Source organism: Anomaloglossus baeobatrachus, chromosome 5 (genome assembly GCF_048569485.1).
Source record: "Anomaloglossus baeobatrachus isolate aAnoBae1 chromosome 5, aAnoBae1.hap1, whole genome shotgun sequence".
NCBI classification, from domain to species: domain Eukaryota; kingdom Metazoa; phylum Chordata; class Amphibia; order Anura; family Aromobatidae; genus Anomaloglossus; species Anomaloglossus baeobatrachus.
The window spans coordinates 23236577-23299368 of record NC_134357.1 but is presented as its reverse complement, the minus strand read 5'-3'; the positions used below and the strand labels follow the sequence as shown (position 1 = coordinate 23299368).

At 52.7% G+C, this 62792-nt stretch overlaps 2 protein-coding genes across 4 annotated transcripts in view; one reads left to right on the top strand and one right to left on the bottom strand.

Annotated features, from left to right (window-relative positions):
• The first annotated feature begins 2965 nt into the window (after positions 1–2965).
• PEX5 (peroxisomal biogenesis factor 5) lies at positions 2966–41109 on the top strand. 2 transcript variants are annotated; one of them, XM_075348274.1, is made up of 16 exons: positions 2967–3158; positions 3236–3382; positions 5646–5681; positions 26857–26989; positions 27553–27663; positions 28121–28220; positions 28466–28556; positions 29058–29177; positions 34305–34379; positions 34608–34727; positions 34982–35125; positions 36535–36605; positions 36688–36888; positions 38563–38728; positions 39136–39293; positions 39560–41109. In XM_075348274.1, the coding sequence occupies exons 2-16, from the start codon at positions 3245–3247 to the stop codon at positions 39762–39764; spliced, it is 1869 nt and encodes a 622-aa protein (XP_075204389.1). In that variant the 5' UTR covers positions 2967–3158; positions 3236–3244; the 3' UTR covers positions 39765–41109. The 2 variants fall into 2 exon arrangements, with proteins under 2 accessions (XP_075204390.1, XP_075204389.1); XM_075348275.1 differs by lacking the exon at positions 29058–29177 and having other exon boundaries at positions 2966–3158.
• A 12863-nt stretch (positions 41110–53972) lies between these two features.
• NECAP1 (NECAP endocytosis associated 1) overlaps positions 53973–62792 on the bottom strand; it is a 14687-nt gene continuing 5867 nt past the window's right edge. Inside the window, exons 5-8 of one of the 2 annotated variants that reach the window (XM_075348273.1) lie at positions 62745–62792; positions 56043–56214; positions 55584–55674; positions 53973–54750 (exon numbers count right to left, since the gene is read on the bottom strand). The exon at positions 62745–62792 is cut by the window's right edge and continues 61 nt beyond it. In XM_075348273.1, the coding sequence (XP_075204388.1) occupies positions 54705–54750; positions 55584–55674; positions 56043–56214; positions 62745–62792 (357 nt within the window). In that variant the 3' untranslated portion in view covers positions 53973–54704. Of the gene's footprint in view, positions 54754–55583; positions 55675–56042; positions 56215–62744 lie in introns of both variants that reach the window. The other variant, XM_075348272.1, reaches the window with a different exon arrangement.

The following is a 62792-nucleotide window of genomic DNA, read 5'->3' as shown; positions in this document are numbered from 1 at the left end:
CCTTCCTCACCCCGCAGCCTGTTTTCACCTTCCTCGCCCCGCAGCCTGTTTTCACCTTCCTCACCCCGCAGCCTGTTTTCACCTTCCTCGCCCCGCAGCCTGTTTTCACCTTCCTCACCCCGCAGCCTGTTTTCACCTTCCTCGCCCCGCAGCCTGTTTTCACCTTCCTCGCCCCGCAGCCTGTTTTCACCTTCCTCACCCCGCAGCCTGTTTTCACCTTCCTCACCCCGCAGCCTGTTTTCACCTTCCTCACCAGGCCAAATTGTACAATTCTGACCAGTGTCACTGTATGATGTAATAACTCTGGAACGTCTCAGCAGATGCCGGTATCCGGAGTGTTTTTTCATTACATTTTATACCTCATGTTCGTGGTAATTTGTGGCTGATATCTTGTTTATGAGAATATTGAAAATTTGACAATATGTGGAAATTTTGCACTTTTCGAACTTTGAATTTTTGTGCCCTTAAACCAGAGAATTCTGTCACCCAAAACCAACAATAAATACCATCCCCACATCTCTGCTTCACATCAGCGCCATTTGTGAAACATCATTTTTTTGTTCGGACGTTAGAAGGGTTAAAGGTTTATCCTCAATTTCTCATTTTTCTAATAAAATTTAGAAAATAAATTTTGTTGATAGCTGTCTCTCTCCTCCTCCATGTTGTGGATGGCTGCCTCTCTCCTCCTCCATGTTGTGGATGGCTGCCTCTCTCCTCCTCCATGCTGTTACTGGCTGCCTCTCTCCTCCTCCATGCTGTGACTGGCTGCCTCTCTCCTCCTCCATGTTGTGACTGGCTGCCTCTCTCCTCCTCCATGCTGTGACTGGCTGCCTCTCTCCTCCTCCATGCTGTGACTGGCTGCCTCTCTCCTCCTCCATGTTGTGACTGGCTGCCTCTCTCCTCCTCCATGCTGTGACTGGCTGCCTCTCTCCTCCTCCATGCTGTGACTGGCTGCCTCTCTCCTCCTCCATGCTGTGACTGGCTGCCTCTCTCCTCCTCCATGCTGTGACTGGCTGCCTCTCTCCTCCTCCATGCTGTGACTGGCTGCCTCTCTCCTCCTCCATGTTGTGACTGGCTGCCTCTCTCCTCCTCCATGCTGTGACTGGCTGCCTCTCTCCTCCTCCATGTTGTGACTGGCTGCCTCTCTCCTCCTCCATGCTGTGACTGGCTGCCTCTCTCCTCCTCCATGCTGTGACTGGCTGTCTCCCCTCCTCCATGTTGTGACTGGCTGCCTCTCTCCTCCTCCATGTTGTGACTGGCTGTCTCTCCCCTCCTCCATGCTGTGGATGGCTGCCTCTCTCCTCCTCCATGCTGTGACTGGCTGTCTCTCCTCCATGTTGTGACTGGCTGCCTCTCTCCTCCTCCATGTTGTGACTGTCTGCCTCTCTCCTCCTCCATGTTGTGACTGGCTGCCTCTCTCCTCCTCCATGCTGTGACTGGCTGCCTCTCTCCTCCTCCATGCTGTGACTGGCTGCCTCTCTCCTCCTCCATGCTGTGACTGGCTGTCTCCTCTCCTCCATGTTGTGGATGGCTGTCTCTCTCCTTCATGTTGTGGATGGCTGTCTCTCTCCTCCATGTTGTGGATGGCTGTCTCTTTCCTCCATGTTGTGGATGGCTGTCTCTCTCCTCCATGTTGTGGATGGCTGTCTCTCCCCTCCTCCATGCTGTGGATGGCTGTCTCCTCTCCTCCATGTTGTGGATGGCTGTCTCTCTCCTCCATGTTGTGGATGGCTGTCTCTCCCCTCCATGTTGTGGATGGCTGTCTCTCTCCTCCATGTTGTGACTGGCTGTCTCTCTCCTCCATGCTGTGACTGGCTGTCTCTCTCCTCCATGTTGTGGATGGCTGTCTCTCTCCTCCATGTTGTGGATGGCTGTCTCTCCTCCATGCTGTGGATGGCTGTCTCTCTCCTCCATGTTGTGACTGGCTGTCTCTCTCCTCCATGTTGTGACTGGCTGTCTCTTTCCTCCATGTTGTGGATGGCTGTCTCTCTCCTCCATGTTGTGTCTGGCTGTCTCTCTCCTCCATGTTGTGGATGGCTGTCTCTCTCCTCCATGTTGTGGATGGCTGTCTCTCTCCTCCATGCTGTGGATGGCTGTCTCTCCCCTCCTCTATGCTGTGACTGGCTGTCTCTCTCCACCATGTTGTGACTGGCTGTCTCTTTCCTCCATGTTGTGGATGGCTGTCTCTCTCCTCCATGTTGTGTCTGGCTGTCTCTCTCCATGTTGTGACTGGCTGTCTCTCTCCTCCATGTTGTGACTGGCTGTCTCTCCCCTCCTCCATGCTGTGACTGGCTGTCTCTCTCCTCCATGTTGTGACTGGCTGTCTCTCTCCTCCATGTTGTGACTGGCTGTCTCTCTCCTCCATGTTGTGACTGGCTGTCTCTCTCCTCCATGTTGTGACTGGCTGTCTCTCCTCCATGTTGTGGATGGCTGTCTCTCCCCTCCTCCATGCTGTGACTGGCTGTCTCTCCTCCATGTTGTGACTGGCTGCCTCTCCCCTCCTCCATGCTGTGACTGGCTGTCTCTCTCCTCCATGTTGTGGATGGCTGTCTCTCCTCCTCCATGTTGTGGATGGCTGTCTCTCCTCCTCCATGTTGTGACTGGCTGTCTCTCTCCTCCATGTTGTGACTGGCTGTCTCTCTCCTCCATGTTGTGACTGGCTGTCTCTCCTCCATGTTGTGGATGGCTGTCTCTCCCCTCCTCCATGCTGTGACTGGCTGTCTCTCCTCCATGTTGTGGATGGCTGTCTCTCCTCCATGCTGTGACTGGCTGTCTCTTTCCTCCATGTTGTGACTGGCTGTCTCTCCCCTCCTCCATGTTGTGGATGGCTGTCTCTCCCCTCCATGTTGTGACTGGCTGTCTCTCTCCTCCATGTTGTGACTGGCTGTCTCTCTCCTCCATGCTGTGACTGGCTGTCTCTCCCCTCCTCCATGTTGTGACTGGCTGTCTCTCCTCCATGTTGTGACTGGCTGTCTCTCCTCCATGTTGTGACTGGCTGCCTCTCCCCTCCCCCTGATCTCTGTACTATCGGTCTCTCCGCCCCTTGAACTCTGTCTACAGGAAGAGACATCCGGGAGCGACAGACAGATCCATGGCAGCGAGAGACCCCCTCCTGCTGAACTAGAGGCAGCGCGGGGGGAAGGCGCGCACCCGGGGAGGTGACACAGCGAGGGTATGGGGGAGACGGTCATGTCTGGAGGGGCCGGTGTCTTATGTTGCTGCCTCCATTTTGCAGGCCGTCACCATGGCGATGCGTGGACTGGTGGACGCGGAGTGTGGGGGGGCCAATCCCCTAATGAAGCTGACGGGTCACTTCACCCAGGACAAGGGGCTGCGGCAGGAAGGATTGCCCAGCGTGGCCTGGCCCCCGGGGGCCCTAGGGGTGAGTGACCCTGCGCCAAAGCGACGCCACCGACTCAGTGCAAAAGGCGACCTCTGTACCCTCCACAGGAGGAACTACTAGTCCCTGCATCCCTACCAGCCCCTACATCCCTACTAGCCCCTGCATCCCTACTAGCCCCTGCATCCCTACCAGCCCCTGCATCCCTACCAGCCCCTGCATCCCTACCAGCCCCTGCATCCCTACCAGCCCCTGCATCCCTACCAGCCCCTGCATCCCTACCAGCCCCTGCATCCCTACCAGCCCCTGCATCCCTACCAGCCCCTGCATCCCTACCAGCCCCTGCATCCCTACCAGCCCCGGCATCCCTACTAGCCCCGGCATCCCTACTAGCCCCGGCATCCCTACTAGCCCCGGCATCCCTACCATCCCCGGCATCCCTACTATCCCCGGCATCCCTACTATCCCCGGCATCCCTACTATCCCCGGCATCCCTACTATCCCCGGCATCCCTACTATCCCCGGCATCCCTACTATCCCCGGCATCCCTACTATCCCCGGCATCCCTACTAGCCCCCGCATCCCTACCAGCCCCGGCATCCCTACCAGCCCCCGCATCCCTACCAGCCCCGGCATCCCTACTAGCCCCCGCATCCCTACTATCCCCGGCATCCCTACCAGCCCCGGCATCCCTACTATCCCCGGCATCCCTACTATCCCCGGCATCCCTACTATCCCCGGCATCCCTACTATCCCCGGCATCCCTACTATCCCCGGCATCCCTACTAGCCCCGGCATCCCTACTATCCCCGGCATCCCTACTATCCCCGGCAGCCCTACTATCCCCGGCATCCCTACTAGCCCCTGCATCCCTACCAGCCCCGGCATCCCTACTATTCCCAGCAGCCCTACTAGCCCCGGCATCCCTACTATCCCCGGCATCCCTACTATCCCCGGCATCCCTACCAGCCCCGGCATCCCTACTATCCCCGGCAGCCCTACTAGCCCCTGCATCCCTACTATCCCCGGCATCCCTACTATCCCCGGCATCCCTACTATCCCCGGCATCCCTACTATCCCCGGCATCCCTACCAGCCCCGGCATCCCTACCAGCCCCGGCATCCCTACCATCCCCGGCATCCCTACCATCCCCGGCATCCCTACCATCCCCGGCATCCCTACCATCCCCGGCATCCCTACCATCCCCGGCATCCCTACTATCCCCGGCATCCCTACTATCCCCGGCATCCCTACTATCCCCGGCATCCCTACTATCCCCGGCATCCCTACTATCCCCGGCATCCCTACTATCCCCGGCATCCCTACTATCCCCGGCATCCCTACTATCCCCGGCATCCCTACTATCCCCGGCATCCCTACTATCCCCGGCATCCCTACTATCCCCGGCATCCCTACCAGCCCCTGCATCCCTACCAGCCCCTGCATCCCTACCAGCCCCTGCATCCCTACCAGCCCCTGCATCCCTACCAGCCCCTGCATCCCTACCAGCCCCTGCATCCCTACCAGCCCCTGCATCCCTACTAACCCCGGAGGCCCTACCAGCCCCGGCATCCCTACTAGCCCCTGCATCCCTACCAGCTCCGGCATCCCTACTAGCCCCTGCATCCCTACTAGCCCCTGCATCCCTACTAGCCCCTGCATCCCTACTAGCCCCTGCGACCCTACCAGCCCCGGCGACCCAACCAGCCCCGGCGACCCAACCAGCCCCGGCGGCCCAACCAGCCCCGGCGGCCCTACCAGCCCCGGCAGCCCTACCAGCCGAGGCAACACTACTAGCCCCGGCCGCCCTACCAGCCCCCCTACTAGTCCCAACCGCGCTACTAGCCCCCCTACTAGTCCCAGCAGCAGATCATTGATGGCTTCTTACAGGGATTATTTGGCGCTCAATTCTCCACCATTTTCAAGACCTCTGCTTGCTGGCAGTACAGCGTAACATTCATGTTCACATCTACTTCTCACAGCTGAGCATTTGTTACATTTGTGAGACGTATCGGCCTCCGGATGGGAACAGATGCGTCCTAATCTCCCGCATCAAGGAAAACATCAAGCAGGCGACATGTACAGCCGGAGAATCAGGCCTCCGTCTCCAGGAGAAGCTGTGTTGCCTCTAGCAACCAATCACAGCTCAGCTTTCATTCTTCAAAAGCCGAATATGAAATGAAAGCTGCGCTCCGATTGGCTGATATGGGTAACAGGATGGCTCCATGAATCTGCCCCTTTTCTTACAGTGACTCATTAGGATTTGCTGACGCCTTTCATTGTTTTTTTTTTTTTTTTTTTGCAGATCTCGAAGCCTCTGGGAGAAGCGACAGAAGATGAGGTGAGTGCGACGCCCCCCTGCAGCACCGAGGGAATAAGACCGTGCTCAAAGGGAGAGAAGCGCTAATCTAGTGTTCTCTGTTATCAGCTACGTCAGGTTTCTTTTTTTTTTTTAACCCTATTTCCACATCCGCGGCATATCCCATGTCAGGTGTGGTTGTGTGGCGCGAGCTTAGTAGCTGTTTACCCTCCATACCATGCAGACGCCAGTTGTATTACACAGCTGGCACCCGCCTCTATCAGCAGCAGGTGCTTGCTCTGATCGATGCTGCTATTTTTGTGGGCAAGCCCCAGGCCGGGCCTCAGATTAGACCATAAATTTTACTTTATACCTCAGTACACGCCCCTTATTCCAATACAAAAATAGGTTTCTTTATTCGGGATAACCGTGAGTCTCATCTATAAAAATATTGAAATAAAAAATGTAATTGCCTTTTTTTTTTAATCTTTTGGTCACTGTATTTAACACAGATGGATGCAATAAAAAACAATTAAGGTGTTGTAAATACCCAAAAGTGGCTCAGTCTGCAGAAAAAAAAGTTACAAGTCTCCGAAAATTACGACACAAAATGAAAAAAATAATAATAATAATAAAATAAATATATATATATATATATATATATATATATATATATATATATATATATTTTTGTGGCCAAAAAATTCAGAACTTTGAAAACTAAAATAAAATATTATTATTATTATTTTACAAAGTTCTGAATTTTTTTGGCCACTAAAATAAGAATAATTTTATTTATTATTCTTATTATTTTAATGGCCAAAAAATTCAGAGCTTTGTAAAATAAATATAATAATAATACAAATAATAAATAAAATTATTATTATATTTATATTACAAAATTCTGAATTGTGTAAAATAAAAATAATAATAATATTTTCTTCGGCGCTCCATTGGGAGACCCAGACGATTGGGTGTATAGCTACTGCCTCCGGAGGCCACACAAAGTATTACACTAAAAAGTGTAAGGCCCCTCCCCTTCTGCATATACACCCCCCGTGGATCACGGGCTGCTTCAGTTTTATGCTTTGTGCGAAGGAGGTCAGACATCCACGCATAGCTCCACTGTTTTTAGTCAGCAGCAGCTGCTGACTATGTCGGATGGAAGAAAAGAGGGCCCATACTAGGGCCCCCAGCATGCTCCCTTCTCACCCCACTTTTGTCGGGTGTTTGTTAAGGTTGAGGTACCCATTGCGGGTACGGAGGCTGGAGCCCACATGCTGCTTTCCTTCCCCATCCCCCCTCGGGGCTCTGGGTGAAGTGGGATCTTACCGGTCTCCAGGCACTGAGACCGGGCTCCATCCACAGACCCAGAGAACCTGCTGGATATGGAGCTGAGTATCGTCAGGGACAGGGCCCTGCTACATTAAGGTACTCTGTGTCTCCGTACACATCGCGCACACACATACCAGCATGGCTGGGAGTGTTAGTGCGCCGGGGACAACAGCGCGGAGCGCTTGTGCTATTATTCACTGCAGCTTAGCTGAGTGAATTTAGGTGTTAGAAACTGCCGCGCCGGCCGCTGCGGGGTGTTTTACACTGTGGCGCGGCTGGGACTTGTGGTGCGCCGGGGACTTCCGCGCTGGCCGTGCATAGGACGGCCGCGCTTATTACTCGAGTCCCCGGCTTTGCGGCCTAGTTTTCACTTCGTTCCCGCCCCCAGCCCTGCCAGTCAGGGGAGGGGCGGGACGCTGTACAGACAGTCAGCGCCGAGAGCTGGAGTCTGCTTTGCATTCTCCAGCCCCCTTCACTGGACACAGTGGGACGCCAGTTTCCCGCTCTTGTCTGGGGCACGCCCACGGCCCGCCCCTCTTCACAAGACGCCGGCAGCCATTCCTGCACGCAGTCTGGGCTGGAGAAGGGAGACAAGCTCTGGGCAACCAGTCACAGGATTCGGGCGACCACACACCCGCCTTTGGGCGGGCGGTAAGCAGCACCTGAAGTGCTGACCCCACTAATGCCATTTGTACTTTATGCCTAGATGGCTAGACTACAGCAGCAAAAAGCAAGGGTGCTAAGGCACAGGCTTTCTAGGCTGCTTGTATTGCATGTGCTGAAGTGTTCATTTGTACTTTATGCTGGTATGCTATACACTGCACTGTACGGTCGCTATTCTTGGCTATATACTCCTAGATGGCTGGACAACAGCAGCAAAAAAGCAAGGGTGCCAAGGCACAGGCTTTCTATGCTGCTTGTACTGCATGTGCTGAAGTGTTCATTTGTACTTCATGCTTGTATGCTATACATTGCACTGTACGGTCGCTATTCTTGGCTATATGCTTCTAGATGGCTAGACAACAGCAGCAAAAAAGAAAGGGTGCCAAGGCACAGGCTTTCTATGCTGCTTGTACTGCACGTGATACTGTTCCACACGGCAGGTTCCACTGTCCCCATTGTGTGCAATGCTCCCCTGTAGCACTTGGTCAGCCGGGGTCTCTGCTAGAGGTGGCTAAAGGAACCACCTGTGAACCCTGTCCAGGGACAGGGACGGAGTTGCAGTTTCGGCTGATGGGTCTGTGACTGTGACTAACATCTTAGAGACTTTGCAGTCCAGACGGACCATGGGCAAGGTTGATACGCCCTCATTTGGAACAAATCAGTGCTCCGGGGGGGTCCCATGCATCCCAGGGCGCAGGCTCTGACACGGACGACAGTCCCAGACAGTCTAAGCGAGCTCGCTGGGAGCGGCACTCTGCTTCATCACTGGTTAGGGTCCCAGCGGGACTCTCTGTATGATGAGGCAGACGTAGCTGATCAGGACTCTGATCCTGAGACCGCTCTCAATCCGGATACTCCGGATGGTGACGCCATAGTGAATGATCTTCTAGCGTCCATCAAGGGAATTGTCACAAACCACCGGGGGGGTCACTCAGAAATCCCCCGCGCTGGCTACCAGTACGTCACAATCGGGGGGTAACAAGTGGGGGTCACCCCTCCTTTATACCTCCCGACCGACAGACAGAGCACGTGACGCGCTCTCTAGCGCCCCTCTTATAGTCAGGCCAATTATGGAATTGCCCGACCATAAGCAAGGAGGCCGCTATACTACTTATGCCGATTATTGAAGGGTCCCCGGTGAGAGTAAGGTATATATTCCCCCGACCTCCGCGGGCGGAATATATAAAATCTCCCCGAATCTCACTGGCCTCCCCACAATAATCCTTGGCACAATTCGCTGCCACCAACCGATTTACGGTAACTATTAGCCGAACACACAGACGTGGGAGTCAAGATCGAGATAACAGAACAGCCCAAGATTAATTATATAATTTAATCAGCCTAAAGCACACTAGAAACTACAATATATACAATAGGGAATCTACAGAATATACATATGTCAGAGTACAGTTACAATCAAAGCATGGGTTACAAACAGGCATACACAGTTCCAGCAGTTACCTTGTTGCGTCTGGCCACAGGGGGGCGCTGTACCCAGGTTTCTAGGATCCTTCCCACAGATGTTTCCTACACGTGCCCCCAGCGAGAAGAACCCTGGAAAATGGCCGAAGTAGGGTTATCAACCTGGGCAGATCCAGGTCCCCTCCTACCTTAGTGACCTCACAGGGAAGCACTGCCACTCCCCCTGCATGGATCAGAATTATCCAGCAAAGGGGATATTGGCCATAACTTTGCCTGGGAGCGTCGTAGGCAGACGCCAATGCTCTCATTGTGACAGTTATGAATTTAGCTACAGAACGAGGGGACTCATGACCTGTCTGCCAGTTCCCCATTGGCTGATATCACGCCTGGGGCATTTCCCAATGTCCTGCTCCCATAAAAAGGGTGTGCCGGCATCGTCTGCATGCGGAGACACCATTTTTATGGTTGCCATATTTATCGGAAATATGGCTTGCGAGATATGAACCATTTTTTACTGGAGTCGTTCTGTCTGGCTATTTCCATAGCCTTGCTAACTAGCTAGCAGCTCCTACTACAGGGTGACGGCAGGGAGTCATCCTGTGTCCATTGTTCCCACACCACCTCATCTCCATATCACAGGACATGGCCATGGAGGTGTAAGTGGAACACTGAGAACAAGAAGGGAGGGGGCACTGCCAGGGAGTGATGAGGGATTATGACTGGAGTCATAATTCATCTTCATATCCCGGGATTTGCCTCACACCTCCCCCCTTTTGAGGGCGCTAGGGGGCAGCACACTCCGGTGTTCCCCCGTGCGCCCGTCCGCGACCTCTCCTTGTCGGGACAGCCCGTCTGCGTTACCGTGGTCACGGCCCCTTTTGTGGCGAATGGTGAAGTTGTATTGCTGGAGCGCAAGGCTCCATCGCAACAATCGCCCATTCGTCCCAGAGACGGTGTGCAACCAGCTGAGGGGATTGTGGTCCGTCTCCACGATGAAGTGGCGCCCGTATAGATAGGGTTGCAGACGCTGCAGGGCCCACACTATGGCCAGGCACTCCTTCTCCATCGTGGAATAGGCAACTTCCCTTGGTAACAGCTTCCTGCTCAGGTACAAGACTGGGTGCTCTTGGCTCGCAGAGTCCACCTGGCTGAGCACCGCACCGAGGCCGAAGTCACTGGCGTCGGTCTGTACTACAAACGGCCGCGTGAAGTCGGCTGCCTGTAGCACGGGCGGGCTGGACAGGGCGTCCTTTAGGGCCCGGAAGGCTGTCTCGCAGTCCATTGTCCAATCGACTGCAGAGGGCAGCTTCTTCTTGGTGAGGTCCGTCAAGGGCTTTGCCAGGCTACTATAGCATGGAACAAACCTCCTATAGTACCCAGCGGTCCCCAAGAAGGACATCACCTGCTTCTTGGTCCTGGGGGTGGGCCAGGATGCGATGGCCTCCACTTTCTCAGGCTCGGGCTTCAGTGTTCTCCCACCTACCCGGTGACCGAGGTACTGGACCTCGCTCATGGCCAGCTGACACTTCCCCGGCTTGATGGTCAAACCTGCCCGGTGGATCCGCCTGAGCACCTGTGCTAGATGCTCTAGGTGGTCCTCCCAGGTGGGACTGAAGACGGCAATGTCATCTAGGTACGCGGCCGCGTACCCTTCAAGTCCCTTGAGCAGGGTGTTGACCATCCGCTGGAAAGTGGCAGGGGCATTCCTCATCCCGAATGGCATCACCGTGGACTCGTACAGTCCAAATGGGGTAATAAAGGCAGAGCGTTCCCTGGCCTTGCGAGTCAGGGGGATCTGCCAATATCCCCGGCTCAGATCCATGATGGTCAGGTACTGAGCCCCGGCCAACTGATCGAGCAGGTCATCGATGCGTGGCATTGGGTACGCATCGGCGACCGTGACCGCATTGAGCCCCCTGTAGTCCACGCAGAACCGAGTGGTTCGGTCCTTCTTAGGGACGAGGACTACAGGCGAGGCCCAAGCGCTGTTGGATGCCTGGATCACCCCCAGCTTCAGCATCTCGTCAATCTCCTGGCGCATGTGTTGCTGCACCTCCAGGGAGACCCGATATGCTGAACGCCGGATCGGGGGATGATCCCCAGTGTCCACGTGATGGACAGCCAAGTCAGTCCTTCCGGGCTGGTTGGTAAACAACCCCCGGAAGTGGAGGAGGGTGGCCCACAGCTGGGACCGTTGGTCCTCCAAGAGCTGGTGGCCAACCTCCACATCCTCAATGGATCCGCCGGCCCTAACCTGGGCTAGCATATCCAAGAGGGTTTCCGCTTCTCCCTCCTCGGGCAGGTTGCACACGGGGAGCGCACACGCCTCCCGCTCATGATGTGCCTTCATCATGTTCACATGGAAGGGCTTCCGCCTTCCACGGGCAGGGTCCAGGGTGACCAGGTACGTTACAGGGTTGAGCTGCTGGTACACGAGGTATGGGCCTTCCCAGGCTGCCTGAAGCTTGTCCTGTGGTACGGGGACCAGTACCCACACCTTTTGACCCACTTGGTAGGTCCTCTCACAAGCGTTCTGGTCGTACCAACGCTTCTGATCGGCCTGGGCTTGAGCCATATTGTCGTGTACCAGTTGCGTCAAGGCCTGCATTTTGTCCCGGAAGCGCATGACATACTCGATAACCGACACTCCAGGGGTGGCCAAATCCCCTTCCCAAGCCTCTTTCACCAGAGCCAGGGGGCCCCGCACACGTCGCCCGTACAGGAGCTCAAACGGTGAGAATCCTGTTGAGGCCTGTGGAACCTCCCGGTAAGCAAATAACAGGTGTGGGAGATACCGCTCCCAGTCACGCCCATGGGAGTCGACCAACATCTTAAGCATCTGCTTTAAGGTGCCATTGAACCGCTCGCACAGGCCATTAGTCTGTGGATGGTACGGGCTGGCCACCAGATGTCGCACCTGGACTTGCTTACAGAGGGCCTCCATCAGCTGGGACATGAATTGGGTCCCCCGGTCAGTGAGCATTTCCTGGGGAAAACCCACTCGGGAGAAAATCTCCAGCAATGCGGTGGCCACCTTGTCAGCCCGAATGGACGACAAGGCCACTGCTTCTGGGTACCGGGTGGCATAGTCCACTACCGTCAGTATGAAGCATTTCCCGGAGCTGCTGGGGATGGCCAGCGGGCCGACCAGATCCACAGCCACCCTCCTGAAAGGCTCATCGATGATTGGCAGAGATACTAGTGGGGCTTTGGGGCGTGGCCCCGCCTTCCCCACTCTCTGACAGGTTTCACACGAACGGCAGTAGGCAGCCACATCGGCCCCCATTTTTGGCCAGTAGAAATGCTGGTTTAACCTGGCCTTGGTCTTAGCGATCCCTAGGTGTCCGGCCATCGGAATCTCATGTGCGATCCGCAACAACTCCGTCCGGAACGGATAGGGTACCACCAACTGTCGGTCCCTGGGCCACGCCTCCGGTGAACCCTGCTGGACCGTGGCCCGGTACAGCCGTCCTTGGTCCCAGACCACTCGCTCCGGGTCCGAGTCCGAGGGAGGCTGTGCCGCCTGCTCCTTAAGAGCTTTCAGGCTGTCGTCAGCTTCTAACGCTGCCTGAAACCCCTGACTAGATGTGGCCAGAATCGACGAGACTGTCACATCTTCAGTCAGTACCCCGGGACCTGTGTCCTGGCCTCCACCTGACTCGGCTGCCACTTGGTCAGAAGGGGAAGAGCTATCGGACCTCCGGGAGGCCCCTTGGCTTCCAGCACTCCCACTGCGGGTGACAGCGGCCACAGCCGCTGCGACCGTGGGTCGTGCCTGCTCCTCCTCCGTTCCTGACCAAGTCGCCGGTTCAGGCAGACCTACCTGGCTTCCTGACACCCCGGTTGTGGGGGAACCATGCACCGAGATCTTACCTGGGAGCACTTCCGCTCCTGGACCGGCCCCAATCTCACCTGCCTGTTCCCCTCCTGCAGCAACAGAACCCCGCTGTGAAATCTCTGGGGACCCCACATTTGCTGTGGTAGCCCCCACCCCACACACTGGTCCTCCCCCTGCAGCACCCTGCTCTCTGCTTATCCCTGCAGAGGGCAACAGATCCCAGCTCACAGGCTGGTTACTTGTAGAGGCATTGTCACACCTTTCTCTGACCCCCTCCCCTGTCACAGCTGCAGCTGAGTGTGTGTCTATGGTGTCTATGCAAGCAGAAATATCAGAGTTCACTCCCTCCTCCCTTACATCATTCATAGATAACACATTAACATTGTTAGGAGTCATGTCAGTACGGGCTGAAGGTTCAGCCCTTGGGGGGGGCCCAAACTGGGAGGTTATCTGCCCCAAATCTGTCCCAAGTAGCACGTTTGCAGGGATCCGATCAGTTACCCCCACCTCCCTCACCCCCCGCCCTGCGCCCCAGTCCACATAAATGTCAGCAACAGGCAGCGCCGGGTCAGTGCCTCCAATCCCGGAGACAGCGAGGGTTTTTCCAGGGATCAAGTCTTGGGGGGACACCATCTCAGGCCGCACCAGAGTCACCTCCGAGGCGCTGTCTCGCAGTCCTATGGTCACAGACCGGCCGACGGTGACAGGTTGGAAGCTGTCCGGGGCCTTGGGACGCTGAGGGCACATGGCCTTGAAGTGTCCAGGTAGGTTGCACTGGTGGCACCGTCTTGGCTCTGCCACGGGCTTGGAGAGGGGAGTTGAGGGGGACACCCCCTGCAGTCTAGGGGCAGGTGGGGCAGTCGCAGAATTCATCTTACCCCCTCTCCAGGTGCTGCTGGTGGCCGCTCTCCTGGCCTCAGGGGCCCGGTTGTTGGTGTAGTCATCGGCAAGGGCAGCTGTAGCCGTGGACCCCTTTGGCTTCTGGTCTCGGATGAACTGGCGGAGATCCTCAGGGCAGTTCCACAAGAGTTGCTCCGTGATGAACAAGTCCAGGATCTCCGGTCCGGTGGAAAGCTGCAGGCCTTGGGTCCAGTGGTCGGCAGCTCGGGCAAGTGCCCGCCGGTGGTCAGCCCAGGAGTCCTTTGGTCCCTTCTGTAGGCTCCGGAACTTCTTGCGGTAGGACTCTGGAGTGAGGTTGTACTGTTGGATCAGGGCCCGCTTGATGGTGTCGTAGCCCTGATCTGCCTCAGCAGGCAAATCCCCAAGGATATCCAGGGCCTTACCCCTTAAACGGGGGGTCAGGTATTTGGCCCACTGGTCCTTGTCCAGATGGTGCTGCAAGCAAGTCCGTTCAAAAGCAGTCAAGAAAGAGTCCAAGTCTCCATCCTTCTCCAGCACTGGGAAGTCCTCAACACGGACCTTTGGAAGTTTGGTGTCTCGAAGGTCACATGTGGCTGATGAGGGCCGGAGCTGAGCTAGCTGCAGCTGGTAGTCACGGTCTGCCTGTCGCTCTCGCTCTTCACGCGCTGCCTGCCGCTCTCGCTCCGCAGCCTCACGCTCTGCGTGCCGCTCTGCCCTGCGCTCTGCCAGGAGTTCCTTGTAGCCCTTCTGGTCTCCAGCCTGGAGAAGGGCCATAGCCATTTGAAGAAGGCTATCCGAGCCTCCCAGGCTCGGTGGAATGGCACGTGGTGATCTGCGGCACGCTGCAGAGCTAGGCGATTCACTGTCCCTTTCAGAGCGGAGGGCTGGCATCTGGCTCGTTGAGGAACCTTGGGTGAGCTCCTCCTCATCTTGTCCAGCAGTGCCAGGTTGCGCAATGTCCTCGGCAGAACGGTTTTCTGGCGTCGAGCTCCTGGAGGACTCGTGGGCAACCTCCTCATTGCTGTCCACAGCACCGTCCTCCCTCTCTTCGGCTCCTGCCTTAGCATTGGCCAGTTGCATAGCTCTGCTCCTGGTGCCATCAGCCATTCTTGCAGACTTTTGGTCACTGACACAGAACTGACACCTGATGCCTCCACACACCTTACAGTATCTGCACTCTGACACTCTAGTGTTGAGCTAGTCTGAAGACCCCAGCAGCCACAGCTGCTGCAGGCAGTCTTTAGTGTCTGGGAGTATGGGTCTCACACTCACACACACTATTATCTCGATCCCACCGCTATGCCACCAATATGTCACAAACCACCGGGGGGGTCACTCAGAAATCCCCCGCGCTGGCTACCAGTACGTCACAATCGGGGGGTAACAAGTGGGGGTCACCCCTCCTTTATACCTCCCGACCGACAGACAGAGCACGTGACGCGCTCTCTAGCGCCCCTCTTATAGTCAGGCCAATTATGGAATTGCCCGACCATAAGCAAGGAGGCCGCTATACTACTTATGCCGATTATTGAAGGGTCCCCGGTGAGAGTAAGGTATATATTCCCCCGACCTCCGCGGGCGGAATATATAAAATCTCCCCGAATCTCACTGGCCTCCCCACAATAATCCTTGGCACAATTCGCTGCCACCAACCGATTTACGGTAACTATTAGCCGAACACACAGACGTGGGATTCAAGATCGAGATAACAGAACAGCCCAAGATTAATTATATAATTTAATCAGCCTAAAGCACACTAGAAACTACAATATATACAATAGGGAATCTACAGAATATACATATGTCAGAGTACAGTTACAATCAAAGCATGGGTTACAAACAGGCATACACAGTTCCAGCAGTTACCTTGTTGCGTCTGGCCACAGGGGGGTGCTGTACCCAGGTTTCTAGGATCCTTCCCACAGATGTTTCCTACACGTGCCCCCAGCGAGAAGAACCCTGGAAAATGGCCGAAGTAGGGTTATCAACCTGGGCAGATCCAGGTCCCCTCCTACCTTAGTGACCTCACAGGGAAGCACTGCCACTCCCCCTGCATGGATCAGAATTATCCAGCAAAGGGGATATTGGCCATAACTTTGCCTGGGAGCGTCGTAGGCAGACGCCAATGCTCTCATTGTGACAGTTATGAATTTAGCTACAGAACGAGGGGACTCATGACCTGTCTGCCAGTTCCCCATTGGCTGATATCACGCCTGGGGCATTTCCCAATGTCCTGCTCCCATAAAAAGGGTGTGCCGGCATCGTCTGCATGCGGAGACACCATTTTTATGGTTGCCATATTTATCGGAAATATGGCTTGCGAGATATGAACCATTTTTTACTGGAGTCGTTCTGTCTGGCTATTTCCATAGCCTTGCTAACTAGCTAGCAGCTCCTACTACAGGGTGACGGCAGGGAGTCATCCTGTGTCCATTGTTCCCACACCACCTCATCTCCATATCACAGGACATGGCCATGGAGGTGTAAGTGGAACACTGAGAACAAGAAGGGAGGGGGCACTGCCAGGGAGTGATGAGGGATTATGACTGGAGTCATAATTCATCTTCATATCCCGGGATTTGCCTCACAGGAATGTTGGATATTTCTCCCTCAGCTCCTCCGGTGGAGGAGTCAGCTTCACAGCAGGAGAAATCGCTTTTCAGTATCTCAAGCGTATATTGAGTACTTTTCTGGCCACTCTGACTTCAGAGAAGCAATCCGGAAACACCACACTTATCCAGATAAGCGTTCTCCAATCGTATTAAGGATACACGTTATCCTTTTTTCTCCCTGACGTGGTCAAGCGCTGGACCCAGTGTCCAAAGGTGGATTCCCCTATCTCCAGGCTTGCGGCTAGATCCATAGTTGCAGTGGAAGATGGGACTTCACTTAAAGATGCCATTGACAGACAGATGGTCCTCTGGTTGAATTCTGTCTATGAAGCTATCGGCGTGTCGGTTGCTCCGGCATTCGCAGCCGTATGGGCATTCCAAGCTTTTTCAGCTGGTCTTGCGCACGTGGACACTGTCACATGTACATCTGTGCCGCAGATGGCGTCCTTAACCTCGCAATGTCTGCATTGCGACTTACGCTATTAATGCTGTCCTGCACTCTACGAGCCGTACGTCAGTGGCGTCCGCCAACTCCGTGGTTTTACGCAGAGCCTTGTGGTTGAGGGAATGGAAAGCAGATTCTGCTTCCAAAAAAGTGCTTAACCAGTTTGCCATTATCTGGTGACAGACTGTTTGGTGAGCGATTGGATGAAATCATTAAACAGTCCAAGGGTAAGGACTCTTCCTTACACCAGCCCAGATCAAACAACACCAACAGAGGAAGGGACAGTCGAGGTTTCGGTCCTTCCCAGGCTCGGGCAGGTCCCAATTGTCCTCGTCCAAAAGGACTCAAAAAGCTCAGAGAGGCGCAGATTCCTGGCAGGCTCAATCACGCCCAAGGAAGGCAGCCGGAGGAACCGCTACCAAGGCGGTTTCCTCATGACGTTCAGCTCTCTCTCTCCGCATCCGCGGTCGGTGGCAGACTCTCCCGCTTTGGCGACATTTAGCTGCCACAGGTCAAAGACCGGTGGGTGAGAGACTTTTTGTCTCGCGTGTACAGGATAGAGTTCTGTTCTCGTCCTCCGACTAGATTTTCAGAACTTCCCCACCTCCCGACCGAGCCGATGCTCTTCTGCAGGCAGAAGGAGTGGTAATCCCTGTTCCTCCTCAGGACCAAGATACGGTTTTTACTCCAATCTGGTTGTGGTACCAAAAAACGACGGCTCTTCCGTTCCGTTTTGGACCTAAACCTGCTCAACAAGCACGTGAAAACCAGGCGGTTCCGGATGGAATCCCTCCGCTCCGTCATTGCCTCCATATCTCAAGGAGATTTCCTAGCGTCAATAGACATCAGGATGCTTATCTCCACGTGCCGATTGCTCCAGAGCACCGGTGTTGGCTACGATTCGTTATTGAAGACGAGCATCTTCAGTTCGTAGCCCTGCCCTTCGGTCTGGCGACAGCCCCACGGCTTTTCACAAGTTCATGGCAGCAGTGGGAGTAGTCCTGCACTCTCAGGGTCACTCTGTGATCCCTTACTTGGACGATCTACTTGTCAAGGCACCCTCTCAAGAGGCATGCCAACACAGCCTGAACGTGGCGCTGGAGACTCTCCAGAGTTTCGGGTGGATCATAAACTTTTCAAAGTTAAATCTGACACCTACCCAATCGCTGACATATCTTGGCATGGAGCTTCACACTCTCTCAGCGATAGTGCAGCTCCCGCTGGACATACAGCGTTCACTACAGACGGGGGTGCAGTCTCTCCTTCAAGGCCAGTCACACCCCTTAAGACGCCTCATGCAGAGGCAGTCCTTTTCGCGCAGTTTCATCTGCGTCCACTTCTATAGGACATTCTGCACCAATGGGATGGGAAGTCAACGTCCCTAGACAGGAACGTACCCCTTTCTCAGACGGGCAAGGACTCTCTTCAGAGGAGTCCACCCCTCAGATCAATGTTCTGGAAATCTGGGCAGGGTATCTTGCCCTGCAAGCCTTCCAGCAGAGGCTGGAAGGCAAACAGATCCGAATTCAGCCGGACAACTTCGCAGCGGTGGCATACATCAACCACCAAGGCGGAACACGCAGTCGGCAAGCCTCCCAGGAAGTCCGGCGGCTTCTGATGTGGGTGGAAGACAGAGCATACACCATATCCGCAGTTCACATCCCGGGCGTAGAAAACTGGGAAGCAGACTTCCTCAGTCGCCAGGGCATGGACGCAGGGGAATGGTCTCTTCACCCGGACGGGTCTCAAGAAATCTGTAGCCGCTGGGGGAGGCCGGACGTCGACCTAATGGCGTCTCGGCACAACAACAAGGGCCCGATTTTCATGGCGCGGTCTCACGATCAAAGAGCTCTGGTGGCAGGCGCCTTAGTTCAGGATTGGTCGCAGTTCCAGCTACCCTATGTTTCCCCCTCTGACACTGTTGCCCAGAGGGCTACGCAAGATCAGCTCCGATTGCCGCCGCGCCATCCTCGTCGCCCCAGACTGGCCGAGGAGGTCGTGGTACCTGCATCTGTGGCATCTCACGGTCGGCCAACCGTGGGCACTACCAGACCGGCCAGACTTACTGTCCCAAGGGCCGTTTTTTCCATCTGAATTCTACAGCCCTGAACCTGACTGGTGGCTATTGAGTCCTGGATCCTAGCGTCTTCAGGATTATCTCAAGACGTCATTGTCACCATGAGACGGGCTAGGAAGCCGACGTCTGCCGAGATCCACCACAAGACGTGGAAGATATTCTTATCTTAGTGCTCTGCTCAGGGAGTGTCTCCCTGGACATTTGCATTGCCTACTTTTCCTTCCTTCCTGCAATCTGGTTTGGGAAAAGGTTTGTCGCTCGGCTCCCTTAACGGACGAGTCCCAGCGCTGTCTGTATTCTTTCAGAAGCGCATAGGGCGACTTCCTCAGGTACGCACGTTCCTGCAGGGGGTTTGTCACATTGTCCCTCCGTACAAGAGGCCGTTAGACCCATGGGATCTGAACAGGGTACTAATTGCTCTCCAGGAGCCGCCCTTTGAGCCTCTGAGGGATGTTTCACTTTCTCGACTTTCACAGAAAGTGGCCTTTTTGGTAGCGGTCACGTCTCTTCAGAGAGTGTCCGAGCTCGCAGCGCGGTCATCCAAAGCTCCCTTCTTGGTGTTTCACCAAGACAAGGTAGCGCTGCGCCTGATTCCGGGGTTTCTCCCTAAGGTGGTATCCCCCTTTTCATCTCAGTCAGGATATCTCCTTACCTTCCTTTTGTCCTCATCCAGTTCATCGATATGAATTGGATTTGTATTTGTTGGATCTGATGAGAGCACTCAGAATCTACATTTCCCGCACGGCGCCCCTGCGCCGCTCGGATGCACCCTTTGTACTTGTCGCTGGTCAGCGCAAAGGGTCGCAGGCTTCCAAATCCACCCTGGCTCGATGGATCAAGGAACCAATTCTTGAAGCCTACCGTTCTGCTGGGCTTCCGGTTCCATCAGGGCCGAAGGCCCATTCTACCAGAGCCGTGGGTGCGTCCTGGACATTACGGCACCAGGCTACGGCTCAGCAGGTGTGCCAGGCGGCTACCTGGGCGAGTCTGCACACCTTCACCAAGCGTTATCAGGTGCATGCCTACGCTTAGGCGGATGCCAGCCTAAGTAGAAGAGTCCTGCAGGCGGCGGTTGCCTCCATGTAGGGAAGGGCTGTTTTTACAGTCCAAACTTGAGGTATTAATTTACCCACCCAGGGACTGCTTTTGGACGTCCCAATCGTCTGGGTCTCCCAATGGAGCGCCGAAGAAGAAGGGAATTTTGTTACTTACCGTAAATTCCTTTTCTTCTAGCTCCAATTGGGAGACCCAGCACCCGCCCCTGTTCCTTCGGGATTTTTTGGTTGTTCGGGTACACATGTTGTTCATGTTGAATGGTTTCAGTTCTCCGATGTTCCTTCGGATTGAATTGTTTAACCAGTTATTGGCTTTCCTCCTTCTTGCTTTTGCACTAAAACTGAAGCAGCCCGTGATCCACGGGGGGTGTATATGCAGAAGGGGAGGGGCCTTACACTTTTTAGTGTAATACTTTGTGTGGCCTCCGGAGGCAGTAGCTATACACCCAATCGTCTGGGTCTCCCAATTGGAGCTAGAAGAAAAGGAATTTACGGTAAGTAACAAAATTCCCTTCTTTATTTATTTTACACAATTCAGAATTTTGTAATATAAATATAATTAATAATTTTATTTCTATTTTTATTATATTTATTTATTTATTTCTTCGGCGCTCTATTGGGAGACCCAGACGATTGGGTGTACAGCACTGCCTCCGGAGGCCACACAAAGCAATTACACTAAAAAGTGTAAGGCCCCTCCCCTTCTGGCTATACACCCCCAGTGGGATCACTGGCTCACCAGTTTTCTGCTTTGTGCGAAGGAGGTCAGACATCCACGCATAGCTCCACTGTTTGTAGTCAGCAGTAGCTGCTGGCTATATCGGATGGAAGAAAAGAGGGCCCATATGGGGCCCCCAGCATGCTCCCTTCTCACCCGCGGTGGTGCTTGTAAGGTTGAGGTACCTATTGCTGGTACAGAGGCTGGAGCCCACATGCTGTTTTCCTTCCACATCCCCTGGAGGGCTCTGTGGAAGTGGGATCTTGCCGGCCCCCAAGCCCTGGGGCCGGGCTCCATCCACAGACCCAGAGAACCTGCTGGATTTGGAGCTGGAGTGCCGTTCAGGGACAAGGCCCTGCAACTTTCAGGTACTCTGTGTCCCCGGCAGGCACGGACACTCTCAAGGCTTGCTGAGCGTTATAGTGCGCCGGGGACAGTAGCGCTGTGCGCTGGGGTTAGGTCACTGCAGCTTTGCTGAGTGACGTTACATGTCGGGAACTACTGCGCCGACCGCTACTGGAGCGGCGGCGCAGCTGCGACTTGTGGTGCGCCGGGGACTTTGCGCCGACCGCGCTTCTACGGCGGCGGCGCTTCTAACTTTAGCCCCCGGCTTCTGCGGCCTAGCGCCGCTTCGTTCCCGCCCCCACCCTGTCAATCAGGGTAGGGGAGAGACGCTGCTCAATAGGCAGCGCCGAGGGCTGGAGCTTTATTTACATGCTCCAGCCCTCTCACTAGGCACAGTGGGAAGCAGGCTTCCCGCTTTTCGTCTGTATACGCCCAGGGCCCGCCCCCCCTCTCCACAAGGACGCCGGCAGCCATTACACATGCGGTCTGGCTGGGGAAAGGCAGCAGGCTCTGGGAGACCCAGACTAAAGGGATTTCGGCGACCACACACCCGCTCCTAAGCGGGCGGTAAGCTGCACTTAGTGCTGGCCCCACTTGTGCCTCAGTGATATATTAGTGTACTTTTTTTCTTGGTACCATATATATATATATTTGCACTGTAAGGTCGCTTCTTGGCTGGACACCCTGTACTGCTCTGAGGAGGCAGCAACATGTCATCCGCAAAACGCAAGGGTGCCAAGGCACAGGCTGTGTACAGAGGATGGCGCTTCACTTAAAGATGCCAACGACAGACAGATGGACCTTTGGTTGAAATCTGTCTATGAATCTATCGGCGCGTCGTTTGCTCCAGCATTCGCGGCCGTGTGGGCACTCCAAGCTATTTCAGCTGGTTTAGCACAGGTGGATGCTTTCATACATCCAGCAGTGCCGCAAGTGGCGTCCCTAACTTCGCAAATGTCTGCATTTGCGACCTATGCTATCAATGCTGTCCTAGAATCTACGAGCCGTACCGCTATGGCGTCCGCCAATTCTGTGGTTTTGCGCAGAGCCTTGTGGTTAAAGGACTGGAAAGCAGATGCTGGTTCCAAAAAATGCTTAACCAGCTTGCCATTATCTAGAGACAGACTGTTTGGTGAGCCATTGGCTGAAATCATAAAACAGTCCAAGGGTAAGGACTCTTCCTTACCACAGCCCAGAGCAAGTAAACCTCAACAGAAAAAGTGGCAGTCGAGGTTTCGGTCCTTTCGAGGCTCGGGCAAGGCCCAATTCTCCTCGTCCAAAAGGACTCAGAAAGAACAAGGGAACTCAGATTCCTGGCGAGCTCACTCACGCCCCAGGAAAGCAAGTGGAGGAACCGCTTCCAAAGCGGCTACCTCATGACTTTCGGCCTCCTCCCTCCGCATCCTCGGTCGGTGGCAGGCTCTCCCGCTTTTGCGACATTTGGCTGTCTCAGGTCAAAGACCGGTGGGTAACAGACATTCTGTCTCGCGGGTACAGAATCGAGTTCAGTTCTCGCCCTCCACTTCGGTTCTTCAGAACCTCCCCACACCCCAACCGAGCAGATGCCCTGCTGCAGGCGGTGGACTCTCTAAGAGCAGAAGGAGTCGTGATCCCTGTCCCCCCTCTCGAACGGGGGCGAGGATTTTACTCCAATCTCTTTGTGGTTCCAAAAAAGGACGGCTCCTTCCGTCCTGTTCTGGACCTAAAACTGCTCAACAAGCATGTGAACGCCAGGCGGTTCCGGATGGAATCCCTCCGCTCAGTCATTGCCTCTATGTCTCAAGGAGATTTCCTAGCATCAATAGACATCAAGGATGCTTATCTCCACGTGCCGATTGCTACAGAGCACCAATGCTTCCTACGCTTCGTGATAGGAGACGACCATCTTCAGTTCGTAGCTCTGCCATTTGGTCTGGCGACAGCCCCTCGGGTGTTCACCAAGATCATGGCGGCAGTGGTAGCAGTCTTGCACTCTCACGGACACTCTGTGATCCCTTACTTGGACGATCTACTGGTCAAGGCACCCTCTCAAGAGGCATGCCGACTCAGCCTGAATGTTGCACTGGAGACTCTCCAGGCGTTCGGGTGGATCATCAACTTCCCAAAGTCAAATCTGTCACCGACCCAATCACTAACGTATCTTGGCATGGAGTTTCATACTCTCTCAGCGATAGTGAAACTTCCGCTGGACAAGCAGCGGTCTCTACAGACTGGGGTGCAGGCTCTCCTTCAAAGTCAGCCGCACTCCTTAAGACGCCTCATGCACTTCCTCGGGAAGATGGTGGCGGCAATAGAGGCGGTTCCGTTTGCGCAGTTTCATCTGCGTCCACTTCAATGGGACATTCTCCGCCAATGGGACGGGAAGTCAACATCCCTGGACAGGAAGGTCTCCCTTTCCCAGACGGCCAAAGACTCTCTGCAGTGGTGGCTTCTTCCCACCTCATTATCACAGGGAAGATCCTTCCTACCACCGTCTTGGGCGGTGGTCACGACAGATGCGAGTCTGTCAGGGTGGGGAGCAGTCTTTCTCCACCACAGGGCTCAGGGTACGTGGTCTCAGCAGGAGTCCACCCTTCAGATCAATGTTCTGGAAATCAGAGCAGTGTATCTTGCCCTACTAGCCTTCCAGCAGTGGCTGGAAGGAAGGCAGATCCGAATTCAGTCGGACAACTCCACAGCGGTGGCATACATCAACCACCAAGGGGGGACACGCAGTCGGCAAGCCTTCCAGGAAGTCCGGAGGATTCTGATGTGGGTGGAAGCCACAGCCTCCACCATATCCGCGGTTCACATCCCCGGCGTAGAAAACTGGGAAGCAGACTTCCTCAGTCGCCAGGGCATGGACGCAGGGGAATGGTCCCTTCACCCAGACGTGTTTCAGGAAATCTGTCGCCGCTGGGGGGTGCCGGACGTCGACCTAATGGCGTCACGGCACAACAACAAGGTCCCAACCTTCATGGCACGGTCTCGCGATCAAAGAGCGCTGGCGGCAGACGCCCTAGTGCAAGATTGGTCGCAGTTCCGGCTCCCTTATGTGTTTCCACCTCTGGCACTCCTGCCCAGAGTGCTACGCAAAATCAGATCCGATTGCAGCCGCGTCATACTTGTCGCCCCAGACTGGCCGAGGAGGGCGTGGTATCCGGATCTGTGGCAGCTCACGGTCGGCCAACCGTGGGCACTCCCAGACCGACCAGACTTACTGTCCCAAGGACCGTTTTTCCATCGGAATTCTGCGGCCCTGAACCTGACTGTGTGGCCATTGAGTCCTGGATCCTAACGTCTTCAGGATTGTCCCAAGGGGTCGTTGCCACCATGAGACAGGCTAGGAAGCCCACGTCTGCTAAGATCTACCACAGAACGTGGAGGATATTTTTATCCTGGTGCTCTGCTCAGGGAGTGTCTCCCTGGCCATTTGCATTGCCTACCTTTCTTTCTTTCCTGCAATCTGGGTTAGAAAAAGGTTTGTCGCTCGGCTCCCTTAAAGGTCAGGTCTCGGCGCTATCCGTCTTTTTTCAGAGGCGTTTGGCACGCCTTCCTAAGGTGCGCACGTTCCTACAGGGGGTTTGCCATATCGTACCCCCGTACAAGCGGCCGTTAGATCCATGGGATCTGAACAGGGTACTAGTTGCCCTCCAGAAGCCGCCCTTCGAGCCTCTGAAGGAGGTTTCACTTTCTAGACTATCACAGAAAGTGGCTTTTCTGGTAGCGATCACATCTCTTCGGAGAGTGTCTGAGCTGGCAGCACTATCATCCAAGGCTCCCTTCCTGGTCTTCCACCAGGACAAGGTTGTGCTGCGTCCTATTCAGGAGTTTCTCCCGAAGGTGGTATCCTCTTTTCATCTTAATCAGGATATCTCTTTGCCTTCGTTTTGTCCTCATGCAGTTCATCGGTATGAGAAGGATTTACATTTGTTAGATCTGGTGAGAGCACTCAGAATCTACATTTCCCGCACGGCGCCCTTGCGCCGTTCGGATGCACTCTTTGTCCTTGTCGCTGGTAAGCGCAAAGGGTCGCAGGCTTCTAAAGCCACCCTGGCTCGATGGATCAAAGAACCAATTCTTGAAGCCTACCGTTCTGCTGGGCTTCCGGTTCCATCAGGGCTGAAGGCCCATTCTACCAGAGCCGTGGGTGCATCCTGGGCATTACGACACCAGGCTACGGCTCAACAGGTGTGCCAGGCAGCTACCTGGTCGAGTCTGCACACTTTCACCAAACATTATCAGGTGCATACCTATGCTTCGGCGGACGCCAGCCTAGGTAGAAGAGTCCTGCAGGCGGCAGTTGCCTCCCCGTAGGGGAGGGCTGTCTTGCGGCTCTAACATGAGGTATTTCTTTACCCACCCAGGGACAGCTTTTGGACGTCCCAATCGTCTGGGTCTCCCAATAGAGCGCCGAAGAAGAAGGGAATTTTGTTACTTACCGTAAATTCCTTTTCTTCTAGCTCTTATTGGGAGACCCAGCACCCGCCCTGTTGTCCTTCGGGATTGTTGGTTTGTTTGCGGGTACACATGTTGTTCATGTTGAACGGTTTTCAGTTCTCCGATGTTACTCGGAGAGAATTTGTTTAAACCAGTTATTGGCTTTCCTCCTTCTTGCTTTTGCACTAAAACTGGTGAGCCAGTGATCCCACTGGGGGTGTATAGCCAGAAGGGGAGGGGCCTTACACTTTTTAGTGTAATTGCTTTGTGTGGCCTCCGGAGGCAGTGCTGTACACCCAATCGTCTGGGTCTCCCAATAAGAGCTAGAAGAAAAGGAATTTACGGTAAGTAACAAAATTCCCTTCTTTACAAAGTTCTGAATTTTTTGGCCATTAAAATAATAATAAGAATAATAAATAAAATTATTCTTATTATTTTAGTAGCCAAAAAAATTCAGAACTTTGTAAAATAAATAATATAATAATAAAAATATTTTATTTTAGTTTACAAAGTTCTGAATTTTTTGGCCACTAAAATACTAATAAAATTATTATTTATTAAACTTTTAGTGGCCAAAAAATTCAGAACTTTATAAAAAATAAAAGTAATAATATAAATAATAATTTTATTTATTTTAGTGGCCAAAAAATTCAGAACTTTGTAAAATATAATATTGTTGTTATTATATTATTTTTATTTTACATTATTCAGAATTTTGTAATATAAAATAATAATTTTATTTCTATTTTTATATTTATTTATTTTACAAATCTCTGAAATTTTTGGCCATTAAAATAATAATAATAAATAAAATTATTCTTATAATTTTAGTGGCCAAAAAAATTCTGAACTTTGTAAAATAAATAATATAATAATATTATTATTTTAGTTTACAAAGTTCTGAATTTTTTGGCCACTAAAATAATACTAATAAAATTATTATTTATTAATATTTTACTGGCCCAAAAATTCCGAACTTTGTAAAATAAATAATATAACAATAATAATAAATAATATTATTTATTTATTTTACAAAGTTCGGAATTTTTGGGCCAGTAATATAATAATAATAATAATAATAAAAAAGTTAGAAGTTCAGTATCTCCGTAATCTGGAGAATCCTATTACCGGTGTATTTTTTTCCGCACATTGAACGCCGTAAAATCAAAACTGAAACGTTGACAGAATTGCGGTGTTTTCTTCTTCATTTATTTCCCGTTTTTCAGTAAAATGAACAGTGTTATTAAAAACTGCAACTTGTTTCGCAAAAAAAAAAACAAGTCACTGAACAGCGATGTAACAAAAAAGCTAAAAAAAAATAAAAATATACTGGCTCCTGGAAGAAGTAGAGTGAAAAAATTAAAGTGAAAAAATGAGCTTGTTCCTGCTGGCCGGAGTTACGTGTCTTCACTCCTTTTTGCCTCCAGCTGGTGTCGGAGTTCCTGCAGTCCCGCGCCCCGTCCCTCCACACTCGCGCTCCTCACACATTCAAGATGGACGGCCTCCTGGCGGAGATGCAGCAGATCGAGCAAAGCAGTTTCCGTCCTGAGCCGCTCCGAGGTAAGAAGGATCCGTCCATCCAGGCTCTGACACTTCTTGGTATTCTTTCTATGTCAAGTTCTCTTGCTGTCAGTGAATGGAAACGTTGCGATCATGAGACGCTGACCCCGTACCGGACCATGCTGTTGTGTGGTCGGCACTTGGTCAAGAGCCACTCGAGTAAACGAGCTATTTCCATTCTCCATCAGCAGCACAGAACGTCATTATATAATATTTAGGCTCAAGGATTTGAAAAAACATCTGCTGTTTTAAAAGCCGCCCCGTTCCTCTCTGTAGATTGGGACTCCATTGAAGTGAATGGGATTAGGGGCTGCAATAGAACTTGCTATCAATGGGCAGGTGTGGTTCTGTTTTTGGGAGAAAAGCCATTTTTTCATACAAACCATTTTGCCGCTTGTCGGCAGAGCAGTCATGGAACTGAAACCGCAGCTGATGAGTCTTAAAAGGCCAACGATGGACATCTCTGGTGTGCCCACATCAATGGGAGCACTTAGAGGACAGGGCTATGTTGTAGGGGTGCAGGGCCCTCCATACTTCTTCTCGTCCCTTTGTTCCTCCTGTAGCTCCTGGTGTTGCAGATCTCGCACTCTCTGAACACTGGACGGATGAGTTTCTTGAGCAAGAACCAGCGGTGGAGGAAGAAGACTGGAGCCGTGAGTTCATTGATCAGGCAGGTAAGAAACCTTCACCCTGGTGTCATGTGTGATCAGTGCTGTCCGCCCTGTAAGAGACCCAGGTTCGGCGCCCCCACGGCTGAGTCGGCCGGGCTCGGCGCCCCCACGGCTGAGTCGGCCGGGCTCGGCGCCCCCACGGCTGAGTCGGCCGGGCTCGGCGCCCCCACGGCTGAGTCGGCCGGGCTCGGCGCCCCCACGGCTGAGTCGGCCGGGCTCGGCGCCCCCACGGCTGAGTCGGCCGGGCTCGGCGCCCCCACGGCTGAGTCGGCCGGGCTCGGCGCCCCCACGGCTGAGTCGGCCGGGCTCGGCGCCCCCACGGCTGAGTCGGCCGGGCTCGGCGCCCCCACGGCTGAGTCGGCCGGGCTCGGCGCCCCCACGGCTGAGTCGGCCGGGCTCGGCGCCCCCACGATGTGATAATAGCGGACACTTCATTAATTTTCTTCTCCTCTCTTACAAGACCCCCACTCATCCCCATCTCGCTGGGCAGAAGAATACCTCCAACAATCAGAGGAGAAACTGTGGTTGGGAGAGAGCGAGGGAGTGATGGCGGAGAAATGGTGAGAAGACGTGACAATGGGGAGGGGGGATTGTGTCATTGATGGGGGCGGGACTTAAACCTTTCCCACTGCAATTGCAAGTCCTAAATATCCCATTGGACCCATGTAATTGGCTAGAAAGCATCACATGACCAGTGGAATGGTGCAGACGACTTCAGGGTAGTTGTCCGGGTTCTCCTCTCCCATCATTGTGTAGATTCCTCTGCTTGCCTTTTGACATGTAACCCTTTCTCCCCCTCGTACAGGACGGAGGAGTACCAGCCTGAGGACGACCTCCAGAGAGAAGCAAAATCTCTAGTTTCCAAAGTCACTGACCCCAAACTAGCCAACAGCCAGGTACAGGGGGGCGGCCCGGGCAGGCTGTAGGTTGGAAAGAAGTTTTGATATTTATCAATTTATGATGATTTTATTTTTTTTAAATCGTTTCCCAAATTCCACAATTCTTCAATAAATAGTTTATCGGGTACAAAGCACAAAACCCTCTGCATAGACACTGCTATGATAACATTCCACCACTAGGGGGAGCTCCCTGCATTCAGTCAACACTTCATAAGTCAGTAGCTCCGGAGCTCCCCCCAGTGGTGACTACAAGCACTCAGAATTTCAACCTGGAAAAAACAAAATATTTGCCTGCAGATATAGGGTTAACCTGCAGGTAAATGGCATTAATATACTGCCTGGAAGATATGTAATATAAGCTTTACAGCCCACCCTCTAAAACATATGTACTTTACAGTATTGGGGGTCCCCCCATATCCGGGTCATATAATGTCCCCTCCCCCACTGTCTTATCTGCATGTGTCAATGTCACTGTCTCCATCTCTCTTTCTCTATCAGTTCTTACAATTTGTGAGGAAGATAGGAGACGGGGAGGTGTCACTCTCGCAGGCCCCGAGCGCTCCCCCCCAGACGGTCTCGCAGGCAGAGCAGTGGTCAGAACAGTTTATACAAGAGCAGGTAGTGACCGGCGCGGAGGGGCGAAGGAGAGGAGTAGTGAGATCTGCCGTCCTCTGCGTCTACATCTCGCTTAAAGGGATTGTCCACTCCTTTTTGTTTCTAAAAGATCTGCAACTTTCCAATAAACAAAGTGTGTAATTATTCCACTATTTTCAAAATTTCTGCTTGTTGTCGGTGAATAGAACTGTGACGGTGTGTTTGCCACAGTTTTAAGGAAAACTGCCCAGACGCATATTACCTGCACTGATACATTGTAACAAACTAATCAGGAAAGCAGAAACCTACATTCTACTCATTATAGAACTAAAACAAACCCTCAGCTGCGAGAAGTAATGTATGTGAGCAAGAAAGATCTAATTCATTTACAGCAAGCAGAGATGTTGCAAATAGGAGGGGAAAGCGGCAGAACTTTATCTACATAGAGCTGGAAATCCTTCACATTACTAGTCTGCAACCTGCACCACTACAGCTGTCGGGTGAGACTGCGCCTCTCGGCTGTCGGGTGAGACTGCGCCTCTCGGCTGTCGGGTGAGACTGCGCCTCTCGGCTGTCGGGTGAGACTGCGCCTCTCGGCTGTCGGGTGAGACTGCGCCTCTCGGCTGTCGGGTGAGACTGCGCCTCTCGGCTGTCGGGTGAGACTGCGCCTCTCGGCTGTCGGGTGAGACTGCGCCTCTCGGCTGTCGGGTGAGACTGCGCCTCTCGGCTGTCGGGTGAGACTGCGCCTCTCGGCTGTCGGGTGAGACACTTGCGAGTGCCTCACCTGTATCTCGCGCTGCATCAGCCGGCACGGACTCACACTCTCCTCACAGGAACGGATTAGTTGTATACAGATGAATGCAACCGACCTGCTCCTGTGAGGAGAGTCCGTGCCGGGTGATGCAGCGCGAGATACAGGTGAGGCACTTGCCTAAGTCCAGCTGTCAGGGCATCTGTGTGAAACGGTCAGAGTATGTTAGGGCATGCTGAGAGTTGTAGTCCCTCCCAATGCCTGGAGAGTGCCGTATTGCTATATGCTATTCTGTATAGTGGTGCCGCTTTTCTGCTCAGTAATTCATGGGGAAAATCTTCTAAAAGTGCTGGAAATAAACTTTATACAACCCCTGGCAAAAATTGTGGCCTCCCCTGGCTCTGAGGATGTGCATTCAGTTGTTTACTTTTGTATACCGTATTTTCGGATTATAAGACACACTTTTCTTCCCAAAACTTTGGGAGGAAAATTAGGGGTGCGTCTTAAAATCCGAATGTAGCTTACCGGGGGGTTGCGCAGAGGGGTCAAAGAAGGCAGGGAGATGCTCCGAGCAGTGCACTGTGCACGCCTGCTCCGTCCTGCTCGGCTGGTCTGTGCACGCCTGCTCCGTCCTGCTCGGCTGGTCTGTGCACGCCTGCTCCGTCCTGCTCGGCTGCTCTGTGCACGCCTGCTCCGTCCTGCTCGGCTGCTCTGTGCACGCCTGCTCCGTCCTGCTCGGCTGCTCTGTGCACGCCTGCTCCGTCCTGCTCGGCTGCTCTGTGCACGCCTGCTCCGTCCTGCTCGGCTGCTCTGTGCACGCCTGCTCCGTCCTGCTCGGCTGCTCTGTGCACGCCTGCTCCGTCCTGCTCGGCTGCTCTGTGCACGCCTGCTCCGTCCTGCTCGGCTGCTCTGTGCACGCCTGCTCCGTCCTGCTCGGCTGCTCTGTGCACGCCTGCTCCGTCCTGCTCGGCTGCTCTGTGCACGCCTGCTCCGTCCTGCTCGGCTGCTCTGTGCACGCCTGCTCCGTCCTGCTCGGCTGCTCTGTGCACGCCTGCTCCGTCCTGCTCGGCTGCTCTGTGCACGCCTGCTCCGTCCTGCTCGGCTGCTCTGTGCACGCCTGCTCCGTCCTGCTCGGCTGCTCTGTGCACGCCTGCTCCGTCCTGCTCGGCTGCTCTGTGCACGCCTGCTCCGTCCTGCTCGGCTGCTCTGTGCACGCCTGCTCCGTCCTGCTCGGCTGCTCTGTGCACGCCTGCTCCGTCCTGCTCGGCTGCTCTGTGCACGCCTGCTCCGTCCTGCTCGGCTGCTCTGTGCACGCCTGCTCTGTCCTGCTCGGCTGCTCTGTGCACGCCTGCTCTGTCCTGCTCGGCTGCTCTGTGCACTCCTGCTTCGTCCTGCTCGCCTGCTCTGTGCACTCCTGCTTCGTCCTGCTCGCCTGCTCTGTGCACGCCTGCTCCGTCCTGCTCGGCTGCTCTGTGCACGCCTGCTCCGTCCTGCTCGGCTGCTCTGTGCACTCCTGCTCAGTCCTGCTCGCCTGCTCTGTGCACGCCTGCTCAGTCCTGCTCGCCTGCTCTGTGCACGCCTGCTCAGTCCTGCTCGCCTGCTCTGTGCACGCCTGCTCCGTCCTGCTCGCCTGCTCTGTGCACGCCTGCTCCGTCCTGCTCGGCTGCTCTGTGCACGCCTGCTCCGTCCTGCTCGGCTGCTCTGTGCACGCCTGCTCGGCTGCTCTGTGCACGCCTGCTCGGCTGCTCTGTGCACGCCTGCTCGGCTGCTCTGTGCACGCCTGCTCGGCTGCTCTGTGCACGCCTGCTCTGTGCACGCCTGCTCGGCTGCTCTGTGCACGCCTGCTCGGCTGCTCTGTGCACGCCTGCTCCGTCCTGCTCGGCTGCTCTGTGCACGGCTGCTCAGTCCTGCTCGCCTGCTCTGTGCACGCCTGCTCCGTCCTGCTCGGCTGCTCTGTGCACGCCTGCTCCGTCCTGCTCGCCTGCTCTGTGCACGCCTGCTCAGTCCTGCTCGCCTGCTCTGTGCACGCCTGCTCGGCTGCTCTGTGCACGCCTGCTCCGTCCTGCTCGGCTGCTCTGTGCACGCCTGCTCGGCTGCTCTGTGCACGCCTGCTCCGTCCTGCTCGGCTGCTCTGTGCACGCCTGCTCGGCTGCTCTGTGCACGCCTGCTCCGTCCTGCTCGGCTGCTCTGTGCACGCCTGCTCGGCTGCTCTGTGCACGCCTGCTCGGCTGCTCTGTGCACGCCTGCTCGGCTGCTCTGTGCACGCCTGCTCGGCTGCTCTGTGCACGCCTGCTCGGCTGCTCTGTGCACGCCTGCTCGGCTGCTCTGTGCACGCCTGCTCGGCTGCTCTGTGCACGCCTGCTCGGCTGCTCTGTGCACGCCTGCTCGGCTGCTCTGTGCACGCCTGCTCCGTCCTGCTCGGCTGCTCTGTGCACGCCTGCTCTGTGCTCGGCTGCTCTGTGCACGCCTGCTTGGCTGCTCTGTGCACGCCTGCTCCGTCCTGCTTGGCGCTCGGCTGCTCCATCACCAGCCCCGCACAGATCAGAGCGGCGTCTCCGGCCCCGCAGAGAGTATCTGGGCCCCCCTCCCTGGTAAGACACCACCAGATTATAAACTGACCCCATATTTTTTTTTTTTATTTTTTCCCCTCCAAATTTGGGGTGCATCTTATAAAACAAAAAATACGGTAATAAAAGCAGATCACAGACGGCACAAAACTTAAGTCATTTCAAATGGCAACTTTCTGGTTTTAAGAAACACTAAAAAAAATCATGAAAACAAAATGTGCAGCCAGTAACGGTGACTTTTCAAGACAACAGGGGGAAAAATTATGGAATCATGAAAAACAAACAAAAGAACCCTCCAATACATCACTTGTATTTTGTGGCACCACCTCTGGCTTTTATAACCGCTTGCAGTCTCTGAGGCATGGACTTAATGAGTGACAAACAGTCTCTTCATCAATCTGGCTCCAACTTTCTCTGATGTTGCAGATCAGCTTTGTAGGTTGGATCTTGTCATGGACTATTTTCATCAACTTTCACCAAAGATGTTCAATTGGATTGAGATCCGGACTATTTGCAGGCCATGTCATTGACCTTATGTGTCTTCTTTCAAGGAATGTTTTCCCAGTTTTTGCTCTATGGCAGGATGTATTCTCTTGATAAATGCTTTCATCATCCCCAATCATCCTTTCAATTGATGGGATAAGAAAAGTGTCCAGAATTTCAATGTAAACTTGGGCATTTATTGCAGATGTAATGACAGCCATCTCCCCAGTGCCTTTACCTGACATGCAGCCCCATATCATCAAAGACTGGAAATTTACATGTTCTCGTCAGGCAGTCATCTTTTTGTTTAGCTTTTCTGTATGGAAATCCCATTTCCTTTAGGCGGTTTCTTACAGTTCGGTCACAGACATTGACTCCAGTTTCCTCCCATTCGTTCCTCATTTGTTTTGTTGTGCATTTCCTGTTTTGGAGACATATTGCTTTGTTTCCTATCGTGACAATTTGATGTCTTCCTTGGTCTACCAGTATGTTTGCCTTTAACGACCTTCCCATGTTGTTTGTATTTGGTCCAGATTTTAGACACAGCTGACTGTGAACAACCAACATCTTTTGCAACATTGCGTAATGATTTACCCTCTTTTAAGAGTTTGATAATCCTCTCCTTTTGTTTCAATTGACATCTCTCCTGTTGGAGCCATGATTCATGTCAGTCCACTTGGTGCAACAGCTCTCCAAGGTGTGATCACTCCTTTTTAGATGCAGACTAATGAGCAGATCTTATCTGATGCAGATGTTAGTTTTGGGAATGAAAATTTACAGGGAGATTGCTTCATTTTTCTCCCTGTTTGGTCTTGAAAAGTAACTGTTACTGGCTGCACATTATGTGTTCATGATTTTTAGTGTTTCTTAAAGCCAGAAAGTTGACATCTGAAATGACTTTACTTTTGTTTAAAAAAAAAAAAAGCAGATCACAGACGGCACAAAACTAAACAACTGAATGAACATCCTCAGAGCCAGGGGAGGCCAGAATTTTTGCCAGGGGTTATATACAAATTTTGCCATTTTTTTTTTCTGAATGCGCCTCCCATGATGCCCTGGGAGGAGCGTTCTCCGGTGCTCACTGGCGCGCTCTGCTGGATAATACATAACTATACGTGGTTATTTTTTTTCCTTGCACTGGTCCCGATGGGAATATGAACCTATTTTCTTTTTATGTCTCCAGCCGCACTTTTTGCAGATATTTCGTACCCATGATCCACCGCTCCTGCGTATAAATCGCGCTCCGTCACTCATTTTTCTGGTCTTTTTGGTTTTCCCCTTCTGCTTGGGAAGTTTTTGGGCATAAATGTAATTTCTTGGCTATCCCTGACCTTCCTGTCCTCTCCGCAGGCTGTGTCTGAACAGTGGGTCGATCAGTTCACCCCCTTGGAGAAGGAGTTTGAGTCCGCCAAGGCCGCAGTGGAGGTAAAACTCTAAAAATTGTCATGTTTGCAGCAGCACAGAGTGTTTCAGCAAGCAGTATAAGAGACATGGGCTGATGATGCTTTAGAGCATGTGACTTTCCACAGTTTGTAGAACTACCACTCCCAGCATTCCCCGGCTGCAGAGCCATAAGGGTGATATGTTTTTTGGGCAGGACTCTGTGTTTGGGGGACGTTTTACCACCGCTCCTTGCTTTTTTATGTCTGATAGGCCGATGTTGATTTTTGGGACAAGCTGCAAGAAGAATGGGAGGAGATGGCCAAGAGGGACGCAGAGGCGCATCCGTGGCTGTCAGATTTCCAGGATTTGTCAGCCAAGTCTTACGACAAGGTAACACACTGATACAAAGCTCCAAACCCTCAGCACAGATACAGGTATGTGATTAACCTGTCCACCTGCGGCCACCACTAGAGGGAGCTCACTGCACATACGCTGGACTCTACAATAACATAGTATGCAGCGAGCTCCCCCTAGTGGTGGCTGCAGGGAGGCAGGTTTATCATGTAACTGCAGATTTGGAGCCCTGGATCTGAAATACTCGCTATAAGAAGTGAATCGCAACATTTCGGCTTGTCTTCTTCTAGGGCTACGCGTTTGAAGATGACAATCCATTCACTGAGGAGGCACAGCCATTTGAGGAGGGTTTAAAACGCCTCCGGGAAGGAGACCTCCCCAGCGCAGTGCGGCTTTTTGAGATTGCGGTACAGAGAGACCCCAAACACATGGAGGTAAAAGGACGATCTCCGGTCAGGGAGTCAATATATGCTCCTGGTATTGCAATACAGTGACTGCCCTCGCTCCCCTCCTTCCACACCGGCTGAACCAGGAAGCCCAGGATGAGCACAGCAGTAGCCTCCATGTTGTTCTGCAGTCCATGGGGCCTCCTGGAGTAGCTGCCCCCTTACTTTTCAGTGTAGACCAGATGCAAACATTAGATTAACCCCCGCTGTTCACTCATTAACAACTGATGAGATCAAAGTACCAAAGACATGACAAATACCACTCACCTCTGACCCATATTTAAGGTTGATGCATGGCTGGAAGCTGAAAATCTGTAATAGCCCCCTACCCAGTTATGTAATTATGTGCCGTTGATGATATTGGTGGTTATCGGGGCCCCACTGGGAATTTCTGCCTCTGCAGAGTTGATGTTCGAGGTTCCTGGGGGTGGAGGATGCGGGCAGGGACCCGTGCCATATGTGTTGTGAATACATTTTCCAGTTTGGGGCTCCCTCTTGTGGTCAGTGCTGGCGGTGCAGTTGATTTGTGGATGAGGGCCACACACCTGTAGAGGACTGGCAATCAGGTCTCTCAGATTGGGGTATATAGCTGGGTAGTTTTCTCCTGTTACTTGCCGGTGCTCAATTGATTTCCTTTGTGTTAAGGACATTCTGAAACCAGCCCTTCTCTCTACCAGAACTCATCTCAGATAAGTTGGAGAGGACCAATCCATCTCCATGTACCTCTGCTTATTGTTTCCACTTTCTTGTTGATTCCTATTTTGCCTGTGTGGAGTTCCTGGTGGAATTGGATCATTCCCTGCTGGGAGTATCTGTATACTTAGCTCCATGATTCTACAAGGTTTGTGTTTTGTCATGCTTGGTATTAAATTCAGTCCCTCATCTAGATTAGTGTTTTTGGATCCTAGTAACATCAGAGTACTGATATAGTGGGGGAGAGGCAGTGTGGTCTCAGGGTTTTTCCATGTCAGGTGTGCTGATATTTTTTACGGCTGCAGACAGTGCTCTTTCCTATCCTTTCCTATAAAGATAGTTTGGGCCTCATCTTTGCGGAATCTGTTTTCTAGCTTTGTATTGTGTTTTCCTATATCTCTCGTAGTCTTTGCATGTGGGGGGCTATCTATATCTTTGGGGATTGCTCTGAGGCAGATTAGCTTTCTTATATTTCTATCTGTAAGAATATTTAGTTATCCGGCTGTGTCGAGACGACTAGGTCATTGTAGGCTCATCCCATGGCTACTTCTAGTTGTGTGTCAGGATTAGGTCTGCAGTCCGTTAAGGTTCCAGCCACTCTGGTTAATTTTTGGGTTTCCGCGTTTTTTTGATCCTCCTCGGTCCCTGACTCCTAACACATATGTGATCACTGCCATCACTTATCACCCCCTCTTATCTTCCAGGGCTGGCAATATCTGGGGACCACTCAGGCCGAAAACGAGCAGGAGCTGGCGGCTATCAGCGCCCTCCGCAGGTGAGATCTCGTCTTGGGCTCTCCTTCCATTATATATACTATATACTTTATCTTGCAATTTTATTGTTTTTTTAACCCTCAGGTGCCTGGAGCTGAAGCCGGATAATCTGAGCGCCCTGATGGCGCTGGCGGTCAGTTTTACCAACGAATGCCTCCAGCAGCAGGCGTGCGAGACTCTGCGGGAGTGGCTGCGGCACAACCCCAAGTACAGCCACCTGGTGAAGGCTGAGGCCGACGCCGCCGAGGCCGCGAGAAAGAAATCCCTGGGGACGTTACTGTCCGAGTGAGTGGAAATTTTATGTTTGTGTGTGTTTGTGTGTGTTTGTGTGTGTGTGCACGCAGGGGGGGGGGGATTCGTGTCAATCCCACAGTTGGTTAGGGAGTGTTCACCGTCCCCACAGCGCTCCCGCAGGGAAAATTGAGTATTACAGTTTTTATTAAAATCTTTGGCCTTTATGTGTAATGCTGGATTCTGAGACAGTCAGTAAGACCTCTCCAGAAAATCCACTTGTCTATTATGAAAAGTGCTTGCTGTCAGTGAATGGGAACATTCCAGGGGAATGAAAATATTGCAAGATTGAAAACACCCCTTTATCAATTATCCAGCTCATTCGTGGGGGGGGGGGGGGTGTGTGACGTCTGGGACCTCCACCGATCCAGAGAACGGGATTCTGAAAGTCTATGGGATCGCCAAACCTGACCGACTATAGTCCCAGGGAAGGTCAGGGCCGTATTCTCAGAATCTGTGCACGGTTCAGCAAAATAAGTGATAACTCCCAGTGTTAGGAGTAGCCCTGTCACATATTATGCTGACTGGTCAGGGTCCTGAAAACTGGGCTCTGAATTGTCCCATCCCTGTCGTCCGCTCTCTGTCCCATAGAGAATGGGGGGATTCAGAGTGTCATTTCCCCGGGTCAAAGGGGGTCCTGGTGGTCAGACCTTTATGATCAGCAAGATATCGTATTGCCTATTCTCAGGGATACAACTGTAACAAATTCTCAGCTGTGAGACGTATTGGGTTAGGATGAGCTTTCAGTAGCGTTGCTAGAAAAAATTTGCAAGATGCTGGTCCGGCGGCCACGGGCTGCACCCCTCCCGGTCGGGCTCTGGCTCGCGCCACCATTCCGCCTCGGGCTCTGTGCTCGCGCCCCCCCCCCCCCCCGTCCCGCCTCGGGCTCTGTGCTCGCGCCCCCCCTTGTCCCGCCTCGGGCTCTGTGCTCGCGCCCCCCGTTCTGCCTCGGGCTCTGTGCTCACGCCCCCCCCCCCCCGTCCCGCCTCGGGCTCTGTGCTCGCGCCCTCCCTTGTCCCGCCTCGGGCTCTGTGCCCCCCCCCTCCGTCCCGCCTCGGGCTCTGTGCCCCCCCCCTCCGTCCCGCCTCGGGCTCTGTGCCCTCGCCCTCCCCGTCCTGCCTCGGGCTCTGTGCTCTCGCCCCCCCTCCGTCCCGCCTCGGGCTCTGTGCTCTCGCCCCCCCCCCCCCGTCCCGCCTCGGGCTCTGTGCTCTCGTCCCCCCCTCTGTCCCGCCTCGGGCTCTGTGCTCTCGCCCCCCCGTCCTGCCTCGGGCTCTGGGCTCGCGCCCCCCCCCCACCCCCCCGTCCCGCCTCGGGCTCTGTGCTCTCGCCCCTCCCCCCCCCCCCCCCCCCCCCGTCCCACCTCGGGCTCTGTGCTCTCGCCCCCCCCCCGTCCCGCCTCGGGCTCTGTGCTCGCGCCCCCCGTTCTGCCTCGGGCTCTGTGCTCGCGCCCCCCCGTTCTGCCTCGGGCTCTGGGCTCTCTCCCCCATCTCCGGCTGCTTTCCTGATCACCAGCCCTGCTGTGTCACGCCACCTGCTAATCAGAATATTCCCATTCGCTGCCAGCAAGCGCTGGTGTTGAAGTCACACAAGAAAGTAGCAGGACTCTGTAATATGAATACGCTGTATCCAGGAGGGGGAACAATCACGTCCTTTGTTTTTCGCTTTCAGCTCCCTGTTCTCCGAGGTGCGGGAGCTGTTCCTCTCTGCCGTCCGGATGGACCCCAATCAGGTGGACCCTGACGTTCAGTGCGGCCTCGGGGTCCTCTTTAACCTGAGTGGGGAGTATCAGAAAGCCGTGGACTGCTTCACAGCCGCGCTGAGCCAGAGACCGGAGGTGAGCTGTGATTGGGGGAGATATCAAAACCGAGGCAGAAAGAGGAGTACTTATCCCTGGCAACCAATCGGGTCGCTGCTCCTCTTTTCTGGGGTTTATTTGCCGCGGGTGACGTCTGCTCGCTCCCTTTGCACTTAGTGGGGGTCCGGTGATCCCCAGAACGAAGGGGCCGCAGCCAGTAAAGGCTTTCTGTACCTGGGCAGAAGTGACATTGAGGTTATTTGCTACAGACCTAACACTTCTCACAGCTGAGCGTTTGTTACTATTGTATCCAGTCTGCACAGTGCTGGTGATGTGCTCAACTCTGTCCAGGCTGGACGCAATTGTAACAAACCCTCAGCGAGGGGTGAACACACTTTTAGCCTGAATTAAAGGGGCTTTCCTTTTATTCCCCTTGTCTCCTGCAGGACTATCTGCTGTGGAATAAGCTGGGGGCCACTCTGGCCAATGGCAATGACAGCGAGGCTGCGGTGGAGGCGTACCGACGGGCCCTGCAGCTGCAGCCGGGCTTTATACGCTCCCGCTACAACCTGGGCATTGCCTGCATCAACCTGGGGGCGCACAGGTGAGGGTCAGCATCCGATTATAGCGAATATAGTCAGACTTCTGCAGCTTCCGCAGAGTAATGTGTCAGATCCTCCACGCTGCAGAGGAGGCGGAGGTGAAGCAGGGTCTGACTACACGGGAGCTGTTTGTAGTCTGTAACCATGGAGACGCATAGAACTGTGGAATCAAAACAACTGTTTTTTAAATTTGAATTTATAAAGAAAATGAGTTTCACAATTTTAAAGCCCAATATTAATGCTTGTTTTGTGATTGTGCACCTTGCAGGGAGGCCGTGGAGCACTTCATGGAGGCCCTGAGCATGCAGCAGCAGAGCGGAGGCCACGGAGGGGCCATGTCTGACAATATCTGGAGCACCCTGCGGATGGCGCTGTCCATGTTAGGACAGAGCAGCCTGTACTCTGCGGCAGATGCCCGCGATCTGGCTACATTACAGGCAGCATTTCCTACTCCCTCCACCCCTGCGCAATGACCGCAGTTTGACCGGTGGCCGTGCGAGTGCATGCTCGCAGGTGTCAGCCAATGTACTGGGGAAGCAGAACCCAAAACTATGCACTAAGACTCCGCAGACCCAGACAGAACCATGGATCGCCCCCATTGTGTATTGGCCGGACCCTCTCCCTAGAGGCTTCAACTTTCACTCCATTGGCTGGAACAGGGATGAAGGGACAAAGCTGTGTTTTTTCTAATTAACGTTGATTTTTATTTAATTACCTTGTGTATCGGGAGCCGGAGACTACAGACGTGTCCGGGCCCCGCACCGGCGTTATCAGTGTGCGTCGTCTTCACCGCGCACCACTTGCCCCACAAGACGTTACACCGCGTCACCGGGTCGATATTTTCCTGCATTTCTGAGGACTGATCCGGGACCATGAGAAATATTCTGCCGCTTTCTCAGACACTTTGGGCCCTATACATCATTTGCGGTTTTTGGGATGACGTGGTACTCTGAATTTTTTTTTTTTTTGTGCCAAATCAAATCTGCTCTTAACTTTTTGGCTTGAAAAATTTGCATTTTAGGGTAAAACGTTGCAAAATTTGTCCAAAAACTACAGAAATATTAGTGCAGGAAGGACATTTGCAGAAAAATTAGCAACTTTTTAAAATAAAATAAGTTGCAATGTAGAAATTCGGTAAAAATATCAGGAAATCCCAAACACTCGGCCACAAAGACGTATATAAAAAAACAAAGCTGGCAAACACATACTATAGAGTGAAAAAAGCCAAAAATCAGCTAAAAAAATGTTATTGAAATAATGAATCGGACCCAATGTGTTTTGTCTTGATTACTGCAAAGATCTCTGCTTGCTGTTAGTATACTGCCAGCACTGTAGGTCTTGGAACTTCCTTAACCTCATTTCCCAGCATACTGCCAGCGCTATAGGTCCTGGAGCTTCCTTAACTTCCCTTCCCAGCATACTGCCAGCACTATAGGTCCTGGAACCTCCCTTCCCAGCATACTGCCAGCACTATAGGTCCTGGAGCCTCCCTTACCAGCATACTGCCAGCACTACAGGTCCTAGAACCTCCCTTCCCAGCATACTGCCAGCACTGTAGGTTTTGGAACTTCCTTAACCTCATTTCCCAGCATACTGCCAGCACTATAGGTCCTGGAGCTTCCTTAACTTCCCTTCCCAGCATACTGGCAGCACTATAGGTCCTGGAACCTCCCTTCCCAGCATACTGCCAGCACTACAGGTCCTAGAACCTCCCTTCCCAGCATACTGCCAGCACTATAGGTCCTGGAACTTCCTTAACCTCATTTTCCAGCATGAATTGCTCTTGCCAGTTTTAACATGAAAGTCTCTCCATATTGTTCCTGTATACAGTGTGACAGACAGGAGAGCAGGAGCACAGAGACTTGCCCCAAGCTCCTGTCCGGCTCCCAAAAAAAGCATAGAAATGACAAAAGCTGGAGAGAACACAAAATAAACTTAGTACTTTTTTTTTTTATTACTAAGTTTATTTTGTGTTCTCTCCAGCTTTTATCATTTCTATACTTTTTTGAGGGCCGGACAGAAGCTTGGGGCAAGTATCTCTACTCCTGCTCTCCTGTCTGTCACTCTGTATACGGGCACAATATGGAGAGCACGGTTTTCATGTTAAAACTGGCAAGAGCAATTAATGCTGAGAAATGAGGTTAAGGAAGCTCCAAAACCTACAGTGCTGGCAGTATACTAACAGTAAGCAGAGATCTTGTCAGTAATGAAGACCAAACATATTGGGCCAGATTTATTATTTTAACCACTTTTTTTTTTTTTACTGTTAAAATAATGAATTGGGCCCAATATGTTTGGTCTTCATTACTACAAGATCTCTGCTTACTGGTACTATACTGCCAGCACTATAGGTTTTGGAGCTTCCTTAACCTCACTTCCCAGCATAAATTGCTCTAGCCAGTTTTAACATGAAGACCCTCCTCTCCATATTGTGCCTGTATTAAGAGTGACAGACAGGAGAGCAGGACCAGAGAGACAGAGACATGCCCCAAGCTCCTGTCTGGCCCCCCCCAAAAAAAAGTATACAAAAAACAAAAGCTGGCGAACACAAGTTTATTTTATAAGAAAAAAAAGCAAATCAAAAACACCAAAAATTAGATAAAAAAATGTGCTGTTGAAATAATGAATTGGGCCCAATGTGTTTGGTCCTCATTACTGCCAAGATCTCTGCTTACTGTTACTATACTGCTGGCACTATAGGTCTTGGAGCTTCCTTAACCTCACTTCCCAACATACTGCCAACACTATAGGAGCATGAATTGCTCTTGCCAGTTTTAACATGATTACCCTCCTCTCCATATTGTGCCCGTATACAGAGTGACAGGAGAGCAGGAGCAAAGAGACAGAGTCTCACCCCAAGCTCCTGTCCGGCCCCCCAAAAAGTATACAAATAACAAAAGCTAGAGAACACATAAAATAAACTTAGTAAAAAAAAAGGCAATAAATTAGATAAAAATGTGCTGTTAAAATAATGAATCGGGCCAATTGTGTTTGGTCTTCATTACTGCCAAGTTCTCTGCTTACTGTTGGTATACTGCCAGCACTATAGGTCTTAGAACTTCCTTAATCTCATTTCTCGGCATTAATTGCTCTTGCCAGTTTTAACATGAAAACCGTCCTCTCCATATTGTGCCCGTATACAGAGTGACAGACAGGAGAGCAGGAGCAGAGAGACAGAGCCTCACCCCAAACTCCTGTCTGGCCCAATAAAAAAAAAAAAGTATATAAAAAAAAAACCAAAAACTGTCAAACACATAAAATAAACTTAGGGAAAAAAAGCAAATAAACACCAAAAATAAGATTAAAAAAAAATGCGCTGCCGATATAATGAATCGGGCCCAATGTGTTTCATCTTCATTACTGCTAAGATCTCTGCTTGCTGTCGGTGAATGGGATTATTCCTTTTTGCAGTCAGAGGTTAATAATTAGTCCTAATGACGTCCACATAACATGGGGGTGAAGGTGCGGGCAGGTAATATGTAGCTACGATGTTTTTGGCTCTGTTTTCTTCTTGAGATTGGCTGTGTAGAGTAAAGGGTAAATCCGTGACTTGGATGTAAGATCATGCTGCCGAAAAGACATTTCCTCGCTAATCCGCGCGCCGGCTGCTCCGTGGGGTGGTATCGTTACACTGTGCCAGCGGAGGCCAGCCGTGCAGCTGCTCACTTGGATTCGGATGTCTTTACAGCCTCTGGATCGGTTACAATTCACTGACAGCAAGCAGAAATTATTTAAAAGATTAGAAACTGAGTAAGAAAGTCTTATAAGGGGTTATCCAGGAGGGAAGAGGTTCTGCAGATATCTGACCAGCGGCTGGGAACGCAGCACCTTACGCCATGCTGGGAGTTGTAGTACCAGAACATCGGAGCAGTCACAGCTAGTGTTATCTCTTAGATTCTCCTCTCTTAAAGGGGCCTCTTCCAGTTTACGACTCTCCGGTCCAGCTGAATAACAGCTCTGGAGCACTTAATGTGACTGTAGTGTTGTCTATTGATGTCGTGTCTGACTGCATTTACTACATATCTATGCAATGTTTCCATTCGGAATAAGCAGGGAATGGCCCATAAGAGTAGCGCCCCCTGTCTGTAGGGGATGGTACCGTTAGTTGTACTCCATCTTATCGTCTTAAATTCATGGAGGAGTTATCAGTGGAAGGTCTGGTGTTCCTGCACTGGCCATAGGCTACAGCGAGGTGTGACGGGGACACGGCTCTCTTAAAGGGGCCCAGTCATTAGGCGCGGGGGGCACAGCAGCGGCAGGACGCTACGCAGCGAGGTGCCGTCCTAAGCTTCACCTGCACAAGCCACTTGCGCCGCTGATCACTAACGTCTCATTACCTTTCATTATATAATGCTGATATAGACACGGGGTCCAGGATTAAAAATACACGGCTGCTGCGTGCACAAATGGCACCACTCCTACCCATGAGACGCAATACCGCACACAACCTGTGCACACGAGGGGCGCTGCATATGACCGCATCCATGTGTCCAAGTACAAAGCCTCACCGGTATATATGAAGTTGTCCAGTTCTGGGCAGGAGCGCGGCCACTGGGCTCATACTCCGACCTCTGCTACATTGTTGCAATAGTGTACACCCCCTGCAGTAGCTGTGATCCTCTGCGGTGCGGAGGCTGATCACGGACGGTACGTGCGCACATTGTGGGAGGCGAGGAGCCGTACGGACGGCGGAGCTGCGCAGATGTCGCTTTATTACACAATTATGTAGAATATACATTTGTAATAATAAAATATTAATAATGTGGAAACCTGAGCGGCTGCAGAGGCTTCTTATTATAGGCAGAACTTCCATAGAAGTGAATGGGGCGAGGCCTCAGCCCTTCTCCAGGTCTCACCACCTCTCCGGATATACGGTGACTGTCTGACATGGGACAACCACTGTAATACTGTGACCAGATCCTAATATATCAGTATGAGGTTATCATTCATCCTGCGCCAGATTATTGTGATTGCTGAACGCCTCGCTGCCCAGTGAAGGCTCCGGAGCGCGGTGTCACATTGTGTCATTCAGGAGCTGCTCTCCTCTGTGTCACCGTAGCCTTATGAAATTTTATTAAATATCTACAGAATGAAAAGTTATACAATTTTGTGTTTCTATTCTCGATTGTTAACCTCTCTGCTTGCTGTTAGCATACTGCCAGCACTACAGGTCCTGGAACTTCCTTAACCTTCCTTCCCAGCAGACGGCCAGCACTACAGGTCCTAGAACCTCCTTAAAAGGAACCTGTCAGGTGTAATATGCACCCAGAGCCACGAGCAGTTCTGGGTGTATATTGCTAATCCCTGCCTAACCATTTCTGTATACACTAGCATACCATATTTTTCAGACTATAAGACGCACCCTGATTTTAGAGGAGGAAAGAAGGGAATTTTGTTACTTACCGTAAATTCCTTTTCTTCTAGCTCTTATTGGGAGACCCAGACGATTGGGTGTATAGCACTGCCTCCGGAGGCCACACAAAGCAATTACACCAAAAAGTGTAAGGCCCCTCCCCTTCTGGCTATACACCCCCAGTGGGATCACTGGCTCACCAGTTTTAGTGCAAAAGCAAGAAGGAGGAAAGCCAATAACTGGTTTAAACAAATTCACTCCGAGTAACATCGGAGAACTGAAAACCATTCAACATGAACAACATGTGTACCCGCAAACAAACCAAAAATCCCGAAGGACAACAGGGCGGGTGCTGGGTCTCCCAATAAGAGCTAGAAGAAAAGGAATTTACGGTAAGTAACAAAATTCCCTTCTTCTTCGGCGCTCTATTGGGAGACCCAGACGATTGGGACGTCCAAAAGCTGTCCCTGGGTGGGTAAAGAAATACCTCATGTTAGAGCTGCAAGACAGCTCTCTCCTACGGGGAGGCAACTGCCGCCTGCAGGACTCTTCTACCTAGGCTGGCATCCGCCGAAGCATAGGTATGCACCTGATAATGTTTGGTGAAAGTGTGCAGACTCGACCAGGTAGCTGCCTGGCACACCTGTTGAGCCGTAGCCTGGTGTCGCAATGCCCAGGACGCACCCACGGCTCTGGTAGAATGGGCCTTCAGCCCTGATGGAACCGGAAGCCCAGCAGAACGGTAGGCTTCAAGAATTGGTTCTTTGATCCATCGAGCCAGGGTGGCCTTGGAAGCCTGCGACCCTTTGCGCTTACCAGCGACAAGGACAAAGAGTGCATCCGAACGGCGCAGGGGCGCTGTGCGGGAAATGTAGATTCTGAGTGCTCTCACCAGATCTAACAAATGTAAATCCTTCTCATACCGATGAACTGCATGAGGACAAAATGAAGGCAAAGAGATATCCTGATTAAGATGAAAAGAGGATACCACCTTCGGGAGAAACTCCTGAATGGGGCGCAGCACTACCTTGTCCTGGTGGAAGACCAGGAAGGGAGTCTTGGAAGACAGCGCTGCTAGCTCAGACACTCTCCGAAGAGATGTGATCGCTACTAGAAAAACCACCTTCTGTGATAGTCTAGAAAGTGAAACCTCCCTCAGAGGCTCGAAGGGCGGCTTCTGGAGGGCAACTAGTACCCTGTTCAGATCCCATGGATCTAACGGCCGCTTGTACGGGGGTACAATATGGCAAACCCCCTGTAGGAACGTGCGCACCTTAGGAAGGCGTGCCAAACGCCTCTGAAAAAAGACGGATAGCGCCGAGACCTGACCTTTAAGGGAGCCGAGCGACAAACCCTTTTCTAACCCAGATTGCAGGAAGAAAGAAAGGTAGGCAATGCAAATGGCCAGGGAGACACTCCCTGAGCAGAGCACCAGGATAAAAATATCCTCCACGTTCTGTGGTAGATCTTAGCAGACGTGGGCTTCCTAGCCTGTCTCATGGTGGCAACGACCCCTTGGGACAATCCTGAAGACGTTAGGATCCAGGACTCAATGGCCACACAGTCAGGTTCAGGGCCGCAGAATTCCGACGGAAAAACGGCCCTTGGGACAGTAAGTCTGGTCGGTCTGGGAGTGCCCATGGTTGGCCGACTGTGAGCTGCCACAGATCCGGATACCACGCCCTCCTCGGCCAGTCTGGGGCGACAAGTATGACGCGGCTGCAATCGGATCTGATCTTGCGTAGCACTCTGGGCAAGAGTGCCAGAGGTGGAAACACATAAGGGAGCCGGAACTGCGACCAATCTTGCACTAGGGCGTCTGCCGCCAGCGCTCTTTGATCGCGAGACCGTGCCATGAAGGTTGGGACCTTGTTGTTGTGCCGTGACGCCATTAGGTCGACGTCCGGCATCCCCCAGCGGCGACAGATTTCCTGAAACACGTCTGGGTGAAGGGACCATTCCCCTGCGTCCATGCCCTGGCGACTGAGGAAGTCTGCTTCCCAATTTTCTACGCCGGGGATGTGAACCGCGGATATGGTGGAGGCTGTGGCTTCCACCCACATCAGAATCCGCCGGACTTCCTGGAAGGCTTGCCGACTGCGAGTCCCCCCTTGGTGGTTGATGTATGCCACCGCTGTGGAGTTGTCCGACTGAATTCGGATCTGCCTTCCTTCCAGCCACTGCTGGAAGGCTAGTAGGGCAAGATACACTGCTCTGATCTCCAGAACATTGATCTGAAGGGTGGACTCCTGCTGAGACCACGTCCCTTGAGCCCTGTGGTGGAGAAACACTGCTCCCCACCCTGACAGACTCGCGTCTGTCGTGACCACCGCCCAAGACGGTGGCAGGAAGGATCTTCCCTGTGATAATGAGGTGGGAAGAAGCCACCACTGCAGAGAGTCCTTGGCCGTCTGGGAAAGGGAGACTTTCCTGTCCAGGGATGTTGACTTCCCGTCCCATTGGCGGAGAATGTCCCATTGAAGTGGACGCAGATGAAACTGCGCAAACGGAACCGCCTCTATTGCCGCCACCATCTTCCCGAGGAAGTGCATGAGGCGTCTTAAGGAGTGCGGCTGACTTTGAAGGAGAGCCTGCACCCCAGTCTGTAGAGACCGCTGCTTGTCCAGCGGAAGCTTCACTATCGCTGAGAGAGTATGAAACTCCATGCCAAGATACGTTAGTGATTGGGTCGGTGACAGATTTGACTTTGGGAAGTTGATGATCCACCCGAACGCCTGGAGAGTCTCCAGTGCAACATTCAGGCTGAGTTGGCATGCCTCTTGAGAGGGTGCCTTGATCAGTAGATCGTTCAAGTAAGGGATCACAGAGTGTCCCTGAGAATGCAAGACTGCTACCACTGCCGCCATGACCTTGGTGAACACCCGTGGGGCTGTCGCCAGACCAAATGGCAGAGCTACGAACTGAAGATGGTCGTCTCCTATCACGAAGCGTAGAAAGCATTGGTGCTCCGTAGCAATCGGCACGTGGAGATAAGCATCTTTGATGTCTATTGATGCTAGGAAATCTCCTTGGGACATTGAGGCAATGACTGAGCGGAGGGATTCCATCCGGAACCGCCTGGCGTTCACATGCTTGTTGAGCAGTTTTAGGTCCAGAACAGGACGGAAGGAGCCGTCCTTTTTTGGAACCACAAAGAGATTGGAGTAAAATCCTCGCCCCCGTTCCTGAGGGGGAACAGGGATCACGACTCCTTCTGCTCTTAGAGAGTCCACCGCCTGCAGCAGGGCATCTGCTCGGTTGGGGTGTGGGGAGGTTCTGAAGAACCGAAGTGGAGGCCGAGAATTGAACTCGATTCTGTACCCGCGGGACAGAATGTCTGTTACCCACCGGTCTTTGACCTGTGACAGCCAAATGTCGCAAAAGCGGGAGAGCCTGCCACCGACCGAGGATGCGGAGGGAGGAGGCCGAAAGTCATGAGGTAGCCGCTTTGGAAGCGGTTCCTCCATTTGCTTTCCTGGGGCGTGAGTGAGCCCGCCAGGAATCTGAGCTCCCTTGTTCTTTCTGAGTCCTTTTGGACGAGGAGAATTGGGCCTTGCCCGAGCCTCGAAAGGACCGAAACCTCGACTGCCACTTTTTCTGTTGAGGTTTACTTGCTCTGGGCTGTGGTAAGGAAGAGTCCTTACCCTTGGACTGTTTTATGATTTCAGCCAATGGCTCACCAAACAGTCTGTCTCTAGATAATGGCAAGCTGGTTAAGCATTTTTTGGAACCAGCATCTGCTTTCCAGTCCTTTAACCATAAGGCTCTGCGCAAAACCACAGAATTGGCGGCCGCCATAGAGGTACGGCTCGTAGATTCTAGGACAGCATTGATAGCATAGGTCGCAAACGCAGACATTTGCGAAGTTAGGGACGCCACCTGCGGTACTGCTGGATGCATGATAGCATCCACCTGTGCCAGACCAGCTGAAATAGCTTGGAGTGCCCACACGGCCGCGAATGCTGGAGCAAACGACGCGCCGATAGCTTCATAGACAGATTTCAACCAAAGGTCCATCTGTCTGTCGTTGGCATCTTTAAGTGAAGCGCCATCCTCTACTGCGACTATGGATCTAGCCGCAAGCTTGGAAATTGGGGGATCCACCTTTGGACACTGGGTCCAGCGTTTGGCCACTTCAGCGGGAAAAGGATAACGGGTATCCTTAGAACGTTTAGAGAAACGCTTGTCTGGATGAGCGTCGTGCTTCTGGATTGATTCTCTGAAGTCAGAGTGGTCCAAAAAAGCACTTAATTTACGCTTGGGATACAGGAAATGGAACTTCTCCTGCTGTGCAGCTGCCTCCTCTGCAGAAGGGGCTGGGGGAGAAATATCCAACAGTCTATTAATCGCCGATATAAGGTCATTAACCATGGCGTCACCATCAGGGGCATCCAGATTGAGAGGGGCCTCAGGATTAGAATCCTGATCACCGTCCTCAGTCTCATCACAGAGAGACTCTTCTCGCTGAGACCCTGAGCAGTGTGATGACGTCGAGGGTCTTTCCCAGCGAGCTCGCTTAGGCTGCCTGGGACTGTCATCTGAGTCAGAGACCTCAGCTTGTGATGCTTGAGACCCCCTTGAAGTACGGATTAGTTCCAACTGAGGGGGACCGGAGAGCATAGACACAGCAGTGTCCATGGTCTGAGGAACTGGCCTGGCCTGCAAGGTCTCCAGGATTTTTGTCATAGTCACAGACATTTTATCAGCAAACACTGCAAAGTCTGTCCCCGTCACCGGGGCAGGGTTCACAGGCGTCGCTGCCTGGGCTACCACCACAATAGGCTCTGGCTGACGAAGTGCCACTGGGACTGAACATTGCACACAATGTGAGTCATTGGAGCCTGCCGGTAGATCAGCCCCACATGCAGTACAAACAGTGTACACAGCCCGTGCCTTGGCACCCTTGCGTTTTGCGGATGACATGTTGCTGCCTCCTCAGAGCAGTACAGGGTGTCCAGCCAAGAAGCGACCTTACAGTGCACTATATAAATATATATATATATGGTACCAAGACAAAAGTACACTAATATATCACTGAGGCACTAGAGGGGCCAGCACTACTGTGCTGCTTACCACCCGCTTATGAGCGGGTGTGTGGGCGCCGAAATCCCTCTAGTCTGGGTCTCCCAGAGCCTGCTGCCTTTCCCCAGCCAGACCGCATGTGTAATGGCTGCCGGCGTCCTTGTGGAGAGGGGGGGCGGGCCCTGGGCGTACACCGACGAAGAGCGGGAAGTCTGCTTCCCCCTGTGCCTAGTGAGAGGGCTGGAGCATGTAAATAAGGCTCCAGCCCTCGGCGCTGCCAATTGAGCAGCGTTTCTCCCCTACCCTGATTGACAGGGTGGGGGCGGGAACGAAGCGGCGCTAGGCCGCAGAAGCCGGGGGCTAAAGTTAGAAGCGCCGCCGTCGTAAAAGCGCGGTCGGCGCAAAGTCCCCGGCGCACTACAAGTCGCAGCTGCGCCGCCGCTCCAGGAGCGGTCGGCGCAGTAGTTCCCAACATGTAACGTCACTCAGCAAAGCTGCAGTGACCTAACCCCAGCGCACAGCACTACTGTCCCCGGCGTACTATAACGCTCAGCAAGCCTTGAGAGCATCCGTGCCTGCCGGGGACACAGAGTACCTGAAAGTTGCAGGGCCTTGTCCCTGAACGGCACTCCCGCTCCAAATCCAGCAGGTTCTCTGGGTCTGTGGATGGAGCCCGGCCCCAGGGCTTGGGGGCCGGCAAGATCCCACTTCCACAGAGCCCTCCAGGGGATGTGGAAGGAAAACAGCATGTGGGCTCCAGCCTCTGTACCAGCAATAGGTACCTCAACCTTACAAGCACCAACCGCGGGTGAGAAGGGAGCATGCTGGGGGCCCCATATGGGCCCTCTTTTCTTCCATCCGATATAGCCAGCAGCTACTGCTGACTACAAACAGTGGAGCTATGCGTGGATGTCTGACCTCCTTCGCACAAAGCAGAAAACTGGTGAGCCAGTGATCCCACTGGGGGTGTATAGCCAGAAGGGGAGGGGCCTTACACTTTTTGGTGTAATTGCTTTGTGTGGCCTCCGGAGGCAGTGCTATACACCCAATCGTCTGGGTCTCCCAATAGAGCGCCGAAGAAATAAAATTTTAACTAAAAAATGTGGTCATGACATACTGTTATGGGGCGAGGATCTGCTGCTGACACTGTTATGGGGGTAATGTCCCCAAATTCTCTACTAAGGTAGCCCATTCTGGTAACGATCCTCCTGCCTTGTATATGATCCTGCTCATATACCCCCCATCCTGCTAATAATATACCCCCCATCCATCCTGCGCATGATATACCCCCCCATCCATCCTGCGCATGATATACCCCCCCCTCCATCCTGCGCATGATATACCCCCCCCCTCCATCCTGCGCATGATATACCCCCCCCTCCATCATGCGCATGATATACCCCCCCCCCCTCCATCCTGCGCATGATATACCCCCCCCATCCATCCTGCGCATGATATACCCCCCCCATCCATCCTGCGCATGATATACCCCCCCCCCCATCCATCCTGCGCATAATATACCCCCATCCTGGTATATGGCCTGTATCCTATGGCACAGAAAAAAAAAAATAAACGTTTATACTCACTTCCCTCACTCCCTGCAGCACCGATCAGCTTCCTCTCTGGCTCAGCAGCAGCGCCGCTGAGTGGAGCCGTCACCGTTGTCTGCAGCATCGCGATGTCTTCCTGTCTGTGCCGGTCAGCTGATCTGTGTGGACACTAGCGGTGAGCACAGCGATGACGTCATCGCTGTGCTCACCACTCTCTACACAGATCAGCTGACCGGCACAGACAGGAAGACATCGCGATGCTGCAGGGGGACGGCTCCACACACTCTTGACGGGTGAGTACACTGATTCACTGCACCCCGCACTGATAATGATGCACGGGGGGCAGTGAATACAGCCGCACGTGATCACTCCGGGCTGTAGTTGCCAGGGGTGATCACGGCCGGCTGTTAGTTTGCGCGCACCCCCCCCGCCCATCATCCCGCCCACCTGTCAGCGCCGGCTTCACCGCTGAGAGATGGGCGGGAGGATGGGTGTGCATATGTAATGAGCGGGCCCACGTGGGCACGGCCGGCTACTGCAGCCTGCTCGTGCCCCCAATGACCCGCTCCACCGCAGCACCCTCATTCAGACCATAAGACGCACCCCCCACTTTCCCCCAACATTTGGGGGGGAAAAAAAAGTGCGTCTTAGGCCCGTTTCACACGTCAGTGAAAAACTGACGTTTTTCACTGGCGTGTAAAACACGCACATGTCCCTGCGTGTGCCGTGAATCACGGCACACGTGGGTTGTCTAAGTGCAATCCGGGCTCAGTTATCCGTGGCCCGTGATTGCACTTAGAAATCAACTCACCTGTGCGCGCTCCCGCTCTCCGTGGTGCTGAATCCTCCCGCGATGCAGCATCCGGCCGGCGCTGACCCCTGCAGGAGCTGCTTCCGGGTCGGCTGTGTCGTGCATCATTAAGATGCGCGACAGTAATCAGCCGGCTTAGAAGCAGCCGGCAGAACGGGCTGCAGAGAGTGCGGCTGAAGCCGGGTGAGTTAAAATGTTTATTATTTTAAATGGACGTTTTTTTACTGGCACATGTTTCACGGACCACACCACTGCGTGGTCCGTGGAACATCGGTGATGCCAGAAAAAAATGGACATGTCTCCGTGCAGCAATCACGCACACACGTTATAATGGGTCTGCGTATGTCAGTGATTCTGGTATGTTTAAAAAAAAAGCACAAACGTACGAGAATCACTGACGTGTGAAAGGGGCCTTAAGGTCCGAAAAATCCGATAAATAAAAAGATCTTTAGAAGTTTTTTTAAAGATCTTTTATCGTATGCTAATGAGCGAGGGGACTAGTCCCCTGGGCGTTAGTCACCCCTGTGGGCGTGCCAACTTGCTAATGAATGCGCAGCGTCACACAATGATCTCACTCACCTCTCCGGCGCCGGCTCAGTGCTGATGACCTTGGAGTTTAGGTCATGTGCAGTACTTCAAATTGAAGCCAGGACCGTACACCCGGCTTCGTAGTGCGCATCACCTGGGGGGGGTGGTCATGCGCACTGAGCCAAAATCCAGAAATGGCGGCGGAGAGGCGAGTAAGATCATTGTGCGATGCTGCGTATTTATTAGCATGATAGTACGCCCCTGTGGGTGTGCTAACATGCTATGAGGGGCGACTGGCCGGGGAACTAACTCCCAGGGGACTAGTCCCCGCACTCATTAGCATACATTAAGATCTTTAGAAATCATTTTCTAAAGATCTCTTTATCTATGCTAGTGTATACAGGGATTAGCAATATCCACCCATTAATGCTTGTGGCTCTGGGTGCTTATTAGACCTGACAGATTCCCTTTAACCTCCCTTCCCAGCATACTGAGAGCACTACAGGTCCTGGAAGTTCCTTAACCTCCCTTCCCAGCATACTGGGAGCACTACAGGTCCTGGAAGTTCCTTAACCTCCCTTCCCAGAATGCATTGGTCCCGCCAGTTTTGACATGAAAACCCTCCTCTCTATTGTGCCTGTATACAGTGTGACAGACAGGAGAGCAGGAGCAGAGAGATGGCGCCTCGCCCCAACCTCTTGTCTGGATAACACCTGACAACAGGTAGAAGTAGAAGGGAGACCGCGAGAGGAAGGATCTTTGAGATCAAATTGTCTATAAGTCCAGGGCCTGTATAATGATGGAAGAAGAAGGTGTTGTTGTGAAGGTAGCCTGGGCTATAGCTTGTTTGTTTAAACGTAATAAGAATATCTGTGTATGTAAATAATCAAAATATAGATGTAGTTGCATAATTATCTGTCTGTCTATGTAGCCATCGCATAGACCCATAATATGATTCTAAGCTGTATAGTCATGAAGGGGTTACAAAGGATAAGTGAACAGATGTACAAACAGTGAAAGTTTTATAATAATGAGCAAAAGTCTTATCAGTAGCTTTCACACAAAAGAATGTTTTAACGAACAAAGATGTGTTTCATAACATGCTAAGAGAAATTGGGGAGTAGAATCTTCCCTAAATTCTGGCTTCAAGGTTATTGTTGCGTACTGTATAATTGGATCTATCGAATACACGAAAGTCAGTTGTTCTCCTTGAGCCAGCGTCACCATGTCTCATGTATTCATTAATATCGGCTCTGATATATATATACAGCTAATACGGCACCGTCTGTGGATACCCTGTATGAAGATGCCATTAGCTATCTTTACCCACAATCTCTACCTTGACATTGTAAGTCCCATTCACTGTCCTGAGAAATGCGCACGGCGGAGCAAATAAAGAGACGTGAATACACAGCCCTGAAGTGTCCATACATTAAATTTATTTTATATACACTTTGTTCTTTTTCTTCCAGAATGATCACTATATAATAAATATGTTTCATGATTACGAGACAAGTTACACAAATCTATCTACCCCCTCCCCCACTTACCCTGCAGGAGGACATGATACGAGCAAAAAAAAACAATACGAGAGCCAAAAACGACAGGAAATAAAATCTTAGTAATTATCCGAGTGGACCGGGGCTCGGGGGGGCAGATCTGCTGAGTGCAAAAATCACCCACCCGACGAGGACGGCTCTACAGAGGCCTGGAGGGGCCAAACTAAGGTTGAAAATAGTAATTTAAAGAAAAACAAAAAAAATCCATTTGTTAATCGTCTGTAAACAAAGCAGCTCTGGTCCAGATTGGGCACTGAGGCCGGGTGGGCATCTTGGCGGCAGTGCACAATACCCTGCATGTACGTGTGGAATGGTTACAGTGTAGAACTAGCAGTTTGGGGGGGTTCGACAGATAGCAAAACAATGACATGGAAAATGGGGGCGCAGGCAGGAATAGGGGGACCAGGAGGAGCAGAAAAGGAAGAAAGAATGAGATGCACAACACGATGCCCCCTGGGAGACCCGCACAGCCCCAATAATGAGGAGACGTCACAATGATACGCGGCACGGAGCAGCTGGGCTTCCTGGCGGCGGACGGGGGACGGTCTGTTCTCCAGGGGAGAGAAAGGAAGAGGTTCCAGGAGCGACCATTAGAACTGAACCCAGCTAGAAGACTGCGGAGCTTGAGAGGACAGACTGCTGGACAGAAGAGAGAGCGCGAGCAGGTGAAGCCTCAGTGACATACAGCAGGAAGAACTACAAGTCTCAGCACAGGCCCCACCACCAGCAACAGCCGAGCGCAGAAACCCCAACCGGAAGACCATCAAGTTCAGACTTTGTGGAAGCGAGACACAAAAAGCTGCAACTACTGAGCAACACGGACCGCGGCCAAACAACTACTGAGCAACATACACTGCGGCCAAAGGAAAAACCCAAACTGCTGCTGTGCATCTTACTGCAGGAGTGCTGCCTTTTTTAATTTTTCTTTTTAAAGAAAACTTAATAAAATTGTGTCCAAAATAACATCACAATATATTTATCTATGGATGTCTGCAACACAGAAAAACCAACAAGTATGAGAGCCCAAATCAAGCCCTGAACATCACCAATAATTAGTATATTCCAGAGCTGCACTCACTATTCTGCTAGTACAGTCACTGTGTACATACATTACATTACTGATCCTGTATTATACTCCAGAGCTGCACTCACTATTCTGCTAGTACAGTCACTGTGTACATACATTACATTACTGATCCTGTATTATACTCCAGAGCTGCACTCACTATTCTTCTGGTGCAGTCACTGTGTACATACATTACATTACTGATCCTGAGTTACCTCCTGTATTATACTCCAGAGCTGCACTCACTATTCTGCTGGTGCAGTCACTGTGTACATACATTACATTACTGATCCTGAGTTACCTCCTGTATTATACTCCAGAGCTGCACTCACTATTCTGCTGGTGCAGTCACTGTGTACATACATTACTGATCTTGTCAGGGAATGTTTCTACACCTCCTCACCTGCTTGCAGTATTAAAATCCCCCCACAGGTCAGAGGAGGCCGGAGCAGCTTTAGGGGGTGGCAGCGGGGATCCCAAATCTAGCAGGATGTCTGAGGGAAAGAGAAAAAAAAGAAAGTAAATATTTGCACCCCCCGATTAGCAATTCAATTTTTGATTTCCGCTGCTATGGAACATTATAGTTGCTGACACGATCCTGGATGATGCTGGGATAACTGGTAATCAGCTTGGTGTTGTTGGGCCTCTAACACAGAAAGGGTAAAGGGCCACTGACATTCTTACAGGCGATAGCCCCTCCCCTTTGGCTTTTCAGACCCAATGTGGCACAGAAGGGTGATGAGGTTTCTGAGATATCTGCCTGGATGTGCCCTTGTGGGCGGCCTATAGCCGGGGGGTGTCAGCATATACTGAACAGTCCCTGGGGTGCTGTGACCCCGGGTGGGCAGCCGGACGCACGTACCTGGGCTGGTGGGCGTGTTGATGGGGGGAGGAGTGACATGATTCGATATTGGAGTGGTCATGGTGGCAGTTGGCGTTGGGATTTTCCCCCCGGGAGGAGGAGGAAGCAGAGCGATGCCCCCGGTGCCCGCGTTCCCCCGCGGCTTACAGGAGCCATCTTTCTTCTTTATGTTCTGTGAATACAAAAAAAAAAAAAAAGTTAAAAAATAAAGAAGGGAATTTTGTTTACTTACCGTAAATTCCTTTTCTTCTAGCTCTAATTGGGAGACCCAGACAATTGGGTTGTATAGGCTATGCCTCCGGAGGCCGCACAAAGTACTACACTTAAAAGTGTTAAGCCCCTCCCCTTCTGCCTATACACCCCCCGTGCTCCCACGGGCTCCTCAGTTTTGGTGCAAAAGCAAGAAGGAGGAAAAAGAATTATAAACTGGTTTAAAGTAACTTCAATCCGAAGGAATATCGGAGAACTGAAACCATTCAACATGAACAACATGTGTACACAAAAAAACAGGGGCGGGTGCTGGGTCTCCCAATTAGAGCTAGAAGAAAAGGAATTTACGGTAAGTAAACAAAATTCCCTTCTTCTTTGTCGCTCTATTGGGAGACCCAGACAATTGGGACGTCCAAAAGCAGTCCCTGGGTGGGTAAAATAATACCTCGTAAGAGAGCCGTAAAACGGCCTCTTCCTACAGGTGGGCAACTGCCGCCTGAAGGACTCGTCTACCTAGGCTGGCATCCGCCGAAGCATAGGTATGCACTTGATAGTGCTTCGTGAAAGTGTGCAGGCTCGACCAGGTAGCCGCCTGACACACCTGCTGAGCCGTAGCCTGGTGCCTCAAAGCCCAGGACGCGCCCACGGCTCTGGTAGAATGGGCCTTCAGCCCTGAGGGAACCGGAAGCCCAGCCGAACGGTAAGCTTCGATAATTGGCTCCTTGATCCACCGAGCCAGGGTTGATTTGGAAGCCTGTGACCCTTTACGCTGGCCAGCGACAAGGACAAAGAGTGCATCCGAGCGGCGCAGGGGCGCCGTACGAGAAATGTAGAGTCTGAGTGCTCTCACCAGATCTAACAAGTGCAAATCCTTTTCACATTGGTGAACTGGATGAGGACAAAAAGAAGGTAAGGAGATATCCTGATTGAGATGAAAGGGGGATACCACCTTAGGGAGAAATTCCGGAACCGGACGTAGAACCACCTTGTCCTGGTGAAACACCAGGAAAGGGGTTTTGCATGACAGCGCTGCTAGCTCAGACACTCTCCGAAGTGAAGTGACTGCTACTAGAAAAACCACTTTCTGCGAAAGGCGTGAGAGAGAAATATCTCTCATTGGCTCGAATGGTGGTTTCTGAAGAACCAGCAGCACCCTGTTCAGATCCCAGGGTTCTAACGGCCGCTTGTAAGGAGGGACGATGTGACAAACCCCCTGCAGGAACGTGCGTACCTGTGGAAGTCTGGCTAGGCGCTTCTGGAAAAACACAGAGCGCTGAGACTTGTCCCTTAAGAGAGCCGAGCGACAAACCCTTTTCCAGTCCAGATTGAAGGAAGGACAGAAAAGCGGGCAAGGCAAAAGGCCAGGGAGAAATACCCTGAGCAGAGCACCACGACAGGAAAATTTTCCACGTCCTGTGGTAGATTTTTGCGGACGTTGGTTTCCTAGCTTGTCTCATAGTGGCAATGACGTCTTGAGATAACCCTGAAGACGCTAGGATCCAGGACTCAATGGCCACACAGTCAGGTTGAGGGCCGCAGAATTCAGATGGAAAAACGGCCCTTGAGATAGCAAGTCTGGTCGGTCTGGTAGTGCCCACGGTTGGCCGACCGTGAGATGCCACAGATCCGGGTACCACGACCGCCTCGGCCAGTCTGGAGCGACGAGGATGACGCGGCGGCATTCGGCCCTGATCTTGCGTAACACTCTGGGCAACAGTGCCAGCGGAGGAAACGCATAAGGGAGCTGAAACTGCGACCAATCCTGAACTAAGGCGTCTGCCGCCAGAGCTCTGGGATCTTGAGACCGTGCCATGAACATTGGTACCTTGTTGTTGTGCCGGGACGCCATGAGGTCGACGTCCGGCACCCCCCAGCGGCAACAGATCTCCTGGAACACGTCCGGGTGAAGGGACCATTCCCCTGCGTCCATGCCCTGGCGACTGAGATAGTCTGCTTCCCAGTTTTCCACGCCTGGGATGTGAACTGCGGATATGGTGGAGGCCGTGGCTTCCACCCACATCAAAATCCGCCGGACTTCCTGGAAGGCTTGCCGGCTGCGTGTGCCGCCTTGGTGGTTGATGTATGCCACCGCTGTGGAGTTGTCCGACTGAATTCGGATCTGCTTGCCCTTCAACCACTGCTGGAACGCTTTCAGGGCAAGATACACTGCCCGTATTTCCAGAACATTGATCTGAAGCGAGGACTCTTGCTGGGTCCACGTACCCTGAGCCCTGTGGTGGAGAAAAACCGCTCCCCACCCTGACAGACTCGCGTCCGTCGTGACTACTTCCCAGGATGGGGGTAGGAAGGATTTCCCCTTCGATAATGAAGTGGGAAGAAGCCACCACCGAAGGGAAGCTTTGGTCGCCTGAGAGAGGGAGACGGTCCTGTCGAGGGACGTCGGCTTCCTGTCCCATTTGCGTAAGATGTCCCATTGAAGGGGACGCAGGTGAAACTGCGCGAAAGGGACTGCCTCCATTGCTGCCACCATCTTCCCCAGGAAGTGCATGAGGCGCCTCAAGGGGTGTGACTGGCCTTGAAGGAGAGATTGTACCCCTTTCTGTAGTGACTGCTGCTTGATCAGCGGAAGCTTCACTATCGCTGAGAGGGTATGAAACTCCATGCCAAGGTATGTCAGCGATTGGGCCGGTGTCAGATTTGACTTTGGAAAATTGATGATCCACCCGAAACCCTGGAGAGTCTCCAGGGTAGCGTCGAGGCTGCGTTGGCATGCCTCTTGAGAGGTGCCTTGATTAGCAGATCGTCCAAGTACGGGATCACCGAGTAACCCTGCGAGTGTAGGAGCGCTACTACAGTAGCCATCACCTTGGTAAAAACCCGTGGGGCTGTTGACAGGCCGAACGGCAGTGCCACAAATTGCAGGTGTTCGTTTCCTATGGCGAAGCGCAAGAAGCGCTGGTGCTCTGGAGCAATCGGTACGTGGAGATAAGCATCTTTGATATCGATCGATGCAAGGAAATCTCCTTGGGACATTGAGGCGATGACGGAGCGGAGGGATTCCATCCTGAACCGTCGGGTTTTTACGTGTTTGTTGAGCAGTTTCAGGTCCAGGACCGGGCGGAAAGACCCGTCCTTCTTTGGGACCACAAACAAGTTGGAGTAAAAACCGTGGCTCTGTTGCTGAAGAGGAACAGGGACCACCACTCCTTCCGCCTTCAGAGTGCCCAGCGCCTGCAGAAGAGCCTCGGCTCGCTCGGGAGGCGGGGATGACCTGAAGAATCGAGTCGGGGGACGAGAGGTGAACTCTATCTTGTAACCGTGAGACAGAATGTCTCTCACCCAACGGTCTTTTACCCGTGGCAGCCAGGTGTCGCAAAAGCGGGAAAGCCTGCCACCGACCGAGGATGCTACTAGAGGAGGTCGAAAGTCATGAGGAAGCCGCTTTGTTAGCGGCGCCTCCGGTGGTCTTTTTAGGACGTGACTTAGACCGCCATGCATCAGAGTTCCTTTGTTCCTTCTGAGACCCTTTGGACGAGGAGAATTGGGACCTGCCTGCGCCCCGAAAGGACCGAAACCTCGACTGCCCTCTCCTCTGTTGGGGTATGTTCTGTTTGGGCTGGGGTAAGGATGTATCCTTTCCCTTGGATTGTTTGATGATTTCATCCAGACGCTCGCCAAACAGCCTGTCGCCAGAAATTGGCAAACTGGTTAAGCGCTTTTTGGAAGCAGAATCTGCCTTCCATTCCCGTAGCCACAAGGCCCTGCGGAGTACCACCGAATTGGCGGCCGCAACCGCCGTACGGCTCGCAGAGTCCAGGACAGCATTAATAGCGTAAGACGCAATTGCCGAGGTCTGGGTGGTAATGGATGCCACTTGTGGCGCAGCCGCTTCAATTTGCGCCTGACCTGCTGAGATAGCTTGTAGCGCCCATACGGCTGCGAATGCTGGGGCAAAAGAAGCTCCGATAGCTTCATAGATGGATTTCAACCAGAGCTCCATCTGCCTGTCAGTGGCATCTTTGAGCGAGGCCCCATCTTCCACTGCAAGTATGGATCTAGCCGCCAGTCTGGAGATTGGAGGATCCACTTTGGGACACTGAGTCCAACCTTTAACCACGTCAGGGGGAAAAGGATAACGTGTATCCTTAAGGCGCTTAGAAAAACGCTTATCTGGACAAGCATGGTGATTCTGGACTGCCTCTCTGAAATCAGAGTGGTCTAGAAACATACTCGGTGTACGCTTGGGAAACCTGAAACGGAATTTCTCCTGCTGAGAAGCCGACTCCTCCGCCGGAGGAGCTGAGGGAGAAATATCCAACATACGATTGATGGACGCAATAAGGTCGTTCACTATGGCGTCCCCGTCTGGAGTATTAAGATTGAGAGCGCCCTCAGGATCAGAATCCTGATCAGCTGTCTCCGCATCATCAACCAGAGATTCCCCCCGCTGAGACCCTGAACAATATGATGTCGAGGGAAATTCTAAGCGAGCCCGCTTATTCGGTCTGGGGCTGGGGTCTAAGTCATAACCCTCAGCCTGGGATGTATGAGATACCCCGGGAGGACATTGTTGGACCAACTGAGGGGGGTCAGGGGACAATGATTCAACAGAGTCCCTTTGCTGAGATACCGGCCTGGACTGCAAGGCTTCTAGTATCTTAGCCATAGTCTCAGAGAGTTTTGCAAACTCAGTCCCCGTCACCTGGACAGTGTCAACAGGTGGCTCCCCCTGGGCCCCTCTTAGCAGAGGCTCTGGCTGAATAAGTGCCACAGGGGCCGAACAGTGCACACAATGAGGGTCAGTGGAACCTGCCGGTAGTGGGGTCATACATGCGGCGCAGGCAGCATAATAAGCCTGTGTTTTGGCACCCCTGCCTTTTGTGGGCGCCATGCTATTGTTTTCCCTGTGTAACACAATAGGGTATATAGCCAGAATGGACTGTGCTCATACAGTGTAGAGTATATACTATACACAAATAATGTATCAATACACTACAGCACCATGGGGCTAGCACCAACAGGTGCTGCTTACCACCCGCTTTAAAACGGTTGTGAGGCCACCAGAGACCGTGTCTGGGTCTCCCAGGGTTAATCCCTCTCTGCAGCGTCGGAGGAGCTGACAGGAATGGCTGCGGCGTCCTGACGAGAGGAGGGAGCCGTGGGCGTGGCCGAGAAAGTGCGGGAACTGGTGCCTGCACTGTGCACAGTGAGAGGGGTGGAGTATGCAAATCATACTCCAGCCCTCAGTGCTGCTCGTTCCGTGCAGCGTCCCGCCCTTCCCCCTGCCTGTCAGGGCTGAGGGCGGGAGAAAGGGAAAACTAGGCCGCAAGTAAGCCGGGGACTCGAGTATAAGCGTGTCCGCCGTAAAAGAGCGGTACACGCCGAAGTCCCCGGCGAACTACAAGTCCCAGCCGCGCCGCAGTTTCCCATGGCAGCGGCGGTTAGCGCGGTAGCCCCTACATATAAACACACTCAGCGACGCTGAGTGTGTAATGGCACATTTAACCCGGTCAGCGCCGCGGCCCGGTGCACTAGCACACCCAGCAAAGCTGAGGTGTTGCCGTGCGCGGTCCCCACAGGGATACAGAGTACCTTCACGTAGCAGGGCCATGTCCCTGAACGGTACCCGGCTCCTATCCAGCAGGCTCCACAGGAGTTGTGGATGAAGCACGGTCTCAGTGCCTGGAGACCGATAAGATCCCACTTCGCCCAGAGCCCTGAGGGGGATGGGGAAGGAAAGCAGCATGTGGGCTCCAGCCTCCGTACCCGCAATGGATACCTCAACCTTAACAACACCGCCGACAAGAGTGGGGTGAGAAGGGAGCATGCTGGGGGCCCTATATGGCCCACTTGTCTTCCATCCGACATGGTCAGCAGCTGCTGCTGACCAATCTGTGGAGCTGTGCGTGCGTGTCTGACCTCCTTCGCACAAAGCAAAAAACTGAGGAGCCCGTGGGAGCACGGGGGGTGTATAGGCAGAAGGGGAGGGGCTTAACACTTTTAAGTGTAGTACTTTGTGCGGCCTCCGGAGGCATAGCCTATACAACCCAATTGTCTGGGTCTCCCAATAGAGCGACAAAGAAATTACATTTTGTTTTTAAACTGCAAATTGCTTGTAAAACCTGGAGACTGCGATTTACCTCTTATAAAAATCGTCGCCATTTTCAAGAACAGAGATATTTTTTTTATTCTATTGTTTACTGCTTGAAGCCCAGGCTAGCGGCCACTTCAGCACTCCATCAGAGGTGGCCGGTCTCCTAGGAAAGGAGCGCAGCACTTACAAGCGCAGCGGCTGTAAACTGGCCAGGATCGCTGGCTCCTACCCCTCCAATGCTGCAGAGGTAAAGCTGCCGCTCCTTGGGAGAGCGCACAATTGGCTGGTCTGATCTGTCAATCATCAGGAGCGCAGCGCTCCCCACAGACGACCAGGAAGCTGGGTGGAAGGGGAGCGCTGCGCTCCTGATGAAATAGGACGGGAAGGAAAATATTAATCCCACATAGGACCCCGGAGCGGCCACACGAGGCACATACCCCGATGTTCAGTTTGATTGTCTGGCCTTCTTTAAATCCCAAATCCAG

Coding starts and splice junctions, on each gene's coding strand:
- PEX5 (XM_075348274.1), top strand. CDS start 3,245: ATGGCGATGCGTGGACTGGTGGACGCGGAGTGTGGGGGGGCCAATCCC. Junction 29,178..34,304: donor AACAGTTTATACAAGAGCAG/GTAGTGACCGGC, acceptor TCCTCTCCGCAG/GCTGTGTCTGAACAGTGGGT. Junction 36,606..36,687: donor GCTATCAGCGCCCTCCGCAG/GTGAGATCTCGT, acceptor TTTAACCCTCAG/GTGCCTGGAGCTGAAGCCGG.